General features: G+C 39.4%; 2 protein-coding genes across 6 annotated transcripts; one reads left to right on the top strand and one right to left on the bottom strand.

Moving 5' to 3' along the window:
- Positions 1-25,504: 25,504 nt before the first annotated feature.
- RPAP3 (RNA polymerase II associated protein 3) lies at positions 25,505-45,717 on the bottom strand. Its single transcript, XM_074161718.1, has 17 exons — positions 45,608-45,717; positions 43,333-43,491; positions 42,595-42,735; positions 41,988-42,110; positions 39,663-39,790; positions 38,937-39,058; positions 38,520-38,590; positions 37,497-37,628; positions 35,958-36,085; positions 34,164-34,285; positions 33,670-33,740; positions 33,410-33,526; positions 31,151-31,362; positions 29,381-29,576; positions 28,600-28,697; positions 27,118-27,218; positions 25,505-26,010 (listed from the first exon to the last, which is right to left on the bottom strand). Exons 2-17 carry the CDS (start codon positions 43,483-43,485, stop codon positions 25,916-25,918), a joined length of 2,010 nt encoding a protein of 669 aa, XP_074017819.1. The 5' UTR covers positions 43,486-43,491; positions 45,608-45,717; the 3' UTR covers positions 25,505-25,915.
- Positions 45,718-45,829: 112 nt separating this feature from the next.
- ATP23 (ATP23 metallopeptidase and ATP synthase assembly factor homolog) lies at positions 45,830-53,812 on the top strand. Of its 5 annotated transcripts, none has more exons than XM_074161706.1 (6): positions 45,830-46,113; positions 46,766-46,811; positions 46,915-46,996; positions 47,268-47,405; positions 51,710-51,793; positions 52,762-53,812. In XM_074161706.1, exons 1-6 carry the CDS (start codon positions 45,936-45,938, stop codon positions 52,963-52,965), a joined length of 732 nt encoding a protein of 243 aa, XP_074017807.1. In that variant the 5' UTR covers positions 45,830-45,935; the 3' UTR covers positions 52,966-53,812. The 5 variants fall into 5 exon arrangements, with proteins under 5 accessions (XP_074017807.1, XP_074017773.1, XP_074017799.1 ...); XM_074161672.1 differs by having other exon boundaries at positions 45,882-46,113; positions 46,713-46,811; positions 52,762-53,450; XM_074161682.1 differs by having other exon boundaries at positions 45,913-46,078; positions 52,762-53,450.
- Positions 53,813-72,089: the final 18,277 nt, after the last annotated feature.

The following is a 72,089-nucleotide window of genomic DNA, read 5'->3' as shown; positions in this document are numbered from 1 at the left end:
ATTCTTTAACATAAAGAGATTTCTTCTCTTTTTGTTATGAAACATCTTTTCTCTTCTCCCTGCCCACTGGAAAATAATGACCAGATTGAAAACAATTTGTCCATGATGGAATAATCGAAATATCTTTTGAATTTTTCATAGTTGTGTTTAATTAGATTCAATTAAACATGTTTTTAAAATGCAGCATCAAAAATGTTCAATAAAACTTTTTTACTTTTTTTTAAATCACTTTTTTCCTGCCCATTAATAGACCTCAATTCTATGAAATTTTGATATAAACTGTATTGTATCAAGCAAGCTGTTTGTCCAGTGCATATTACCAGTTCATGATCTGCAACACTTCTCAGAATAGCTAATTCTCATGCCTGTCACTCTCCTAGCAGCTCCCCTTCAGAATAGCAGGCAGCATCACCTCTCCAGGAAGCATGTAGAAACATTTTCTGCACTTACCCAAATTGTTGACAGCAGACTCCCAACAATGGCTGTAACCTGGGCATCTCAAAATGTAACTTTTGGGTTTACATAGATCTTCACAAAAATAACCACCTTTCATGATCAATAGTGCTGTGGTTTCCTCTATAAGAAAGCAATTTCTGTAATTTGAGAAATTCAAGTGAAAATAAGCTTCCTTAAAAGAAGCACATTGTTTGTAAGCCACAAAAAAAAATAGAAATCGAAAGTCAATCTTCTTTTTTTTGGCACAATACAACTGATGCAGCTTTTGCTAGCAACTGGAATTATGGTCTGAGAAAAAAGCTTCTGAATAAGCTGTCCCTCTCCAAATCCTAACAGTTCAAAGGCAGAAATAAATTTTCCAGACACATCTCATTCTTTTGCTGAGTGATTCTTATGCATATTGAGCAGGATGGGTGATTAATTTTTTTCAAGACATAAGAATTTTAGTTGAGAGAGAAATTAAAAGAAAACAAAAAGGTCTGATAACCACCTTGACATTTACCCATCCTATCACCTACTAAAATTCCCAGTAAATGTTATGTTCATTTATGGCAGTGGGATTTACATTACCATAAGAAGAGCTTAGGGCCTGTCTTATAGCTTCAGTCTGTAGGGCTACTGCTTCAGGAAAATAGCAGCAAGGATTAGGTGCCGTTAGACAGCAAGCATTGCTCCTGGCATGGTTTTGGTGCAGACATGGTGAATTACATACAACTTACATTGTCCCAAGACAGCACCAAATAGAGCTGGCAAGGGCAGCCTGCATGTAGCCAGGCTATCGCGGAGAGGAAGGGAATTTAGCTGTCGGGACCCAGTATCATCTGGCTGCATTGCAGAGAACAGTCTCCAGCCCATATTATTTAGAAACATGGCTGTAACTTTCATCTCTGGCTTGTGCCTGGAGTTTTAAACCAATAGGCCCTGCCCAGTTCCTGTTCAAGCTTCTGAATCCTATTCAACATAAACAGATTTTTTCCTATATTTCACTATCCCTCAGGCACAGTAAAGTGAGTTTTGTTTTGTTTTCACTTGAGGTGGTATCCCGTTCTCAAAGGACAAAGCAAAATCTGTAAAGGAAAAAAAGGCTCTGTACTTGATTACTCTCCCTGGACATGCAGGAAGGTGGGTTGCTTTGCCTTTGAGTGCTAGAAGACCCTAATGGGAGCTCTAACAACAGAAGCATTATTGTGAAGGCAGCTCATATAACAGCTGCTATTTCTAAGGGTTCAAAAGCAAAAGAGAGAGCTTAGCCTTGCCTCTTTTCTTAAAAAGAAAGAAAAAATAAAAAGGAAAATCATGTTAGTTTTGTACTGTGGCTGTCAGTACAAGGGTAACTAACTGCTGTCTAACTTAACTTACTCTTTCAAAACAGTAATGTTGCCATCTAATTTCTGAGTCTGTAAGTTTGTATTTAGTATTTCATGACAATATTTCATGACATTCTTTTCTCAGGCATTTCGCATGTCAAAGAGAGATATATACGCCTTACATGTCTTGTGGCAATGTAAATATGTGCCATTTCTTAGTCATGTTTAGACTAGACACATTCATATGTTAAAAATATAATTCCTCCAACATTGACATAAACAAATGTTGGAAATATATTCTGGGTGTTATAATGAGATGTTCTTATCAGGAATAAGAAGCTAATAGATGTTACATGAGACAGAAGAGGGTGTATGAAATGACTCATTTTCAGAGTCTGAGGATTTAAAAAATAAAATTACCTGGGTATCCACAGGCTTCATGAATAAAGACAAATAACTTGTAAATTAGCAAAGTTTCAGAAAAGTGACTCCATTAATTTAAAGATTTCAGTAAAGTGTAATTAATTGGCTTTCTTCAGAGTAAATAATAGAATTTGTGAATTGTAACCTGACAGATGATACTCTTATAAAAGCTAGAGGAAGATTTAAAAATCACATAGCGAAATAATGTCTATATTGCAGTATCTTTAATTGTATGAAAGCAATAGCACAACATTTACAGCTATTTAGGTAATGACAGCTTATTAGGGAAAAAACTGCCATTCTCTTTATCACATCTTCACTTGCTCCAAAAGTGTTAAGGAGCTTGTTTAATATTGACACAAAGCAGTAAAAATGAATCACAGCAGAAGAGAAGAGCATATCTCTGGCTGGACAGAGATGGGATTTTGAATGAAGACGTGTTGTGGAGCTGATACACATAGCTGGACTACAGGAATGAATAACCACAATTTTAGGCAAAAAGTCTTCCATTAGATCAATCTGTCTATTAGATAATGGGTCTCGATTGCTTTTTTCAGTGAGTTTATGTTATGACATATCAGAATAGATGCAATCCAGCCTGCATGCTGATTTAACTCACCGTAAGAGCAACCAGCAAGTTGCAGAGGAGTGATAGAGGGCTTCCTCCTCCTCTGTTGCCATCAGCTCTTGCATGGTGCTAAACATGTCCTACCAGATGGGAAATAACTAAGGATCTCACTCTAAAAGTGCAATATTTCTTCTTATTTTTCCCTTCACTGTGTGGCTGTGGGTGGCAATTTGCACACACACAAGCAGATTAAAACAAGATGGCTGCATACTGTGCCTGTTTACCCACCACCCCCTCTCATGGTCATGCCACCCCCTCTGTGGCAACAAGTGAACTGTGTGTATAGCTTCTGACTGTCAACCCACACAACGCAATCAAAGCTGCTTCTGGGCTGTATGAACACGTTATGCTGTAGGCTGAAGAGGTTCAGGAGCTGCTTTGTGTATGATGAAATGCTTCTGCCACAAGACAACTTAGTCTAATAGCTTCTGGACAAATTCAAGCCTCCCATCATTATCCAGAGGCCTTTAGACATAAGTTCTCATCCCGTCATTATTGATTGTCACAAAGGTATCACAAATGTTGTCTGCCTTCCTTTGAGCCAAGAGTTTAGCAGTTTGACAGGCCTGGTGATCCAACTGGAAGAAGTTTGGTATCACATATAAAGTTTTCTGGTCTAATTTCTCACACTTTACAGGAGTGATATCCAAATATATTTTGTGTTGGCACAACTATACATTACTTGAGAGCAAATCCATTCTCCCTGAGACCACTAAAAATTCTGAGGTGTGGGCAATAACTCAGGAATGACATTTATTCTTTCAATAAGAGGTTAAAGAAATTACAATAAGAGGGATGAAAATAACTTTTACAAAGTCAAAGAAATGGCTATGGCATTGCTTAAGTGTTTTTGGCCAATGTTGCAGATTCTCCATCTAGAAAACATACTGATTTTTTTTTAAACCTTGTAGATAGTTTAAGGAATAACAAGGTTTCAGTTTTCACAGCACACTATTTCAGAATAATTTCTGCAAGGTTCTCTTCACAATTTATCTTTGAAAGAACTAATCTTCCATGAAAATATTATGCAGAGGAGGTGTCTTTCTGATATGTTTTGGGAGCCATTTATTCCACTGTGCCATGTGAAAATTGCTCATTAAGTGATCTAGATATCATCACATAACAGCAATGCAAGAACACTTAAAATGGGTAAACTAGATGTCATTGGTGAAGGGAAAGAGGTAAAAAGCAGATTTGGTGACAAATGTGAGCCTTGTCTGTTCTCTTGTTTTGTGATTTGGTTTATTTTTATACCATTTATCACTTGATCTATGTCTGTTGTTCCAAATTATGTTATTTTAATTAAGCAGAACTGTTCTGCCAGAAAGCAGAGAGTCCTCAGCCTTCCTCACAAACATCAGACCTAAAATAATTGAGAATAACATGAGGATAGCAGGATTAATTTTTTTTTAAATACTTTGATGAATTATTTTCCTTTAGTGAGATTTTTTGGTCATTACTATATTACAGCACTAGGCATATGGAGATATCTTAGTGAGAAGTTTGCTGTTGTGAAGAAGTCTTGAGCTAACGTGTTCAGTGTTCGTGTCTGGTCAGGGTGTAGTGGAACATCTGACTGGAGAAATGTTCCAACCAGTTTGGGAACTATGCAAAAATGCCCCTTATCTTTTTTTATTTGGTAGCTCTGCAACGAGGGGAGTCACCCAGCACATGAAATCTCTAGACTACTCCCTCTTCTCTCTGAGGAAAGTCAGTCTCCACATCTCACTTGATCACTAAACTATGAGCCAGCCTGACAAACCAGGCAGAGAAAGAGGTTCCTAGGTTCTTTTGCTAACTGCTAATCTCATTTCAAACAGACTAATTTTAGCTTTATTAAATGAAAGAAAGAGAGATCAGTTAGACAATGACTAGGACATTGGCCTGGGAAGTATGAGATATGACTTTCAATCTCTGCCTCTCAGGCCAAAGGAAATATTTGAACAACTTCTCTGCTCCTTGTTAAGCTGCTCCAGCCATTGAAAGAATGTGTGTTTGCTTTTGGCATATCTTGTGGGAAAACTGCCATAGACATCTGGATCTGAAAGAGGTTCAGGGTCATGAACCCAAACCTTTGAACGGAGGAGAGAGATTCAGAAGGGAAAACTCTTCTTGGCTTTTTCTGGTGATCATGTAGTTCCCTATCAACCCTGTTTGTCCCATCTGTTCTTTCCCGGACGCTGCACAATAAGCCCTGATTAGAAATAGGTTGTAGGTTTTTCTGATGCTGGCACAGATCTCAGTAAAGTGTTGTCTTTTTCTGGGTTGATTCATTGCATCTATATGTTGTTTAATGGATACAGGATGTGTGTGCCTTTCCAGTGCCATTTTCAAAAAAGAAAGGCTGAAGGCAAAACTGCCACTTGTTATACTGCTTGTTTTATGGATAGGCAAATTTAGGGTTACTTGAAATTTGCCTGCAGCCTGCAGTTTTTGTGCCTCAGTTAGTTTCCAAAAGGATAAGGAGATTTCCAAGAAGGAGCAGAGCTATGTAAACATAACTTTGGTTTTTGCAGTGCTCCCAAAGAAGACACAAGAAGAAGCCAAACAAGTCAAGGATGATAATGGATTACTTCTAGAAACTTACACTTCCACTTGTCAAGAGCACTCCAAACCGAGCTCTTGACTGGGCACAGCTGCTCCTTCTTGGACCATCTCCTAAACCCAGGTGCATCTATTCAGAAACCCCCCAGCCAGCACCACTCCAGCTCAACACATCCACATCCACATGGCACCCTGCAATCAGAAAGCTGTGTCCACGCCAGCCAGCTGTTCTTGCCGCTGAAGGTGATGGTTTGGGGTGCGGAGCCAGTGCTACACAGCTCTGGTATTTGCTCAGTTTCTGCTAACACAGGACTCGCTGTCCTGCCCTGCAACTTAGTGTAGGCACCTGCCAGAGGGGGTGCTGGGAGGTAACCCCACCTGAAGAAACACAGTGATGGCTCTTGGTGTGGGAGATAAGGGCAACACGCGGCTTAGATGAACGGCACACTGTCCCATGATCTCTGTCAGCCCAAGCATTACACTGATGTGCATGTTGTCTGGACCGAGAGAGGTATTTAAAAGATAAGATTCACACCAATCCTGAGGCTTTTGAGACTGAATGCAATCAAAGATGCTTTAAACTTTACACCATACTTGCATTCTCATCCTATATTCTCATCTATTGTTTACGGTTGGACTCAATGATCTTAAAGGTCCTTTCCAACCTAAATGATTCTATGATTCTATGTTCCCTGATAATTAAATCTGTATGTTAAATATTGAAAGGTTGTGGTACATAAGATATTGTACTGGTAGACTCTGTAGAAGTCTGTCGAGCTCATCAAACTTGCCAAGACAGTTTAAACGTTACCAATGAGCATTGTGGGGAGAAGAAAATCAGAGGTACTGAAGAGCTCATTAACCTACCAGAGCAAAAACTAGTGTCTGGAAGTAAAGCCCAAATCCAGGTAGAACTTAGGCACTTCCTCTTTCAGTGATGAACTGGAATTTAGAAACCACGGTCAAAGAGCAGGCAGTTCTCCTCCTCCTGCCATCTCCAGATCACATCCAGATGCCTTCCTGTGATCTGCTCTGCCTGCATACAATTATTGGTCTCAATACAGGGATAGGAAAGAGAAATCTAGTTTATTGTATATGGGAGCCACACAGCTGTAGTCTCAGTGGTTTTGGGTCTCTGGAGCAAGGTACAACCTTGGGAGGAAACTGTGACAACAGAGCTCCAGTCAGGTGTGATGATGGGCATGGCTATGTAATGGTGCACAACGCAGAGGTACTTGAGCCAAGGCTCAGCCTTGCTGAGAGAAAGTTGGCAGCTGCCTCTGGCTGCCCAGGTCACAGTGCCATACTTACATTCCCTCAGGGGTCAAGGTAGTATTTTTGGGCTGTGCTGCACTCATATACCTGCTGATGGTCTTCTTTAGAAGGGTCTTCAAATTCCCCCTATGCTTTAAGAAAAACAGGTTAAAACTAAGCTTGAATTTAGATTGTATATGACATGTAAATAGAGACTGGAAAACCAATTCATGCTGCAATATGTGAAAGTCCTTTGATTATTCAATTGACAGACTGACTTTTACCTACAATTGAATATGCATTTTTAGAGGCAGGACAAGTAATGATGGGCAAGGGAGGGGTGACAGAGGCTGGAGGCTTTCGCTATCGGTGCAGCTCAGAACCGTTCCCCTCTCTTCACAACGTAATACAGGCAATGGATGCACACAGAGCATGCATTTTAACTAGGAGAGGGCTGTATTCCTGGCTCGCTCAGTAAAGTCTTATCAGATTTTCTTTTTAATGCAAACTGCAGTGTATGCCTAAGAGGTTAATCAAAAGATGAAGTAGTTTTAGCATCCATTCAGGAAATGCTACATTAATCATTTATTTTGATTTACATTACAAAAAGAAATTATCTGAGAGGCCTGACTTCAGGCACTCAGTTAGAATTCCATATATTTGTTGCTAACAGTCTAATAAAAAGATAAAAATTGCTTCTTTTGTTTTGCTGCTGTCCCACACCAGTCTATTTCTTCAAGGCAGTTCCTGGTTGATATACTTAACACTTTCTGTTTAAGTCAATATTTTTAGTTCTACTTAGCTTTTGAAATCAAGTATTCAGAGAGCTGACCTGTTCTTCTGGGCAAAATGACTACTTCAGACGCCTCTATTAAAATGTTAATGCAAATTTAATATTTTGTTATAACTATGACTTTATTCTGCACTTTTGATTCTAATTTAAAACAGTAAATCTGTCAGAAAAATCTAATACTATACCTTCAGAATCATCATAGAACAAGAATATTTCATACCTCAATATTTTTTTTTCCAGTAATTCAGCTTTAAAATAGGAAGGAGAGTTGTTTTTAATGACAACATCCCAATAACGAATTTATGTTACTGCCTTGTTCTTGAGAGTTCATTAATAGTAGCTTCTCATATTAAATGACTAATGGGTCTTATTTGAAATTAAGTTTTCCATTAAGGTTGTCCATCCTGTATTACACTGAATTGAGGCAAAGTGAAAAAACCCCAACGTGTCCACAGTAACCATACTCTGTGAGGTTTTATATAATATTTTCAATAGAACTTGATGCCAACCACTAGTTGTAAACAGCTTCTCCTACAATGTCTATGAGAAGAAGGGTGCTAGGAGGGATTAAACATGATAGTTACTTCCCCTGATGCCTTGTTTTGTATTCATAGTAATTGTTGTTGCTTTGTATTTATTAATTCCTTTAGCTACCAATTTTCTGTGACTCTCTCTGGAGAGGTGTTTCAAAGCCAGAGAGGTAGGTGTGGAGCAATATCTTCCAGAAACTTGACATGATGTTTGTAGTCCATATGCTAAAGAAACAAACATTGTGAAACGGGCTGTGAAAATCTCTCCAGTATAAAGGGAGCAAGCACTTTATATCCTTATATATCTGATAAGGTGCGGATAACTGTCAGTCACCCTCATATGTACCCAAAGCTTTTCCTAAGCTATCTGCAGGAACAACATCCACAACTGTGAGATTTTTATGAACAGGAGACTATCACTCAAAGGATGGGAACAGGAATTATCTCATATTATTATATATGTAGGGCTGGTATTAAACTCATGAGGTTCAGCCATGGACCCTTCTGCCATCAAGTGTGGAAACAGATAGCAGGGCTCTTCACCTCTAAGAAACTGCCTCCCTCAGGGAAACTTTTGAGCTTTACATTAAGAATCCAGTTTTTCTGTTGCCTGCTTTCTCTCTTGGGTTCTATGAATCATAAAATCATAGAATAAAAAAAAAATAAAACAGTTTGTAAAGTAGCTCTGAAGATCTCAAAGCCAGGACAGCTTTGAAGTTGTCTGGTTGTTTAAGGCCACGTCTGGTCAGCTTTTGAGTATCTCTTAGGATGGAGCTTTCACAACTTCTCTGGGCAAATGGCTCTGGTGTTTAATCACCTTCATTGTGAATGTATTTTTCAATATAAGCAGTTGAAATTCCTCTTGTTACCACTTGTGTCCATTGCCTCTTACCCTATTAGGGAGACACTGTCTTTGTGCACCTATGAGAAGAATAAGCTCTACCTTTTCTAAGACAGCAATTAGGTGCTCCTGAAGCCTCCTCTCCTCCAGGCTGAACCAGCCCAGGTCTCTCAGCCCCTCCTTACAGGTCAAGCGCTCCAGCCTCAATTATCTTGGGGGCCTTCTGTTGAAATTGCTCCAGTTTGTTGATATCTCTTGTGCTTTACAGCACATAAATGAGCCCAGTAGGACAGACGCAATCCCACAACTGCTAAACAGAGATGAAGAGCCATTCCCTTGACCTGCTGGCTGCATTCTTGCTAATACCTTTTGAGGCTGGACCTCTTCACCACAAGGACAAAAAGCTGACTCAAGATTCAACTTCTCCATTAGGACAACAATTCACAGGTCCTTTTCTGCAAAGTGCTTTCTAGCCAGCCAATGCAGAGTCTGTGCTGTTGCATAGACTTATGCCATTCCGGGGGCTTTACATTTGTCATTGATGAACTTCACAAGGTTCCTTCCAGTCCATTCTTCCAGTTTGTTGATGTGTCTTTGAATAGCACTTTGCCCTTTGGTTTATCAGCTGCTATCCCCATTTTGTGCCATCTGCTATCATGTTGATTGTGCATTCCACCACATTGTCCAGGTGAAGACACTGAATAGCATTAGCCCCAATATCAGCCACTGAGGAACACCAGTCATTACCAGCCACTCGGTAGACTTCACGTGATTGATGACTACTTTGAAACCTGAAGACCCATCCAGTTATTCACCCATCTTGCAGCCTCCCCATCCAGTTTGCACGTCCTAAGTTTGGCTACAAGGAATTTTGCATCCTTGCACATAAGGAATCCTGGCTTCAAGGGGAAGAATGGAAATTTCTTCCTTCCTCCTTTAATTTCTCCTGTTGCTTTCTGCCTTTACTTCAGATCTCTCACTGTGGGTGAGCATTGTAGCCTCCTAGTCTTATATAAAAGGTGAGGGGTGACCCAGATTTTTGTTATAATTTTTGAATGAAAGAGACAGTAATTCTATGCTGTTGTTGTGAATCCAGGGAGGTCTAAGTATGCCTACTGTAGTAAAGACATCTGCTCGCTGTGCTATATTTGAGCTGGCGTTGAAGCTCTCCCACGCATTGAATGTGGCATTGATGCTGAGGCATTTTCTCTCTCTGATAGTTTATGTCTGCGCATGGATTCCTACTGTGCCTAAAAATACCTTGGGCAACACGTACTCTTGTCCCCAGCACATTGTCGGTTTTCCATCAACCCTCTTTCTCTGTTATCAGAGATAGATGTGGGAATCTGGATTTTGTGTTACAACACAAGCGGATACCTCAATGATTTCCCTAAGCAAATTATTTAACAGGGTCTCCAGCCTGTTAAATACCACCACAACCTGCTGGTTTGGGATTTGACCATCCAGACTGGAGATCTACTTGGAAGCCACTGTATGTTCCTTTTACCCTGAATCTTATTTCCACAGGAGGAAGAAGGAATGAGATGGGAGGGAAAGAGAGTGATACACACCCAAGCAAGAAAGCCAGCACACACACCAAGATTGACTGCTGCAGGCACAGCTGATATTGGGCAAGGGGATGTTCTGCAGATGATAACATTGTGTTTTGTTTTCCATCAGTAGCATCAGTTTAGCACGGGACTTTACACATGATATGTGGCCCATATACTGGAGGCTGCAGCTGTAGCAATCAATCCAGTATTTATTTAGTTAGTGATGAACTAGTTATGAAAATTGTTCTCAGCAGCTGGAGAGAGATCAAGTTTTACATCTTTGTATTCTACCATGTTCTTCCACATCTTTTCAAAATAGACAATGATCTGTGCCTTACAAGTGTTTGAGATGACTGACAGTCCCATCTTGTAAATCTTAACTGTAATGCAAAATTTCCCCATGCAAACAGTATTTTCTGTGCTGTCTATTAGATGAGTATATACCAGAGTATATACCAGCCTGTGTCCTGCCTGGGCATCAAGAGAAGAGAAACTTCTCAAACAATTATTAGAAAGTGTAGAAAGAGGCATATCTTAAACTCCACTTGAAGACAGCACCACCTAACACTTCACTTGGTTGAGATTCATGTCTCTGCCTGGGATTTACAATCATTAGTTTCCTGCTAACACTCAGTGCCTTTAAAACAGCTTTATAGGGGTTCCTTCTCATTCTAAAAAGATGTCAGGGTAGCACATCTTCTGTTTGACATAGTAAATAAGTCAATAGTCAGGGTAAACATACTTGGGATGGTATAAAGCTGAATTCAGGTTTTCCATCTGCCCAAGTTTACACTTTCTGTTGCACTCCACCAGACTGGATGACAATCTTCAGGTGGCAGGGAGGTGGCTCCAACAGAATTGCCTATTGAAAGCACTGCCCTTTCCATGCAAAAATATAAGCAAGAGAAATTCCTTTCACCAAATGGTAAAGAGGAGATTTGGGGCATTTAAATTCCTATTTTAATATAAACTAGGAATTTCACTGTAAAACATGATTTCTAATTAGGTCATGCAAAGTGGAATCTTCAGAGGGATTTAAGACTCACTGTCCCAGGATGTTCTGGGACAGAACTGGCTTGTGTGGACATGGAGAAAGGAACTTGAGACAGGATTTCCCATGATGCTCATCACATGATGCTCATCTACTGTGATCTTAGGCAGTGTGTAGGGACATCAAGTTTTCCCTTGATGTATGGTAAAAATAAAGGATCAGGCCCTATTAGTAGGGGAGATAAAGAAACGTCCCAAACTAGTTTGAGCATCAGGTGTTGTGCAACTATGCTCCCCAGGTTTTGGTGGTCTGCATGTACCCACTGTGAGGAACTTCAGATGATTGTGAAAATTCAGTAGCAGAAACCGATGAGCTGAAGAAATTTTACCTCATAGGAGGGAAGAGAAGAAGAGGATCTGATACAGTAATTTGGGTCCCAAATCCTCTGTGGTTTGTTAGACCTCCAAAAAACCACTCTCGCATCATTGTTTTATGGGGAGGACCCAAGATGACTGATGACTGTTTATGTTTTCTCTATCGCTGAGAATATACATATATCACACCTTTCAAATCACCAACATGCTGCTGCGCTTACTGAATGTAGATTGCAATCATTTCAATAATTAAACCACAGAATTATTAAATGACTTGAGAGATTCCAGCAGGAGTATTGGAATTTTAATGTCTAAGGATAAAAAGCTCTCTTAAATAAGAATGTAAAATAGCAATAGTTGTGCTCACACGCGCAAGTTGTACAAGTCAAGAAGGCTGAGTGTAGAACAGCTTGAAAAGGAAAAATCAAGACTTTGCTTTTATCCCAATTTACTTTTAAAACCTGGGCTTTTAGGCACACTGCACTGTGCTCAGCCTGATTTACACTTATTATTTTTGTTGCTGTTTTTGTTATACCAGTTTTTCTGTGGGCACATTTTTCCTTTTTTTTTTTTTTTAATAATGCTTTTTGTATATTTCTTGTACTTAAAGATGATTCAGAAAAAAAAAATTACAGGCTACAAATGTAATCATGAGGCTGGTAGTCAGGTTATTCTGACTAGATATTCCTCCCTGTGTGTTTCTTTTCTAAATCAAGTTTAATGCTGGCTTTTGCAGCACAGCCTACCAATCACACAGAAAGTCACAATGTACTTTTTGGTAAGACCACACACTCTATTAACCTCATCTTTCTTTTTTTCTTTGGCATAAAGACCCCTTTGGTGGAAGCTATTCTATAAAGCTATTTATTGCTTTGCTTTTCTTCCATTTATGTTCACAGATAAAAACGCATTATAAGGAAAAGTCAGTGTTGCTCTAACCTTGTTTTGTGAACAAGACTGTAGTGTAAAGTCCGAAGAATCATGAAAGATTCATATTTGTCATGTTTTCACAAGGTGGATTTAACCAAGGAAAAGGATTTTGGAACCACAGAAGGGAAGTACGCGTGTTGCATATGCTATTGGATACTCTCAGCTGGTGAAAGGAATGTGTGACATACCGCTCTGTGCCTGAACACAGTGTTTTTCATTCATACTTTGTGTTTAGCAAACTCACCTTTCCACAGGAAGAATTGCTGTGATTTCAACAAGTGCGGGGAAACAAAAAGTCCCACACTGGTCTGACAGCCAGAGAGGGGGTCCTGGTCCTCCTTTGTACCCCACCAGCTCTCCCCTTCCCTCTTTGCTGTTGCTTGGCACAGCTGCTGCTCTCCATACAGAAGAGCGAGCTCAGCCTGAGTGATGCTGTTTCTGGGCTTCTTTCAGGCCCCATTCTGTGGGCAAAGTGGAAGAAATGGAGAAATTTAGGAAATGCATTTTTCAGCCCCATGCAGCTTCATTCTTGCAGCTTTCCCTCAACCTATGCCTATTTTACATAACATTAATTCTTGCTGCATGTCTCATTTAGCCTCTGGGCTAAATGGAGTGCATAATAGCTCAAGCCAGTTGAAGATTGTTCCTGCATGCAATAAAACTGCATTTGCTTCATTTGCCATGAATGATAAGCAGGAAGTTCTGCAAATCAAGCATCCTTTCTTTTTTTTGCTCTGTTACACAGTGATTCATAACAACAATTTCATTTGGTATTATATTAAAAGATTTTAATTTCTCCAAATGGAAGTCCATTTCTACTCTCTCTTTCCCATTACTTGCATTTATGTTAATGCTGTAAAGACAGTTCATCATTTTCATTGAAAATGTATAAAAAAATTAGGAAACTGTGAATTAGATGATTTCTTCCCAGTGCCATTTTTTTTGGCTATTATGTTGCAAAATGTAAAAGCTCTGAAGAGGTATCTTGTTTTTGACTCCGCCTGCAAAAGAAGGGGTAGAAATACAGACCCTTCCCATTTGCTGTTAGTGTGGAGGCAGTAAATCAACCCATTTTGCCTTTTCCCAGAAAGGACTCATCCTTCCTCTCCATTTGAAGTCTCTTTCATCTGAAGGCACTTCCATGCACCTCCAATTACATTAACTCCACATCTTCCTGCTGAGCTGGCTCCTCCCTGCAACACTTTCCTTTCACTCTGTCCTCAGATGTTTTCCTTTTTTCTTGAATGTGGTGTATTTTCAGGAAAGGTTGGAGGATGGTGCTGCGAGTTGGAGTCGGTGCAGCTTTGGCAGGCTCCTGGGAAGCACCTTTCCTCTTGGCACGCTCCCACCCGCGCAGCTCGCAGCAAGGAGCTCACCCCCTCGCTGCTGCCGTGGCTGAGCACTGATGCTCTCGCTGCTTGCAGGCTGTATTTAATTGCACGGCGTCGGCAACTCTCCAAAAGGCTGTTAAAGGGAGCCGCTCTCTCCCTGTCTGGCTGACACGAGGAGATGTACTGGGTTCGGCTCAGCTGGAAGCGGTTCTTTCCATGTCTTTTGAGGTACTTTCACAAAGCCCATGGCTTGTTCATTAGGAAAGTGTTACAGCTTGTAGGCACAGTTAATTAGCACTTATGAATAAAAGAAAAGTAGGAAGGAAAATTAGAGGAGTAAGAACAACAAAAATGAACTGGGAGAAAAACAATGTAGGTCTGTAAGAGCAAAGCACTCAAAAATAATAATAAAAAATATGTTGATATTGTGGGCTTTATAGTGATTTTTCATTCCCAGTCTGTCCAATGTAAGGCAAATACTATGTGGCGTTAAGTCCAGTCCAACCAGTACACACAGAGGTTTGTCTGCCTGTCATACAGGTGCCTCTCCGGTGCCAGCCAGGAAACCAAAGATACTTCAGTAGGGAGAACAGAGTAACTGTGTGTGTGGGTGTCATCAATGCTATCATGAAATTTTTAACAACCAGCTGAACAGGAGCCACTAGACTCACTTTATTTCCTCCCTGTGGCTGCAATTCATTGTTAGATTTTTTTTTTTTGCACAACTCTATTATAAAAAGCTTAAAAGCATGCTCTGTGCTGCAGAAGTGACAGGTTGCCCTCTCAACAGCTAAATACCAGCACCAAAAATCTTCCTGGAAAAAAAGCTATATTCTTTCAAACAATCCTCTGCCTACAGGAGAATAAATACATTTTGAGTCTTGCTGCTAGAAGGTAAGAAATTGGATGTAGCATGTAATTAAAGATTATACCATGGTATGAAAAATACACAAATGGTCTGAATAAAGGCTAAGTATCACTTTGGGCATAACTGACATTTTGAGCCTTTTGAGTGCTTGATTTCGCAATTCTATTCACACTCCTTTAAGCAGGAGAGTCATTTCCATGATCGTACACAAGCATGATCAGTAGGCTCAGGACTGCCAATGCATCCTATTTCTCCATTAATCAGTACAAACACTTTACCCTGTCTAAGAGAATGAATCAGTGATCAGAAGAAATCTGCATCAGCTACCACCGCACCTCAATGATTCTGGGATAAATCAGGGCAGAAAGAACAAGGAGTTGTGGCAAACTTTGGGCTTTCTGTCAGAGCAGAAAGTTGTGGCTCTAACTTTTTTATGTCCTCTGACTCTGAATAGTGCCAGAGAGTTATTTCAGGGAAAAAAAGCTGCCCATGAGCCAAGGGCTGGCCACTACTGTTTCTTTCTATCTATCTGTTTATGCTGGCGTTCAACACCCTCCCTGCGTGCCCAACCGTCCTGTGCTACTCTTTAATAGCAACAGCAATGTCCCAAGACACGGTAGCCTGGAAGAGCTATTTCCAATTTGTTCCCTAGCTGTCAGGGGTGATCACTTTCCCCTGATATTGGATTTTACGGCTATTCTGTGCAGTTCCAAAATCTCCTGTCAAAACATGCCTAATCAGTAGAATGTTGGGTAAGGAGGGGAATCGAAATTCTCATTTCTAGCATTAGGTAGAAGAGGAAAAAGCAACCATGATCCTGTATGACAAGTCAGATGATCCAGCACTGGGTGATAAGAAATAAACATCAGGCTGGGATTGAAATAATTGAAGAGCCAAAGGTTTTCTTTGCTGGCAGAAATAATTCAGTGAAGATAAAGGCCTTGTGCTCTCTTTCCCTGCCAGCATTTCTTTGCCCCCAAGCTGGGTCAGACTCAAAGCTTGTCAAATAAATTAAACAAATCAAATACAGTTGGTAGCTTTTCCTTCACAAAATTCACTTCATAAATAGTCTGCAGATATTCTTGAATCATTATGCTAGCTCTGTAATTAGGAAGGGAAACAGATACTTCATGCAATTTTCATCAAATACGATCTTCAATGAGTAGCACTCTTAGCTATTACATGAGCCCAAAAGTTGCTTTGAGGTTTTTCCCTCCGAAATCACAGTTTTCATCTGGCTCCTACAAGAATCTCTTGCCCCACTGAGATGTTCAGCACCTCCCTCTGCCCCGGCCCTCCCACAGACCTAGAGCTGCCTTCCCCACCAGGAGAAAACATTTTTACCTCATCCTGCCAATGAAGAGAATCACATTTTTACAGTAGGGCAACCATCTTCCTAATTATCTCTGATATCTGACTCAGATGCTCCACCTCTTGTGTACGGCAGACCCCAGTCCCACCATTGCACCACAATTTCACATGCTGACAATTTGTTTCTTAGACAGAAACGATAGCACACAAGTGAGGGGTACAGGTACAGCGACATGAGAGAAGCTTCATGTCAGCTTGATGCTTTCCCCACCAAGTCCTCACTTTGGGAAAGTTTTGATCATGTTTATCTTTCTGAGTGCCAGTAGCTAGACCTAGGTAAGGAACTTAACCTAGAGAAAGACTTAAATTTGGGCTTGCAGCTAAACAAACACTTCAGGTCTGTAAAAGGAATCTAATTTTATATTTTTTTAAAACCAAGCCCGATGCCAAAGAAAGACAAGTGCATAGGGTGGTGAGAACCAGAGGCATCAGGAGGAGGGTGAAAGGAGGCATCCCCCATCTCACATGCAAGTATATGTGTGTATACCACCTGGGACACACTCTGGAGGGATGAGAGCTCCAGTGGGGTCACAGGGCTGTGGCATCACTGCAGGACTGGAGAGTTGCTGGGACCACCTGCATGAGTGGGTACCAGCTCTGCAGGTAAGACAGGCAGTGAAGAAGAGAAGAGATCTCTCTGTGCATAGGAGTAGCTCAGAGGTGCAGGACATTTCCATGAGGAGGAGCTCGTGGGTCACAATCAGAGAAGAGACCAGTGAGGATGGCATCACATGGGAGGGTGCCACCTCATCTGATCAGGGTGAGGGCAAACATGAAGACTTCTTTAAACAGCTCAAGCCCCTGTATCACAGACCCTGTTTCTTTGGGGCACTTTAACCTCCTTTCATCTGCTGGAAGGGCAATGCAGCAGGACACAAGTGTTAAAGAAGATTTCTGGAGGTGTCAGGGAGAAGTTCTTCATACAGGGACTGGGTCAAGCAGGGCAATGCTCTCCATCATCTGCTATTCACCAACAAGGAAAAGACAGCTGGAGATGTGACGGTCAGTGGCAGCAATGGCTGCGGTGACCACTCAGTAGTGGGGTCCAAGATCCTGTGAGGAGCGCGAAAGGAGTCCAGCACACCACAGACCCCGAACTCCAGGCAAGCAGACTGCTGCTTGTTCAGGGAATTGGTAGGTGGGATTCCATGGGGCAGCTCTGAAAAGATCTCTGGAGAACTGGTAAGCCTTTACGGACAGCACTCTCCAAGCACAGGTGGGACCCACCTTGACATTCTGGAAGATGGGCAGGTATAACAGGAGCTGGCTTGGCTAAGCAGGAGACTCAAAGCAGAGCTCCAGCACAGAAAGGCAGCACACAGGAGGTGAAAGAAGGGACAGGCTGAAAAAGAAGAGTGCAATTATGGGAAAGAGAGTATTTATTGGATATAATAATATTCTTTACTCCAGGGAAGAGAGTATTTATAAGAATCTAGAAAAAAAAACACAAAGAAGTTTCATATCACTCTATCTTCAGGCAGAATTATCTGAAAAATATTTCCCAAGGGAAATCAAGTTCTCTCTAAATGTCTCAAGTCATAGATGACATATGGAAGCTGCTCTAATAATTTTTGGCCTAAGACACTGGGATGGCAAACCCAGAATGCTTTCAATAATAATAAAAAAACCCCAACAAACTATCAACACTTGCAAATTAGCTCTTTGAGAAAGGTTTTATAGTTAGCAGGGTGACACAGCCAATTTCTGTTGAGAGAGAGACCTTTTGTGATGGTGTCTTTTCAATTTTCCACATGACTCTCAAACTAATCAAACCTGCTCTGTTCCTTCATGAACCCAAAAGAGAAGCAAAAGCCTAAGCAGAAGACTAAAACAGTACAGTCATACCTTATCAATAAAGTTGAAAAAAAAAGAAATCCAAAGGTTGAACATATGGGATAACAAACTAATTTCTAGGCCGGAACTTGCTTGAGGCATGGGGCTATGCACAGAAGCGGGGCAATTCTCAACACAGGACAATTCATTATAGTCATAGAAGGTTAACGGTGGAGGGCTTGGGCTTGTCACTCCATCACCTGGTTTCTGTTCTTTTCCCAAGCACTGATTAATCCAAATGTCCCTGCAGTCTGCAATAAAGCAGTACCTAGCACTGCTCCCATAGGCTGTATAATGTAGCTGGGGTTTTTTGTGATTCAGAGGCATATAGACATCTAATTGTCACTTATGTCTTTGGCAGCCTCCCAGCAGATGCTCATCAGTTTGGAAATAGCCATCTTGTTAAGTTTTGAAATGTGTCAGTGTGCAGTAGTGTTCCTGTACACAGGGAGCTCCAATACATTGAGGCCCCAGGAAATGCTGCTTCGGTCTATTGTTCTGATTTAATTTGACCCATTCAAAATGTCCCTCTTGCTCTGACAAACGCATGGGCTATAATGTTATTTTGCATCGGTGTTACTGTAGCTGGAGAAAGAAGCCTTATGACATGACTTGAGACTGGAGCTTAGGCTGTGTGGTAGTGCCTTCCTCTTTCTATCAGCACAAAGTGGGTAGGAAAAGAGCCGAAGACTCTCTGGGTGTTTTCTGTGCAGCACATGGGTATCCTGATCAAGCTGTATTTCTTCTTTGCTTCTGCACCAGCAAAATTGTTCTGACAAAATCCAATAATGGGAACATTGGCCGCAGGAATCTGTCCTTAGTACAGCTGGCTTCACATAAACCTGGTCTGTGACAGGCAAAAGCATGAAAGGACAAAGACAAGTACAAAATGTAATTCTGAGAGAGGAAAGCGAGCTGAAGTTACTAAAACAGACCTAGGGCTCAAAAAGGGCTAGTGGGGTTTGTTCAGTTCCTAGCTTCACCAAGTCTCATGTTAAAAATGTTCATTAATGTGTAGATTTCTTGTAGTAGAGAAAAACATTGAAAACACTGAATACTGAAATTGAAATACTGAAAGTCTTAAGAAATATGCTGAATTTGAGTCCTGTAAAATGGAAATTCATGGCTCATGTTCTCCTCCCCACCCCAGTCACTGAGACCTTGTGTTACACTAGGAACGAGCTGGCACTCACACCAGTAAAACGCATCCTTTTCTGCATCCCAGATGATGTGATGTGTCAGCTGATGGCCCTGTCTTCCTCACAGCTCAGAGAGACGTATCATCCCTCACCCCTTTCAATGGGGCAGCTGAGTTCTTCCCGCTCCACTTCAGGGAAAATCATCAAGACAGTTCAGAGCGCCTGCGGAAAAGGTTTTACTGCGAAAAGGAAGTCTCTCCTCAGCCTCTCCAGGCGTTCAGACGCATGTTTCTAACAGTGGGGAGACTATGCTACACGTTGTCTATTTAGATTGCAAACCCCTGGAGGAAGAACTTACCCTGTGCCACCGTTAAGTCACTGACCACTGTACCGTTAAGCCACTGGTACAAGACCCACAGGGCGACCACCTCACCCAGGGCTCTGTAAAAGCAAAAAAAGACAATCAAAAAGCAGAGCCCCAGGGACTCCCAGGGCTCTGTATCTCAAAGCAAGCAACACAGTTACAGTTTGAACAAAGCAGGCCAACAGTTAAGCTGCAAAGCATTTGTTTTATCCTGATACCATCTTTGAAATTTAAGACAGAAATGAAGTAGAAGTTGCTCCTCAGTTCCTCAAAAAGGCTCCAGCCATGCAAGACCCCACTTGCTGTGGTCTGTACCCATTTTCAAGCAGCAGAAGGTCACTCACATCAGTATTTCAAGTGCAACTTGTGGGGGGAGGGGGGAAACAGGACAAACAGCTCTCTTGGGGTCAGAATATCAAGCCAAAGCTCAACAGTTGCAAACCAGTGCAAGGAGTGAAGCTACTTCTCTCTCTTGATTTAATTTTAAAATCTAGGGATGATAAAAATTTAAACAAAGATGATGTTCTCCTTAAGCTCAATTAATGCTTGCAGATTTTTGGGTGAGAGATACCAGCTTTACCAATCAATCAGACAAGGTCGTCCAGGGAAGAATAAAACATGAAGCAGAAGAAAATCTCAGAGATCTGGCAAATTCTGAAGCTTTTATTTCATGTCCTTCCTTTGTTACAGTTTGTACGGAAAATATTCCCTAAAATGTTTTTACCCATCTGTTGAAAACGCACACAGAGTTTCACTTAAATACTGTATTTAATGAGATGTAACCCAGTAATAGCCTTGCTGATTTTCACAATCACCAGAATCCAACCACAAAATGCAAAGAAATCTTAACACCAAGGACAGAACTGGAGTCCTCAAGGCTCACATGCTACATCGTGTTACGTACAGGCTTCGGCATAGAGCAGTAGCTCATTACTTCCTGTTTTAACAATCTGAACTTAGGCTATTTTAGAAAAAGTTGGCAGCATTTCCACTTCCCAATGAAGACTCCAGAGTACGCTTTCGTGAAGTCAGCAAAGCGTTTCTGATTTTTTCCTAAAGTTATAGCAATTCATTATAAATCAAGTTCAAGCATCACTTGTCAAAATGAGTACCCAGCCTGGTGTGGCCAGAAAGACACCAGATTTGACTTAAGGAGTCAGATACTGCTCTCCCATCTCAATCACAGCCAGGCAAATCAACCATTTAATCCTTCTCTGCTTTTTGGTGATATTTATACAGACTGCTGATTCTTTAGGGAGTAAGATGCCTCTGAGTACATGTCCTTGCAACTTGAAGTACAAGCACTCATTCCTGCAATGCATATAAAAGCAAAAAATCTGTTGGTTTGTTGTTTTTTTTTTATAGGTTTCCTCACTTAGACTCTAATCTGCTGCTCAGCTCTTTGTGGCAGACCTGTCCAAGCATGTAGCCACAAAACACGACTTTAAATTGATAGTTTACACAGAACATTAATCTGTCCTGTCTCATCAGGCATCAGGACAAGGAAGACTTTCACATACTCAGTTGTTGGTTAAATGTAATCAGTATTTGTGCCTAATGGTACGTTTCTTGCTTTATAACCCAGGTAGACTTATTTGGTATGAAGGAACAAGGAATCACATTTATCTTTACCCTGCCAGACTAAGCTTTATTAATGCAACATCTGTCGGAAGAGAGACTGGAAGGTTTGAAGTTTGAAGTCTGGAAAGCAAACACTACTTTCTGCTACTATTAAGAAAGCAGAATATTCCAGTGTATCCAACCACAACTGAACTCAGCAACCACTTGAACAGGAAGCAAGGAGAAGAGAAAAAAAAAAAAAAAAAAAAAAGAATTTCCTCAGTTTCTATGCTATACTTGCTATGCAAAGCCAGACATTAGAGTAGAATATTCCTACAAAACGGAGCCCAAAGAAGCACAGCGTTAGAAGCAGCTTTCAGAAACAAAAAGCCTTGAACTTTTTTTTTTTTTTTAAAATTAAAAGGAGCCTTCAAATGACACTTTTAGAGGCTGAGTTGCTTACAACTAATGACAGGAGAGGGAAGGCAGTGCAGAATACGTTGTTTTGAACCTGACGGAAAACAGGAAGGGCATAGTGAAAAGGAAGACTGAAATTCAGAGAGAGGGAATCGGCACATGGTGACAGATGTAATGAGAAAGATCTGATACAAATGGTTCACGTGAAATAATACAATGAAAAAGGAACAGATGCATAAACCCCCCACAACTTTGCTGCTGCAATCATGCTGAACTGCATACTTATGAGATGTGACAACAGTGAAAAATACAATTTCACCTTTTATTCTAAAAGTTGTATTTTCCTAAGCTTAAACAGCGAAGCAGATAAGGTCAGATCAATCACTAATGCAGCTCCAGGTCCTTTGGCAGACTTGGACCTGTTAATATTAAATGAAGACTATATTCAAACTCATGATGTGTTCCTGAGAGGTCAGAATAATCAATAACAAATGATTTTGCAGGATAATTTTGTCCTCTGAATAATGCAACCCTTAGAAATACACCTTAAGGAAGTTACTAAAGCATCACGCAAAGGCAGCAGGGATACAGCGCAGTTCAGAACACCATTGGCACTGTAAGATCCGAGAAAGAAAACTATGTGTGTGATTACAGCTGCTACAAAAGAAAAGCTACAGAGTGAATCTTACCTGGGGAGAAGTGAAAGTCAACAAATGTGCAGCCCTATGCTTTTATTAAGGCCCTTCTTGCTATTCCTAGAAAAGCACTAATTTACTGAAAGAAAAAACAACAAACTAGTGGCGGAAGATTGGCATAGGTTCCTTAACTCACAGTTGCTATTGGAGGAGGGAAAAGAGGATGTATATTTAATGCCCCAAATTCTTAGTTTCTAATACTGACGGGCAGAACAATCTCAAGCTGCCTAGACATCACAGCACCTAAACGCAACTTTGAAAGCTTCACGTGCTTAATCTTCTCTCTGCTACTTCCTCTTTTCTAACACTGCTCATTAAGGTTTCATGAGAGAAAAATCTAAGGGTGGAAAAAGGTACAGGAGACCTGGAAGTTCCGAAATAAATGATATCAAGGTAACAAGCTAAAATTATGCCAATGAAAAGAAAGAATAGCAAGTGTAAAAAAGGACCAACCTGACTAACAAAGAGCTCTTCAACAATCTCAGAAGACAAAAGTATGTAAGTAATAGAAACAAGGACAGATTGTTTAGTAATTACTAAGTAGGAGCAACAAGAGAACACTGGGAACCAGAACCGAAAGAGGAAAATAAAATAAGCAGCAATTGACAAGAGTAAGAAGAGATTCCTCTGAAAGTGCACCTGCATTAAAAGAAAAAAAAAAAAAAAACAAACCACAACAAAACACCCAGGCAAGTGTTAGTTATGAAAGATGGAAGAAAAACAACTGACAGCTGATGACATTAGAAATGAGCTCTTTGATGGCTATTTTCATTTCGGTATTACCTAGTGATGGCAACTACAAGCAACTGTATGTATTCACATCACTGGCAAAGATCTCTGCCGAGTAAAGAAAAGAATGGGTTAGAACATTAGTTTCCTGAAGTTCAACGTTCACAGGCTTTCTGGGCCCCAAAGACTCCTCTTATAAGATATGTTAAAAATTGATATGCTAATCTTGTATTAATATGTTTTAAAAGTAACCTCAAAACCAGTAGTAGTTATATTTGAGTATTGGCAAGCTGAAATGCCTATTTCTAAAAAGAAAGATACAGAAGATGACAAGCAGCAAAAACTTCTTGACCAGAGTGAAACCCATTAATTTTTAATTCTAAAAAATATTTCGGAACAAGTACCCAAACTATACTCATTTATGTTTTCTATAGTAACTAACACAAGTCAGCCAAGAACAAGTTATGTTAAAATCCTTTCTTCCACAGTAACATAATGAAAGAGCAGTAGATGAAGTATCTTTATCTTACTATCACAGGACATTCTTACAAGCAAGACAAACACAGCTTAGATGAAACTATTAGCTAGCTCTGCATTCATACAGCAGAGTTATCAGAAAGGAAAAAAATAAAATCAGTCTACTGTCAAACCAGAAAGCTGTAAGGATGTTCTGCAGAAGTACGTCCCAGGGTCAGTTCCATCAGCATTCTAACAATCTAGATGATGAAATCAACAGACAGTATGGAGTTTGAATGTCTCCCAGATCTACTGGAGGAACAACATCAAATTAAAAAACGATATTGACAAGTTAAAAAGTTGTATAGGAAAATATAACATTTAATACTGATAAGCAGAGCTCAGGTCTGAATGAGCCACCGAAGCAAACACGATTTTAGATACTTTGAATGCTGTAACACAGATAAGGGCTATCAAGTATTTCACACTGTTATTGCCTATTTACCTCAGACTTTTTTCCCTGTAACACTACAGGGATATAACCATTGCGAGGGTGTTGAGGTGTTGAATTAAAAAAAAAAAAAAAAAAAAAAAAATCCCCCTTCTCTCTCCAGAAATAATTCTTGACTTCAGATCTATGAAGCTTCTCCATGGTTCATTAAATTCTTCAATTCTGAGATTTGGCAATCTTAACAATTTAGAAGGGAAAAATACTGCCATCTCCTGGAGCAAGTAAAGTCAGCAGTTCTCTGAATGCCTGCATTCTGCTCTCCATCATGCATTGTTTTTTTATGCACTGAAAAGTGATCTCAGGGACTTAGCAACTCACCATCAGATGTTGCATTTAGAAACACAAGCAAAAAGCTACAGTAGCATACCACTTTCAAGATAGTTCTTGGTAGACTAAGTTCAGTAGCAACTTGACTCAGGTTCACACCACCAAATTCTACATGCTTGAACAGTTTCCTTTAAATCAGCCTTCCTTATGCACAAATCCTGAACAGAAATCTCTGTAAAAGCAGGAGTGAGAACAGCTTATTCTCATTAAAAGCACAGCAGACTGGGTGAAGTGGAGTTGCAGGTGACTCGATGTTGTTAGACTTGATCTCAAAGGTCCCTTCCAACCATGAAGATTCTGTGACTCATGGCCTACAGTTTTTAAATCTTTCTGCTATCATCTTGCTTTTATTGTCAAGGATCTATACTACAATCACATATTCTCATCCAACTGCCTTCAAGAAGCAGTTTCTGAGAATGTACCAAATGCTCTACTAGTATAACCTAATCAGGCACACACCTCTGCTCTACACATAACAACTCATTAATGATCTGTAAGAAGGTACATATACAAAGGTATATACTTATACATATACTCTCCTCCACCCCTTCCCCCACCCACCCCCGCCATTCTATTAGTTACAGCAGTATCCCTGATGTGCTATCACAATTGCTTTACAATGAGGGGAAGAAATAGCCAGTTATCACCTAACTTGGGACACACCTAGTAATAACAGTTGACATTGTACGTAAGCTGCAAGCAGTGATACATAAAAGCTCTTCCATTTCCCCAATAACACCTGTTACTCTCCTAGTGCACAGTTCCAGGGCTAAATGGAAGCTGCCTCAGGGATCTAGTGCTTCATTCAGGTCAGTTGCTCCCCAGCCCAAGGATGTAGCTCAGTTTCTTTTTTTTTTTTTTTTTTTTTTTAACAGATTATGTCTGAACTAGGACATTACACAGCTGCAAATGTTTTAAAATTAGTTTTCTAATACTGACTACATAGAAGATAACATTCATACCTTTTCCAATTAATCCATCTTGGAAGTTTGAAGGCTTTTTGAATGCTATAGCTGACCAAAAGTGTGTTTCCCTATACCTTCAGTCTAATTCTACAGTATTTGGCTTCCTTCTATTCTGCAATTGCAGCTGTGGTTCACAGGAATATCTCAGCTGTCAATGCAAAAACTCAGCTTTTGGGTAAACTCAAGTAAAAGAATTCTGGAATATTTTGGCCATCATATCTCAGGTTCACTTTGTACATTACATGTTCTAGTGCGGTGTAGCCTTAGAAAAGAATGATTTAGGCACCTTAATAAAAAAAAAATCCTTAAAAAAATGTAGTATCTTCAATTCAACAATCAGTTTATTTTCTAAAATAAAAAAACACATGCACATCTGTAATATACATGAATTGATTCTTACCAAAGACATGTTTATAAATACTTTTTTTCCTTTTCATAAAGATCTCTATCTACAGTCCCCATCCTGAATGCCAATTTGCACAATTGTTTTTTGGACAAATAGATTCCACTGAAGACAATGAAGATCTGAATTGTTTCAGGTGCTGGAAAGCAAATGTACCCGCAGAACAAGAAAATTCTCTCTTCAGGCACTTGCCATTTGGCTAAACCAATTTTAAGAGTTTCATTAGTTATACAAAAGCAACAAAATTCCAGTCTTTATAGGCTTCTTCAGCCGATTTCCACATGAAAGAACTGCAGAAACAGAAATTTACATGCCAGTCATCTCACGAAGGGAAAATGCTGTATTTCTTCTTCAATTCTTCAACAGAAGTATCTTTCAATCCCGTGTGATTCACATGATTGAACAATCCCTGTGCAACTGTAAAAGAAAATCCCAATATAAACTGTTATTTTTGTCATTCACTTTCTTAAGGTAAATTAGTCCATTCCTCAGTGAGAGTCAGGTTTGGAATGTATAGCTGAAATACAAGAAAATTTTTAGAACTACTGAGAGGACAAAAAAAGAGTAGCAAAGGGAAGCTCCCACTTTGTTTTGATGCCCACGAGCTGCCTAACAACATTTCCTTAAACAGGTATATAATCCTGACAGCAGACAGATTTTATTTTGTTTGCTATCCAGGCGCTATTCCGTTAAATGCAGAAGATAAAAGTTAATGCCAGATGGCAGATAAAGCTTACATCAGGTTAAAGGCGTGAATGTGATTCATATGAGGAATTTACTTGCACTTCAGCAAGTCAAACAAGTAATTTTATTTTAAGGAGATTCACATATCAAAATTTTGAAAGTATAACAGTTATTAATGAAACTCAGCTGTAGATAGTAAATTTGACATTATTTGGTCCCAGAGAAATGTTTTGCTTGTGTCTCACTGTTACATTGTCTGTCTGGTGTGCTAAATAAAGAAAATGCTTGAAACAAAACCCACTTTTATAAACCATGAACTCACGCCAATATCAACCTGAATTGCAAACTAATCTAAGTAATGCCCAAGAACAGGACAAACAGGCTGAGTGGTTTAGAGATATTTGCATTCTTTTTGCCAACAGTGAAGGATTGCCAAGAAATAGTCGTAAATTGTGGAAAATGTGTAATTTGGATGACTTGCATGTCAGATATAGGATTTCATACAAATTCATAAATTTGTAACATTACCAGCTACAAACTGAAATGCTAGTGAAGCTTACTTTATCAGACTAAAATGTAGCGGTATTACTGATAAAAACAAAAGCATTTAGCTGTAGTTTTCAAGTCTTCACAATTAATAAGGAATCAAAAGACTAATAAAAATTACATGACATGCATATTAATTTCTAAAACAATCAAAAAGCTAGACAACCTAACTAACCTTAACTGATTATTACACAGAATAAACAACAACAAGAATAGCACTAAATTTTATGTATTTCTTGCTAGATTCTACAGTATCACAAACGAAGTTTAAAAAGATGCTACTGAATTACTTACTTTTTTTCTCCGAGCCTGACATAAACATTACTGCCATATCAAATCTTTTTAATTCAGATAGCCTCTGGAGGATTTCAAGGATGAGCGATGGCTCCTCTTTCCTGAAGAAGATTATTAGAAATATAAAAATAACTACTGTTGATTAGAAAGATTCAGTAGCTGCAAGCAACATTAAAGACTTCAAGAACAAGAAATTAAAGGACCAATGAACTCCCTTCTCTGTGTCTCTCATATTCCCTGCCTTTCCCATCTTTCCTGTTCATTCTTCCACCCACAATGCAAAAAGTCAACATCCAGAAATTTTTATGCAAGTATCCTTCGGATGCAGAGCAAGAGTGAGAAATATAATAACCTAGACTGATGCAAACTGACTGCTGTTCATGTACAGAATAGCTATTTTATGATTTAATGCTCACACCTTGCCATAACTTCTCAATTTTCATACATATTGGGGTGTGTGAGGGGAAGTAGCACCTCTGGTCATAGGAAGCTCAGCAAGAAGCCTCACATTACAGTTGCCCTCATTTTTATCCATACAGAAAATTCCTAGATTGTGTTCACTTTATATTCTTCTAGTCAATAGTAAATAGGCACTGTCTTTGTTACAAATAGTAACAACAAATAGTATTTTTCTTTCATAACTTTTCCTGTCTCCCTCCAGAAGAAACATCCTTCACCTTACTGCAAACAATTTCAACTTCCTAGCCTTTATCTGTCATACCACCAAATGCAGGACCATATCTCTTAAGATGTTATGTTTCACCCACATGATGGATATTTACTTTTAAAGAAACCAAGAGAAAGGCTAACATTCATTCCCATTTACTTTCCTCCATAAAGCAACACCCTAAAAACATTCTGAGTGTGTGCTCTCGGGCAGAGTAATTCAGAGAAGCAGCACACTGCCTCTGACAGACAAAATGAACTTTAGACTCAAATGGTAGCATGGATAGAAATTTCAAAAATAATCATCAGGTCCTGTCTTATCAGACCTTCTAGCTCTAACACTCATTTACTACAGGCTACTGTAAAATGCTAGCAAGCAGTTGAAAAAGTCAGAATGCAAAACAATAAGCATTGCACAAGAATGAAACCCTCTGTATTTCTCAGCTTTGGAAAGTTAATATAGAAAGCAAATATTGTGCAATTATGTGATAACAGAACATGCACAGTAATATGCACAAAAATTATTTCATACAGTCTAATATTCAGTTTCTGATGCTATTTAGCAGAACTGAATTCAACAACATACAGCAAAGGCTATTTATTTCTTTACCTCTTCTCTATCTGATTCTTCAAAATATCTTTAATTTCTTAAGAAAGAACAACTGAATCATTCCAATTACTACACCGTGCTTATGTAATGCAGCATGCTGGAAATAATTTTGTAAGCCCAAGGGCTGGGCTAGAGTGAAAAAAACTAAAAGGCAAAAAAACAGAATAGCAATAAGCAATGTAAAATAAACGAGGAGTTAAACTTACTCAATGTAGAAATCATGTAGAATTTTCAGTATCTGGTTGAACAAGTCTGGATCTAAGGATTTCTGGAACAGTTTTGGATAAAGTGAAGGCTCTATTTGCTTTGGGAAAATTAAACAAGTGTTATTTTTAGGCAAAATACAGTTGAGTCATGAGAATTAGAAATGAGTTTTTAGGATGTCTTGGACATCCTAAAAAGCGCATGAAAAGCATGAAAGCAACAAGAAGTGCATGAAAGCAAAATAAAGAAAAACAAATCACTTGCACTATTTGACACTGAACATTAATTTTGGGTTTTTTTGGTTTTTTTTTTTTATGATGATTGCTAACTTTTTTAAAAGAAGAATTCTACGCATTTTTTGTGAAATACATATAAGCAGAAGTACACATTAAGTGGATTGATGTGTTTCAAGCATTTGTTCAGTTTAAAGAGGTAAGAATGTTGCGATGTCTATTTACATATTACAATTCAATTTATATTAGAATTTCACATGGTTACTAAGGTATTTAAGTCTTTGTGGAATCAAGGCCTATGTTTGAAAGAAGAAACAGATTACGCAGAGGACTGTACTCACAGCCAGGTAAGTGAAAAGTCAGGCACAAGAGGAGAAATATTCAAATGTGGATCAAACTTAGTATTATGTGAAGGCAGTTTAAGAAAGGGACTACTGTGCACTTAAGACTCTAAACATAGCGACCCCTTCCACCTAAGTTTGTGCTGTTTCTTCAATGTCAGCTGAAGAAACTTGTTCCAAGCACTGTCAATCAATCCAATGTTTCATACCTTCAGATACAAGTACATATTTTCTGGGCAGTCTTTCAACTTCCTGAAGTCAGCCTCAAGCTGGAAAGAATTTGCAGGAACGCCAGGGACCTGAGAATCAGATCTAAATGACCTTCTGATTTCTTTTTCTTTCTGTTTGTTCACAGGGGAAGATGGATGCAACATTGATGAACTTCCTTTCACATTAGCAGGAAGCCTGCAGAGAGATTTTGAAACACATAATCAAGAAAACATTTAAGGAAAACCTACACTGAGACCTAACTGGAACCTACACTGAGACCTAACTGGAGATCTCCGAATTCTTTAAAAATCTAAAATACTAAACAAAATTTAAAAAAAAATATTTTATTTTAAGCAGGTATCTAAAAAAAGTCTTCAAATTATGGAAGCTTTATACTTGATTCATCTTGTCTAGAAAAACCACACCTGCAGATACTTACAAAAATATGCTCAGCCTTTCTCTACTTTGTTTCTGGAAACAACTGCATTTTATGGTACAAATCTCTACCATAAACACTGAAAAAAAACTATTACATTTTCTGCAATTTCACAACACAAAACAATAACCATGCTAAACGAACAAACTGTTTTAAACACCAATTACAGAGGAGCTATTTTTTGTCCTGTAATTTAACAGTTAAGTCCACTTATTTTTCAGAAGTTATAAAATGGCTACGAAATATGCTTTTTTCTTCAACACTTCACAGCAAATCCATCTGAGCTGGAAAAGGTAGGTGTGGGAAGGTGCTTCCCATAGAAATTCTTCAAACAGAATTCTATAAAAAGTACTTACTATTAACAGAATGAGATGATGCTGATGCACACAGAAGTTTCCTAAGCAGACAACGAGTTCCAATACTTAGCAGGGATAAAGTCAGGATAGTGGCTTCTATACTTCAGTCTATTGTCAGCCAGCCAGACTTGAGTTTGCTCAGCTAACACAGTGGCACTTGGGAACTTTGAGCAAACCTGAAGTTATTTGGCTGCCTGCTCAGCAGAGGAAAGAGGAGTGACACTCTCATCTGCTCGTTTTCTCTCACACAACTGGTGTGCAAAGAATGTTTGAACTCTGCCCAGATCCTACTCTAAAACATTACAAATAAAAATCTCAGCTAGGGAAGATGAAGTGCACAAGTAAGAGAGTATATGATAAAGGAAAATATTATGAATTTATTTATAATTGAAATCACAGAATCACAGAATATTTTTGGTTGGATGGGACCTTTGAGATCATCGAGTCCAACCAACAAAAAAAAAAAAAAACCACACACACAAACCACACACAAAAAATCCCAGAACACCAAAACCAAACCAAACGCCCACAACTACACCCCACCCCACCCACAAACAGACACAAACCAAAAATCTCGGGCACTAGAGCATGCCCTGAAGTGCCATGTCTACACGTTTCTTAAATACCTCCAGGGATGGCGACTCCACCACCTCCCTGGGGAGGCTGTTCCAGTGCCTGACCACTCTCTCAGTGAAGTAATTCTTCCTAATATCTAATCTAAACCTCCCCTGCCGCAACTTCAGACCAAATGTAAGAACAAGACTAGTTTTCCATCTAAAACTAAACAGACCATACTTGTCTCAGCCACTACATGATCAGAGACATGCAAGAACTTCATTTTCTTTCAGTATTTTCTTTTTAATTCAAATTCTGCACAATACGTTTGATACCTCATCACATGTAGAAATCTGAAGACAAAAAACTACATTTCAACTACATTTACCTTTTTAAAAGAGCATTAGAGTTTTTATACTTACTGTAACAGTGAAGTATCAGTGATTTCTTCTATTTTTAAGTGCTTTGCTTTTGGAATGTCCATTGTAGTCAATTGATCATCCCGATCTAGACTCGCTGTTGTTTCAACACTCGCTGAATTCCTCCAGTTATTGGCTAAAGTAGTAGTGCTGAGAAAATCACTATTTGGTGTGTCATCATCAATTTCTTCAATGGCTATTCTTTGCAAAGGCTTCTAAACAGAACACATATCTCATGTCACATGTGTAGCCTCAACACCAGTGTATAAACAGGCCTCAGATAAACAGATGTGGTACTTTTAAATAATCTCATGATAACCAGTTTCATCTGTAGTGGTGCACATGGAAGATACTTTCAATAAAGATAAACGGCAAAAAAGGAAACTTCATAATATTCTACAAGAAGCCTTATATGATCATTTTATTACTTTACCCTCATAAACCAGTGTATCCTTACTCTAGAGAATCGCAGAATCTGCCTTCTGTTTTCCCAGTAATAATAATTAAGAAGTAGTTCATTTTTTTCCCCCTTCTAAAGTTCAATGGGCAAGGACTACCATGTATTTTGACCAATGACCTGGTCCAGCCTTGTAATTTAGCTAAACAAGTAAATATCCTTGACCGTCAACTTAAAATTTTGGGATGATAAATATCTGTAACTCAGGCCTACCGGCTGACCAAGTTACATAAATCATAAGGCAGTTAACTCCACCACTAGAAGGCATACTAACTAATATGCTTCAAGTTATTTGATCTCTGCATGATTTTTGACCACCACCTAGCACTACCTTCACAGGTCTTACAAGGAAGCATCACTTAGTGGTGAGAAAAAAAAAAAGAAAATAAAAAATAATAATAATAAAAAAATTATCACCTTTTTCTTTGGAATTTAATTTCCTGAATACGAACACAGTATATATTGCTCTAGAAATACAGATGCAAATACACACTATTAAACATACTCAACAATTTCAATGGCAGATTTTTCTGTCCAGCTCTAACAGAATCCCATCATATGTCTTCACAGCAAACTGCTTTAAATCATGCCAAAAAACCTCCATCTTGTTGATGTATTCACAGACAATACACGGTTCGCTTTCACAATATACCAACTCATCATCGGGCTAAGACTGGGAGGCTGCCTGGTGAATATGGAATAAAATTACAGTTCTCTCTGCAATCCTTAGGCAGTACTAAAAGCACAGATGCTTCATCTATACTTGTTCTACCTCAACAGAACAACAAGGAAAAGACAATCAACCTAGTATCTCCACTTAATTTAGCAGCCAAACTGAAAACTTAATATAATTGTCTATAGTGTTTCAGCTACTTCACAGTCAATTCATTTAGGTTTCTAGAAATAACTGTATCTGGTTATAGAGAGCATATAATACTCCCTACCATCTCCCTCCCCAAAGGATCAAAATAATCACACATTTTCTAGTAAAACTATCCGTCTGAATTATATATTTAATGGAGGTAAACAAACATTTTGAAATCATCAACAGCAAACCACTACAGTACAATGTGTGAGCACACTTCGTAGTCACGCAACTCACTGCTGAATGTATAAAGATTAAATGTACTAAAAGGGGAAGCCTAATACATAAAGCAAGCTAACATTACTCTGTGTTACCATATTTTGTCATATCTAATTCATTAATCTGACTATAGCCACTGACAACTCGTACTCCAAAACTATTACTTCAAACCAATACCCTTCTATTCTCCAGTTTATGTGAATGAAAATGCAGGCTCAAGGCTCTTCCAGTCGCCCTAGGTGACACCAGCATACAACATGGGTGGGCAACACGTCTTATTACCACTACAGCTGCTATAGAAACTATGAACAACTGATGAAAAGAAGGGAAGTTTACCCAGAGCCTTCTCAAGTCTGCAAGGAAACACCAAGTCTCAACTGCCTCCCCTTTAGTCTCAACTGCAATGTTAGCTACGGACCCAGGAGAGGGTTGTGGGGTTGCCTCCTCAGTTTGTGCTATAGATATAGGCATACACCATGTCTCCTGAGTGTGGTACTGTAGGCTGAATGCTTACACCACCGCTACTGTTACAAACCTGGAAATGCTGAAGTTGTGTTCTTGAAAAATATCTAAAGAGTAATTCTGTAAACTTTGAGCTTTCCACAGGCAAGATGAATGTATCAGGAGTTAGTCTACATAAATAAGCAAGAAGTGGATTTTAACTTTAAGCTCTACTTTTCCCATCATTACAGAAAACAACTCTCAAAACAAAACAACTTACTGTTGATCTCAGGTGCAATGGATTATCAATCACTTTCACTATATTTTTTATTTCGGTTTCTTTTATCAATACTGCAGGATATTCTTGATGAGTCCGCTGTTCTTTCTCAGATAATTCCTGAAAAAATGGCAAGTTAGCCAAAAGATCGAAAGTTTAAGGAAAAATTATAAGATATGTCAAAAGTTACATAAAAAAAAGAATGAAAACATTCCATTACTACAGGCTTACAAAAAACCCAAAAATAGCACAAGTATACATACATTCCTTATTTTACTGAGTTCATTTATTGCTTGTTTATTTCCAGGTTCCAGCTTCAGAACAGCTTCAAAATCTGAGTGAAAAAACATACGAAAACTGTAGACAGTTCAAGTTACAAAGCAACTAGCACATTTTTAAACTTTTTATTTTCCTTTCACAGCTTTAAAATAACGTAAGGCAGGTAAGTCATCCCGATGCCTGTATCATGATCTAGTTTAAACACATTTTTCAAACTATTTCTTAGTACTTACCATGAGCAACAATAGTTCTAATTTCATACAAAACTGTCGTCAGATCATGTGCATACCAACACAAAAGGTTTTATACATATTCAATGAAACACAACAAAACCCCACCATTCTTAACTTTTGCTCCAATAACCTCAATCAATCAGCAATTCATCTAATTGCTATTAGAAGATATAAAAAAAAAATAAATCAGGATGTCCTTATACTCCTCTCTTAACTATTACACTTAGGCTAATTTAAAGTCATACCTTGCATAGCTTCTTTTAGTTTTCCAAGAGCAACTCTGGCAGCTCCTCTCCTGGCAAAGGCTTTAGAATAAGAGGCATCTAAAAGCAGAGCTTGTGTACAATCATTTTCTGCCTCTTCATATCTCAGCAAAAGAGTAGAACAAAATTAATAGTCAGTTTCAAGAGGTAGTTTCAACTGAAAAGACAGAGCTACCCAAAACAATTAAAATATGAAGACAGATCTTAATTACCTGTATACATATAAATACATGCCACTGCGCTAAACTGTTAAATAAATGTAAGCATAAAAAATATGATTTCTCAGCACTTTGACATTTCAGCCAAGTCTTTAGCTGTCTCATGACACAACGATGACTCTTTTTATCATCACAGAGAAATTCACTTCCTCTGTGAAAAGAAACATTTAAAGCCTGTCAGAGCAGAGTCCACTCTAAACATTTAATAGCCTTAAAATTTAAGTCAGCATCAGTTTTGTATGTCTGAAAACCAGAAATACCATAGCAAAAAACCAAAAAACAAACAAAAAACACAAGAAAGGAGAAGCAAGCATATATGAGAATTCATCTACATCTGAATTTCTGTGACTTGTCCTTAACTATTTCAGAATAAGATGTCAGTATATCCTTGCATTAAAGTAATTTGCTTCAGTGTAAGATCAAATTTCCTCATCCCAGTTATATTTAGTTATAATAGAAAATGATTCCACTATGTGCATATTTAGGTATTTTCATTCATTCCTTTTCTCCTCCTTCAATCTATCACTGAATTTATGGGAACAGTTTTGGGGTTGATTTTTTTTTTTTTTTTGCAGTTCTTATCAGTTCTAGAGGTTTATAGAATACTAATGAGCTTCTGTTGTATTTTATATTTGGGTCCTCTTTGAAATGTAAAGACCCATGATACACTGATTTATCACACAGAATTGATTTTCTTGCACGGTCATTCAATTATCGTATCACTTCCTCTGATTCTCTAAAAACATTATTTGCATTATGATGTCCTCTATGGCTTCAGTACTACATTAAAACTATTGTGTCAGAAATACTATCTGAGCAACCTATTTTGTAATCTCATAATTTGAGATCAATGTATTGTCTCTACACCTACCCAGCCACATCATGTTAGAACCGACCAACATAATGCTCAGTTCTCTGCTTCTCACGCTACCAGTTTAAAAGGTTTAAACTACTACATTATCAGAGAATCAAAAAAGAATTGCACTTCAAAAATGGTCATATGTGATTTTTCTCATTTGCGAGAAAGCATGCATTTCCTACTGTCACTGGATTATATGAATAAAGTTTAATTAAAAATAAACTAACTACACACACATCTCAATTAACAGAGTTAAAGAAAAATATTTTTTAAAAATTACAGTTTCCAGAAAAAGTTCCTATTCATCCTCTTTGAAGTCAGGAGTTATACATCTTTTTACAATGCAACTTTTAGTAGCTGACTGGGTTTTACAATCAAAAAAGACATAACGCTTTGGGCAGGTCCTATAAGAAAGGTGACTATCTAGAATTTTACACACATAAAAGAATGAAAATCAAACTTTAGAAACTGTAATTTCATATTGATGCTATTTTATTCTCTCTGAACTTCTTTCCTATGAAAAGCATTGTAAAATCACACCTACTGAGTTGTTCTCTCTCCCTTACTGTCTTATTCTATACTGAATTCTAGAAAGAGTTTGAAGGACTGACAGTAACTTGAGTGAAAATCTACTGGATCATTCTTCCGTCTAGTTCACAACAAAGAAAGAAACAGTATAGCACACGCAGTACTACTTACTTTTCAATCTTCAGATAGGCCATAGCTCTGTTAGCTGGCAGAAGCGCATTGGTGCCATCTGCTGCTATACCACGGGTATAACATTCTATTGCAGCCTCGTACTTTCCTTCTTTGAAATAACCATTACCCTGTAATATTTAGGTTACGGAAAAAAAAATAGCGTTGAGAAAGATCTAGTGCAATGAGCTTTTCTTATTCTTTTTAGTAGACAGGGTCACAATATGAAGAAGATGGATCACAAAGAACACCCACATCAGGGTAGATATTTATGGCATATTTATTCATATCTGAGCTTGGAAGCAGACCACAAAAAGTATCTTTATTTTTTTCTAGTAATTCAAGGATAAAAAAAAAAAATGTTTTTCCACATGCACAGTTTAAGTGCAGACTTATAAGTCTGTAATTTGTGATTTACCTTTACTCTTGATGTCCAGGATAAGCCACCCTGTACCTCCTAAATTTAAACACAAGCTAAACAAAGCTGAACCTTTTTACAATTCCCCTTTCAAGACAATTTTCTGCACTGCACAAAGCCATCTTTATCCTGCTACATCCATGAAACTCTTATCCTCAAATATTACTTGGGCCCAAATATTGCTGTTCTTTTCTAATTAATGCTACATACAACAAAATTGCATTACTTTGTTTGTTTCCAAGAGACTAAGATTATCTTTTGCTTCTCAGGACTAACATAAAGCCATGTGTTATCTTCTCTGCTACTACTCTACTCACTGGCAAAAAAGTAAAGGCCACAGTTCAGACTTGACAGGATCCATGTTGCCAGGAACAGGCCCACAGTGAGTCAACTCTGCTACCAATGAAACATTGCACTAGACCGAAATGTCTTTTCTCTGGTCTTTTCAAATTTTTGTTCCTTTTACCTACTTAATGTATGCTTTCATTCTTTTCCTAATTACCTCTTACAACCAGCACAGGAAACCTGAATATTGATAAAAAGTCAGATGTCAAAAAGCTAGGTAAAAGAACAGAAAGAAAACTACATTTTAGTTGATGTTATTTCTTAATTGGAACAATGGTGAGAAGGAGAAATCAATAAGCCAACTGTGAGTCAAGATCACATATCCACAATGGTTTTATTGTCATTGCTGCCTGCACTTCCTGCAGTCTTTTTTATAACTACTTTTCACCATGTAATCAGAGGTTTGAAAGCACAAGAAACAGTCCATAACTCTACTTGGAAAGAAGGGGTTAAGATGCACATCATATTGGAGAAATGGGATCTTTGTGAAATACAATTCAACTTCTACTTAGCTTGGCACATATTTGAAACTTATCAAATACAGTTTGTGCTGCAAGAGCTACCTTGTATAATTACTCCTCCAGAAGAGTTCAAAAAGAACTCTGTCCCTCTCCCCTCCTGTGGAGCCCAAAATGGGAAACAAGGTAATATCACGGATATTGTATTTACGAATTTCAAGACAGTATCAAGTTTAATTTACACATTTGCATAGCTAATTTGCACAACACAACCATTTCCTTTGCTAGATCTCTTCTGTTTCACCAGAACCTGTGATTTACCAGATCTTTTTCTGTAATAGCCTTCTGCTTGAGCTGCTGGTCTTCAATGCGCTTCTTCTCCTCGTCTGTTAATTCTGGTCTGACTGCATCTTCAAGCTCTTTCTGTTCTGAACTCTCTTTTGATGACAGAGCCTGCAAAGAAGTAATTTTTTTTCCTCAGTATTTCCCCTCTGCTCTGCCAAGCATTTTAACAGAAGTGCCTGTGTTATAAGTTGAATGCAAATTGAAGACTTTATTCTAAACTGTTCTTAAAAATTTATTTCTGAGGGACTGTGAGTCAGAATATTATTTGGTAAATAAAAAGTATGTAATTCCTGAAGCACAATGTAAAGTGACGCATTAAACCTGTCTATATATATTCCAATTCACAAATCAATTATTTCTTCACTTTCTGGAGACCCTGGGTCTTCATTCTGAAAATAAATTTTTCAAGCACTTTCAAAACTACAGTTGAAGAAGTATATTCACACAGTAATGACAGGTAAGATTATACTTACTAAGATCATCATAATCAACATTCTCTCCCTGTCAAGAAAGGGATCAGATTTACGGTGGAGTATTATGTTCTGCTAGGCTTAAACTCACTTTCTGGTTTGGCAGACCACAGTAATCAGTGGGACTACAAGCAGGGTAGCTTGGTTTATGGCCAAGAAAACACACAGGTTCTTTCATACATAGTGCTATCTCGTATTAAAATACTAAGCATGACTGAAAAAAACATTAACACAGGAGGTAGAAAAAACATCTGATGGAAGATTTAAAAAAGAACAAGAACAAAAACAAACCACAGATGTTGGTGCACACATCCAGTTTTAAGATGCTAATCCACCATTACACAGATGTTTGCATAAATGCTAGTTAATCCAGAAGAAACTCAATTACAGATTTTGACCTCAGTGAACTTCAAATGCCAGAAAAAAAAACACAGGAGATTTTGTTGAATTCAGCTCCTGTTAAAAGTTGATATAGATATAAACTGAACAGAGTTTATTAATTTATGTTAGAGCCTATTAATCTTATTACCTGATTGATTTTCTTCAATTCATTTTTAGCTTCAAAGTTGTTTGCATCCAGCTCTAAAACTTTTTCATAATCTATCAGAAGAGCAGAAAACAATGTTTCAGTTAGGAACTACAGGCAAGTAACCAGAGTATAAGAGATAACCTTTTTTTGTAGTTACCTAAAAAGCTCGAGATACTACAAAGAACGTATTAATCCAAGACATTTAAAGCTGAATTCTTCTAGAAATTCTAATACCTACAGTAATCATTTAGACTTGCTGCTTGAATTTTACCTTGCCAGTAGAATATGCAATATGGCATTTCCTTTCTTTCTTTACAACAAATGAAAATTAAATTCCTACACCAAACAAGCAAATCACACAAGCTTTAACCAAGCAATGTGTATGTATTTTAAGCAAAGAATTTTGAAAAGGCCCACCTTCTTTAGCACCTTGAAGATTTTTCAAAGCAAAGCGAGCAGCCCCTCTTCTGGCATAAGCCTTTGTGTAATTTTTATCTAAAGCAAGTGCTAAATTGCAGTCAGATTCTGCAACAGCAAACCTAGCAAAAATATGAATGAGTTAGTTGGGACATATCTAGGTAACAAAACTCCAAACATCAGCAAGGTACCTTACTCTGAAGCTTTACGGGTTCTCTCTAGTGGAAATTTTACATGCTTCAGAAGGGGCACAGAACAAGTATTTAAACATCTCTTAATTCTCAACACATTAAAACGGGAAAGGACAACAGAGGTCAACAGTCTCTACTCCAACAGAGTGAATAACCAACTCTTCTATACCCTTTCTTCCCCCTAAACAAATTAAAGCCTTGGAAATAGAGCTCACTAAATCTGAAAGGCAAATTAAACACTGAACTTTCTCTCTCTTTTTTTTTTTTTTTTTTTTTGGAAGTCTTACACTGTAACACAGAAGACAGCAAACTTCCAGCATGAAAGCAGAGGAAGAAACGAGAGAGAGACTACCAGATTCTTTATTCCAGCAATTGCTATTTTACTTTGAAACTGCAAAGGAGGTTGCAACGGCAGTCTTACACAGGCTCTATTACAGCATGGTAAATAATATAATCAAGACTTAAAACCAGTCAAAAAGTCTGAGGGTAGCATTCGAAAGAAGAAATATTAAGGATTTAACAATAGAAGTCTTACTTTTTCATTCTATAAAAAGCCGATGCTCGGTTTGTGGGCAATACTGGATTGTATGGATCCGAATGCATCCCTCTAGTGTAGCAATTTATAGCTTCATCAAAATTCCCTTGTTTAAAGTAGTTATTACCCTGTGAATATAAGAAAGTCTTATTAACAAATTACTGTATACTGACAGACACATTGCTGATTTTTGGTTAAAAAATTCAAAGCTTGTACTTTAGAATGCTCAAACATTTTTGTTTAACATCTGTCACAACATACTTCTCTACTGTAAAACATTTCTTTTAACTAAAAAATTCTAAGTATCCCATATTAAATATTTCTCAGTATTTATGCAATAACAGTTTTATTATATACTCATTTTCAATATCTGTAGGTCATTCCCAGAAACCTATAACACATATATAGCTGCTTAAATTTCCACAGAGAATCACTGATTTTTTTTCACTTTTTGGTAACTAGATTGGGCATCTTTGCTTTTCAAGGTAAATATTCTCATTTCTGCCTCCTCTAGGACACAACTTTTATCTCATGTGCCCTCAACTGCTTCATTGCAGCCAAAATGATAATGGTCAAAGACATCTCAATTTCTCAGTGTAAACTGCAGATTATACACCAGTGAATTTCTAAAGCAGCAGAGAAAGAAGGCAGATATCACCCATGCAGACAATTAAAAAAACCCTAAGGGACTCTACTGAAGAAAAGTCTGGACTGATAGATGGAGTTAGGTGACTGTTTGTAAACAAGGAAGTTTCTCAGAACTACAGAAGTTTCACTACAACTAACTTAGCCTCTCTCACAAGGCAATGAAGCATGAGATAGGTCTTGCTGTATTCTACATGCAAAGTAAGGTAAAACTAAACTGGTACCAATTTGCCATTACCAAGGCAGGAAAGACATACAACCTCGCCCATCCTTCCCAGATGTAAATGGCCTTGCAAAGGAACTAATATTAAATTCTTGGTGATTTAGTTTGGACCATTCAGATCTTGTGTTCAGGTAAACAAGAGTTTGATTCATATGGCAATTCTATACAGCAATCCAACTTTTCAAAGCAAAAAATCACCAATACATTAATCACCATAAGTACAGAGAGTACACAGAAGCAGAGTCTGACAGGCCTTGCTGCAATTGGTAACAAGAAAAAACAGAAATGCAGTGAGAATTATGTATGTTGGAATAAAAGGCAAGAAAACAGACAAAAAATTCCAAACAGGCAATTTTTCCACCAGAAGTGTAGCCTCACTGAAGAATCTTTTAAAAGAAACTACAAATGCTCCTACATCTAACTTGCTACTATGCAAATCATAGAATCACTCAGGTTGGAAAGACGTCCAAGATCACCAAGTCCAACCTAGCACTACCAAGTCCACCACTAAACCACGTCCCTAAGCACCACATCTACATGTCTTTTAAATACCTCCAGACGAGTTATTTAATTTAATGGAGGCAATTAAATACCTCCAGTTGGTGACTCAACCACTTTCCTGGGCAGCCTGTTCCAGTGCTTGACAACCCTTTTCGTGAAGAATTTTTTCCTAATATCCAGCCTAAACCTCTCCTGGTGCAACTTGAGGCTGTTTCCTCGTGTCCTATAATTTGTTATTTGGGAGAAGATGCTGATGCCCACCTTGCTACAACCTCCTTTCAGATAGTTGTAGAGAGTGATAAGGTCTCCCCTCAGCCTCCATTTCTCCAGACTAAACAACCCCAGCTCCTTCAGCCGCGCCTCTTAAGACTTGTGCTCTAAACTCTTCACCAGCTTTGCCGTCCTTCTCTGGACACACTCCAGCACCTCAATGTCTTGCGCTCTTACAGTGAGGGGCACAAAACTGAACACAGTATTCAAGCTGCGGCCTCAGCAGTGCCGAGTACAGGGGGACAATAATTTCCCTAGTCCTGCTGGCCACACTATTTCTGATACAAGCCAGGATGCTATTGGCCTTCTTGGCCACCTGGGCACACTGCTGGCTCATATTCAGCAGGCTGTCGATCAATGCCCTCAGGTCCTTTTCTGCCAGGCAGCTCTCCAGCCACTCTTCCCCAAGCCTGTAGCGCTGCATGGGGTTGTTGTGACCCAAGTGCAGGACCCAGCACTTGGCGTTGTAGAACCTCATATTGATGGCCTCGGCCCATCCAGCCAGCCAGCCCAGATCCCTCTATAGAGCCTTCACCCCCCTCAAGCAATCAACGTTGCCACCCAACTTAGAGCTGTCTGCAAACTTACTGAGGGTGCACTCAATCCCCTCATCCAGATCACTGATGAGGACATTAGGGAGAACTGGCCCCAACACCGAGCATAATAAACAGTTACAATGCTATTACCTTTTCCTTCTCTGCAAGAGCTTTTTCTGCATCTATACGGATTCCATCTTCCTCAGAGTCTGATTCTGGAGACACAGAATCATGAGTACTATCTTCTTTATCAAGTTCTTCAAGTATTTTATCCTGAAATCAGATAAAAAATAAATTATCTTCATTATAATTTGACAATACAAAATAAATCACGCAAGGCTTTAGGAGAATTAGTAGCGTGTTTTGAAAAATTTCTACTTAAGTCCTCTTTATTGAGGTTTATTCCACACTTCAAAAGTAAGAGATCTATCCTCTAATACTGCCAGTTGTGTTTAGTCTTACATTCTACTAGAATTATGAGCTTTTAATAGATCCATCGTTAAATGATTTTTTCCCCCTGAAGAAAAATTCAATCTCCTGGATCAAAGCACAGTCAATAGAAAACTGGTATTTCTCAATATTCCAAATTTTAAACACATAACCTTTTTGGAAGGAAATGACTTTCTATGGTCATACAGTATCCAGCGCAGTAAGACACTGATTTGTGGACTGAACTCTCAGCACTTTAAGAAAATCTTATTTAAGACCGAGTCAACTAAGGAAAAGACTAAGTTCACAAGGAAATATTGTTACTCACCACATCAAGTTTTCCCCATGCTTCATAATCGTAAGACTTGATCTTGTTTTTCTTGTTTTCCTCTGTTGTTATCTTTGAAGGGACTTTACTTTTGCTTTTTTTCTTTTTCTTAAAAGCCTTGTTTCGAATTGGTGGCAAATTCTAAATTGAGATAAATAATTTATTATAAAACAGATGTGTGAAATTCACTTATATTGAAGAATCTATAGTACCTGTATCTAGATATAATACCTTTATCTACTGGCTAGTTTTAGTTTAGAAATCCATCCAGCAAGCTGTTCTCAGGAACTCTACAAAACCACTAAGAACAGCAAATAAATATCTTTCAATACATAATAATAGCAAATATTATATGTATGATAAAAAATTAAGTTTTAGAAGACAATTCTCTGCAGTGTATCACTAAAAAATAACATCAATACATTAAAAGCCAGCAATAAATAAGTAATACTGATGCTGCAAACTAAATATTCTAGATCTACCTGGAATGGATTAAAAATTTACTGGACCCATCACTTCCAGGGGCGACTGTCCCACAGCTCTGTTGGTGGAACAGTTTACAGAGGAATTTTTGGTCTGCTTCGGATGAGGAACAAGTCAGCTGGATTAACTCATACCTTCTATTCAGGTATTTTAAGTCAACACATGTAATTTTACTGAAGCAAAAAGTAATTATTATAAAAACTATCACATTACGAATAGCTGAGTTAATATTGACACTGGATGTGTGATTTTTACCTCTTCTGGGACACCACTCTGTTTCCTTAGTTCAGAATCCACTTCTTTAATATCTTTTTCCCAGCTCTCCAATTCTCTCATAAAATCCTGCAGCTCTTCAGCATTTTGCTTCATTTGCAGCTGTAGTTCTAGTGCTTTATTTGGTGCACTCATTGTAATCTGCCAAATTTCAAGGAAAACACTTTTGAAAGAGAACGTGAAAGTATGTACTGAAGGAAGTTAGCTACTTCAAAATCGAAGAAGCCTGACTTACACGCAAGACAGCCTTCCCAATAGCATAGTAGAAACATTAAATAGAAAGAGACTAAGAAGAAACACAATTTAAAGTATTTGAAAAAATGATGGGAAGCCATGTATTTAGACAAAACAAGTATATCAGAACAAACAGTAAGTCATGCTTTCCTACCTAAGTGCAAGGTAAAGGGCTCAACAAGTCAATGAAAATCATGAAAGTGGTAACCAGGTGATCTTAGTTTAAAGCCACCTATGCAGTGTTTCCCAGATGACAGAATGAAGAAAAATTCAACATGTTAACATTTAAGTTTTAACTTAAAAAAAAACCAGTTATGACATACATGCTGCCTTTTATATAAACAGAAACAAGACACAAGAAACAAGCAAACCTCCAACACTTTCAGCTCCTACAAGTATGCTTAAATATGCACACATTTTTAGCACAGGAATGAGTAAATACATGAGGTGTTTTATTATGAAGTCTAGTGAATTACAGGTCCGGAGTATTCTTTGAACATGCTCTCTGTACACATCTGTAGCCCTCCAAGTCCCTATAATATTGTTTAATAATTATTAATACTTAATAGTCTTTGTAAGTTTTGTTGTCTTAATTTTAGTGTCCCGGGTGAAAGACATTTTATTATCACAGAAATATCAAGTCACGAGTAAAAAGTAACCTTAAAAAAAATCGTGGTTACAATTCAGAAAAAAAATCCACATTTGTACAGTCCATCACACATAAACCTGAAATGATGAAGCAAACACATTTTGAAAATAATCATGATTAAGTAATTCATGAACTAAATACAATGAAAGAGCTTCAAGATCAGTTATAATCCTCACATAAGGATAAATAAGCCATTTACACAGATAGTACGGACAAAATTGAAGGGAAAAAAAAAGGACTACATTACTTTTTTATTTATTTTTAACAGCCAGCAAGACAATAACCTAATAACATAGAACTATAAAAATGTATGGACCAAAGAAGGTTAATGATTTCTGCAATACAATGTGCTGTCCATAATGATAGACAAAAGTCTCATAAAAGACGGAAAAACACACCGCATAATTACTAGTGAACTAACACTACCAAAACAGAAGTGTTTTTTCATTCTCAGGTGTAAGCAGCTGAGTAGATGCCTTAATGCACCAGCTATGCTTCTCTCTACCTACCTCCTATAATTAGGTGGTAATGCGTTTACCTTTAGCAATATATTTTTCCTAAAATTTGTTAAATATTTAGTCTATTTGAAACTAATTCTAAAGAGACTTTAGTTGAAACAAAAAAATGAGTATTTTTTTGCATTTCTAATTCAAGTGCTTTTTATTTTTCCGCCTACAACTGTTGTCCCATGCTGAACTGTCTCTGCAGTATTCAGCCAGTTAATTCCATGAAACCTGGACATGGGCACACTAAATATTCCGTACAGTTCAGTGCACCCTGGCCAACGGCAGCTAGAAGAAGATGCTTCAAAAGATGCAAGAAACTACGTCGTGATCTGCTGGACTTTCCTTTTTGCTACCATTGGCTAAAATAATATTCTTATGCGTGTGAAAATCGATTATTAAATCTAGCTGCTTGTTTTCTGGCGTTCTACAGAGTCTTGCACAAGTGTATAATGTCAGCCTGCTCCTGTACCCACTGGCCTAACACTGCTTGTCACATACAGCTTGGCAACGACCTCAACTCACGCGTTGGCAACAGACTCCTTTCCAGCACGGCTCTTACACCCTTTAAGGCAAGCTCTAATTGCATCTCAAGGCTCGGGCCTTCCTTTGCTTTACCCAGCACCCGAGTACTGCCTTGTCCCAGCGACTCCGCGGGGGAGCAGCCGCATTGCCCCAGAGGCCTAGCCAACAGCCAGCGGAGCGGGCGAGCACCCAGCGGCAGCGGGCCCCGCACCGCAGGAGACCCAAGCTCACGCCGAAGCGGCCCCCGGGACAAAGCCGGCCCTTCAGGGTGAGCTCCCTCAGCCTGCCTGCGGGCCGCGGGGAAGCGGCACCGTGCCGAGCCCCGCACACCCCTCCCCAGTCTCACCTGCGCCGGTTCCCCCCTCCTCCTGCTGCCGGCACCGGCCGCCCCCCCAGCACGGCCGAGCCTCTTCCCAGAAGACAGCGCGACCCCGCAGCCCCACAGCGGGACGACCCCCGAGGCCTCGAGGCGGCAGAGGCACTGGCGGGGACGGACAGCGCATGCGCCCACTCCTCGCCTCACGGCCCGCGGCCCCCCGCGCCGCCTGGCCACGCCCCCCTTCGCCTCACGTGGCGGGGAGCTGGCTCGGTGATTGGCGCTGCCAGGCCGCCTGCCCTTTGCCCCGCCGCCGGGGACGGTGGCCGGCAGGCGCGGGGAGGGTCCGGGGTCGGCCATGGAGCAGGGGGAGTCTGCTCCGCCGGCGGCCGAGGAGAAGGGCGGCGAGGAGGAGGATGACTTCGGCTACCACCTTTTTCCGGACCGGAACAAGAAGCCGCAGAGCTTCCTAGTCCGCAGCCTTTTCACCTTCCACAACAGGTGCCAGCTGATGCTGAGGATGACACTGGACACGAGTAAGCGCTTCCCCGACGGGCCTGGCCCTGGCCCTGTCGCGGCGGAGGGCGCCCCGGGCGGGACCGGGGCCGTCCGTGACCCCCGTTGGAACGGCCTGGCCGCAGCCGTGACCTTGAGCCGCAGGGTCCCGGAGCAGAAGCTGCTCCCCTTCCTCTGCCGCTGTCAGCTGGAGGGTGCTGCTGGTTGATGAACGCACTGATTTTGGTTAAGACAAAAACCTCACAATTTCAAAAGTGGCTGTGTGCTTTTTTTTTTTCCTGTCAGAAGGTCTTTCTCTACTTCTTGTCCTTCGAAATTTGAGATTTGTCGATTTCTGGTTGATTTGTGCCCTTTTCACTATGTAATGTTGACTGTGAGTGTTACCAAAACCAATTGTTGCTATAGGCCGCTCTATTTATGTCTGCTACTAATAAAATAATGTCACAGTGACTTGATTCCTGAATCGCATTGTATATATCGTGATTCTATATCACTTTAGCCCGAGCTGTAACATATGCCAGTTGCATTGCATTAGGGTTAAATACTGCAAAGTATGAATTTGCATGTGTAGCGCTTTTCCTTTTTTTTTTTCTTGACTGTCTTTACATTTTGATTATAGATGACTTTCAAAACTTTTGTCTAGAGAAATTGATTGCAGCAATGTTTTTCTAGATCCGTATGCTCAACTTCTTCTTGAGGCCATGAAGCAGTCTGGTTGGTATGTAAACTAATTAGTCCTGTTCTGTGTAGTAACATCACAGTTATATGGAATTACTGGTCTCTTTCAAATGCTTCCCTATAACTTTGTTTGGGCCTTTCAGCACTGTCTTCAATGACTGGCACTTTTCTTGTGAAAACTGTGATGGCTGTGTCAGTGGAGGTTTTGATTCTGCCACATCTCAGGTAGCCACTGGACATTGTTCCCTTTTCAAAGAACTACCATTTTTTTAGTGTTTTTTACTAGGATTAAGTCTCCTAATGCTGTTATCTGAGTTAAAGTCATGAAAACAAGAAAAATGAAAGATGTTCCAAGGCATTGGAACTAGTGCAGTGCAGAATGATGAGGGTGTTAATGTTGAAAAACACTGATGTACAGAGTCTAAATACTGTAAGTGCTGTGTTCTAGGTCCCTGAAACTTCGTGAAAAGACTACCTATATTTTTTTCTTCTACAGATTGTTCTGTGTCAGAACAACATTCGCCAGCAATCCCATATGAACCGGGTGGTCACACATGAATTGATTCATGCTTTTGATCACTGCCGTGCACATGTTGACTGGTTTAAAAATGTCAAACACTTAGCATGTTCAGAGGTAAGTTATAATGCTTCTAACATTGCCATTATATTAAGTACTGCTGGTTATTAGCAATGTTTCATGTTTAAATAGGCATGCTGTTTCATAGATTCATAGATTGGTCCAGGCCGGAAGGGACCTCCAAAGGTCATCTAGTCCGACCTCCCCGCAGTCAGCAGGGACACCCCCAACTAGACCAGGTTGCCCAGGGCCTCGTCGAGCTTCACCTTGAATATCTCAAGGGAAGGGGCCTCAACCACCTCCCTGGGCAACCTGTTCCAGTGTTCCACCACCCTCATGGTAAAGAATTTTTTCCTAATATCCAATCTAAATCTCCCCTTCTCCAGCTTAAAACCATTGCCCCTCGTCCTGTCACTGCAGGCCTTTGTAAACAGACCCTCCCCAGCCTTCCTGTAGGCCCCCTCATGTACTGGAAGGCCGCTATGAGGTCTCCCCGGAGCCTCCTTTTCTCCAAGCTAAACAACCCCAGCTCCCTCAGTCTGTCCTCATAGGAGAGGTGCTCCAGCCCCCTGATCATTTTGGTGGCCCTCCTCTAGACCCGCTCCATCAGGTCCATGTCCTTTCTATATTGAGGGCTCCAGACCTGCACACAGTACTCCAGGTGAGGTCTCACCAGAGCAGAGTAAAGTGGCAGAATCACCTCTCTGGATCTGCTGGCAACACTTCTTTTGATGCAGCCCAGGATGTGATTGGCCTTTTGGGCTGCGAGAGCACATTGCCTGCTCATGTCCAGCTTCTCGTCAATCAGCACCCCCAAGTCCCTTTCCTCAGGGCTGCTTTCTAATACCTCATCCCCCAGTCTGTATTTATACTGAGGATTGTTTCTTCCCAGGTGCAGAATCCTGCACTTTTGTTGAACCTCATGAGGTTCATCTGGGCCCACCTCTCCAGCCTGTCCAGGTCGCTCTGAATGACATCCCGTCCCTCCGGTGTATCGACAACACCACACAGCTTGGTGTCATCTGCAAACTTGCTGATGGTGCTCTCAATCCCTCTGTCTATGTCTTTGATAAAAATGTTAAACAGTACTGGTCCCAGGACGGACCCTTGAGGGACACCACTAGTCACTGCTCTCCATCTGGACTTAAAGCCATTGAGTACCACCCTCTGGGTGCGACCATTCAGCCAATTCCTTATCCACCGAACCGTCCACCCATCAAATCCGTATCCCTCCAATTTGGCAAGTAGAATGTTGTGAGGAACTGTGTCAAAGGCCTTACAGAAGTCCAGATAGATTACATCCATAGGTCGCCCCTTGTCTACTGACCTAGTCACTTTATCATAGAAGGCCACTAGGTTAGTCAGGCAGGACTTGCCCCTAGTAAAGCCACGTTGGCTGTCCTGAATCATCCCCCTGTCCTCCATGTGCCCAAGCATGGCATCCAATCTATGAATCAATCTATGAATCTATGAAATACACACCACAATGTTCTCTGTGATTACTATCACAGTTGCATATACTTAATTTCGTTTAATCCTGTTAATACATTTTGTCCTGTCAAGTCAACTTAAACAGTTTAATGCAGAAAGCAAGTGTTTAGTTTTCACAAATATTAGTAAGTCAGTGTCATACTAAGTAGAATATGATCACTGTGAGTGTATCCACACTGGTTATTAACAAATGAGAGTAGTTAGAGATGAAAACACATTCACACATTAGTCAAATGTTTATAGGGCTCTATTTCTCTGCTGCAAATCTTGGTATGTTGGGTAGATATCCCAGTAGTATGGTAACCTTATTTTTGTTTTAGGTTTTTTTTTTTTGGTTAACAACAAACTTGTCTTCTATAATATACATTTTATATTAATTGTGATGTTGCTAATAATACACTTTAGTTATGACTCCATGTCCATTTCAGAGGTCATAGGAATTTGCTGCTTGAAAGGCCTTAAAAATTGATGCGTTAGGAGGTGAAATTAAACTGAGCACAAGCTAGTAAAGATTCCTCTTGTGTACATGACCCGTGTGTATTCACGTGCTTTTAATTGATTTCTGATGTAATCCATATCATTTGACCACAGAAAAACTTACCCTTATGATTAATATTATGAGAGTACCATCTTGTGACTGTGGGAATTAGGTGGCTTTTTAACTGTTTTTTAAAAATATATAAACTGCTATAAAAATGTTATAGTGGCTTTGGTTTGGCTGTTGGTTGTTTTCTTTTTTTCTTTGTGGGTTGGTTTTAATGAGAACATATTTGATTCCAGACTTAAGATTAGCACAGGTTTCATCTATAAACAGCATGTGAGAGACCTAAAATGAGTTTGGTACAGAATAAATCATATTAAATAAAAATTAATTTTAATTCATTAATTGAATTCATATTTGCTGTGGAAGGGAGTCACAGTCACATACTATCTTTGTACAGATAAAACTTAATGAAGTAAACTTATGTGGTCTCAGTAAAGCCATTTTGTATAAACGGGGTGGGGGGATATTGACCTTGGCTAGCTTCCAGGCACCCACCAAGCCATTCTCTGACTCCCCCTCCTGCGCAGAATAAGGAGGAAAAGTAAGATGAAAAAGCTCATGGGTCAAGATAAGGACATGGAGGTCACTCACCAGAGTTACTGTCATGGGCAAAATACACTCGTCTTGGGGAAGATTACATTAATCTATTGCCTATTAATGACAGAGTAGGATAGTCATTTCCACCCCCACATCCTCTTCTTTCCAGGCTTAACTTCACTGTATTCCTGGCTCCTCTGTCTCCTTCCCCCCCAAAGTGGCAGAGGGGGATGGGGAACGGGGGCTGCAGTCAGTTCATAACACTTTGTCTCTGCTGCTCCTTCCTTCTCACACTGTTCCCCTGCTCCAGTGTGAGGTCCCTCCCATCGGTTCTAGTCCTTCACGAACTACTCCAACGTGGGTCTTTCCCATGGGCTGCTGTTCTTCAAGACCTGCTGCAGCTTGGGTCCTTTCCACAGTGTACAGTCTTTCAGGAATGCACTGTTGCAGTGTCGGTCCCCCACGGGCCACAGTTCCTGCCAGAAAACGTGCTCCTGTGAGGGCTCTCTATGGGCTGCAACTTCTTTCAGGTCATGCCCATCTGCTCTGGCATGGGGTCTTCCTTGGACTGCAGTGTGGATATCTGCTCTGCCCTGTTCCTTCACAGGCTGCAGGGAGACAACCTTTGTCACCATAGTCTCGTTCACAGGTAGAAGGGGAATTTCTGCTCTGGTGCCTGAAGCACCTCCTCCCCCTCCCTTTCCACTGGTATTGGTGTCTGTGGGGCTTTCTCTCTCACGTTTTTCTCACTCTTGTCTCTCACAGCTGCCATGTAGTGTTTTTTATCCTTTCTTAAATGTGTCATCGCAGCAGTACCACCGGCATCGCTGATGGGCTCAGGTTTGACCAGCGGCGGGTCTGTTTTAGAACCAGCTGAAACTTGCTCTGTCCAACATGGGGACAGCCCCTTGTCTGGTCTCACAGAAGCCATCCCAGCAGGCCCCCTGCTGCCAACATCTTGCCACCTAAAACCCATTGCAATAATTCAGAATTATTAACAATCATCTACTTTTTATCTTTTTTTTTTTTTGTCTAAGCATATACACAGTGCAGAATAAAGCATGTAAGCCTCAAACATAAAATTAGAGAACATATATAAAACAAGATTTTGGTGTTTACAATTTTTATTGCCAACTTTTCAATTCTTACATTTCATGTTTTCCATGCATTTATTCTCGCTCTGGTACTTAATTATAGGAAATCTAGTTTTAGTTATATTTCCGAATTGAAGGTGTGGAGTGTGAGACAGTTGGCAGACAAAAGAAACTACAGTGCACAGGACAAGACAGTTAACAAGCTAAATCATACATACTTATTTGAACGTGGCTTTTCCTAAAGCAGGTGGGTTACTGCTCTTCTGGGTATTTCAGCTGTAGTCTTTGAAAGGTATCCAACTTTCTTCCTGACTCTTGTCTCAGCTTCTGGTATAAACTGGGGACAATATTACTTTCCATGTTCTTTTAGCAGTTCATATATATATATATATGTATACAACTATATACACGTGGGCATATACATATCATCTCTTTTGCTCATTCATTTAAGCTTTGGGAATATGAGACTTGGTCCCTGGAGAAACTTACAGGTTCTGTAGTAATACTTTGTAGTTCATTGAGGCTGAGAGGGTGGATATAAAGAATAATATGTACTTAATAAGTAGAAGTGGCCCTGGGAATATTCTCTGCCAGCTGTCTTCAGAAAGATATTGAAGAAAAAAGATATTAAAGCTTTGCTTTGACTTTGTATTTTCTTATTTTTCTCTGATTACGTGGCTTTTTTTTCCCAATAGATTCGAGCTGCTAATCTCAGTGGAGACTGTACACTGATGAATGAAATAGCCAGGTTTAAATTTGGATTAAAAGGACACCATCAGGTAAAGACTGTAAATGTTAAAGTCCACTGATTTTTTTTTTTTGATCCATCTTTACCTACTTGATCTCAGCCTTTCATAGCTGAAAACATCAGAGAAAGAAGTGGATGACATGGACTTGCTGCTTTTGCTTAGTTAACATTTAATAACCTTTAATGATTCATGATAAATTTTTTATCCACCTTGTTATTTTTGTTGGAGTGACATTCCTGAATACGTAGTCCTATCATAGATCATTACCAGTGACAATGGATGGTTAATGAGAACCAAATAAAACGCAGGGTTTTCAGGAAATGTAGTGGGAATACCTTACCCACTATAAGCAGATAAAACTCTAAAGTCTTTGAAAACTGGAGGAAGGAGAATGAAAAGAATTCTAAATAACCACGTGTGTTAAGTCTTAAAGGAATTAATTTTTTTTTTAATAGTAATGAAGACTCCTGGTTGAGTCCCAAGTAGTTGCTCATGTTAAAGTGGCAGTTATAGCTGGGGATATTTACATCTTTTTTTTTTTTATCTTTTAGTATACAAACTGTAAGCAAAAGTTGCCATAAAGAGAGGTGTCAAAATGAAGGCCAGTAGAGGAGTCATTTCTTTGTTTTATAGCATTTCAATTGGAAAAATGCTAACTGGTATTTATGTCTGTTTCTTTCTCATGTATTTTCTCTTTTATCCAAGTCAAGTTGTACAAACACTTGATACCTACAACAAATGCCAAATTGTATTTTAATTCCTGTTCTAAGGAATGTCTTTTACTTATCTGACATTTTATTTGCACATGGAAAACTAAAACACATAGTTAACACAGGATGGAACAAAAATGTGCTTTAATGCTTATTACAGGCATTGGTTGATTCTTCTGTGATACAAAATTATTGCGTATGTAGTAGGAGTTAATACTTGACAAAATTTGGAAAAAAAATATTTATACTAATAATGACAGATTTTTCTTTATCTAATTCCCATTTTAGACTTGTGTACGAGACAGAGCAATTCGTTCCATTCTGGCTGTTAGAAAAGTCAGCAAAGAAACGGCAGAAAAAGCTGTGGATGAAGTTTTTGATGCCTGCTTCAATGATCTGGAACCTTTTGGAAGAATCCCACACAGTAAAACAGATGCAAGACGTGCTTATAAAGACTTCCAGAATAGAGATCGCTATAATGCTAACTTGTAAAGGAAAAAATCATGAAAAATTATGTTAATATCTGATTATTCTGCAACAGCTGGAGTTACAGTCTATACGCACAGTGCTGGTGGAAAGGGCAATTCTGTCAAATGTATTAATTAATTATGTATACTTTTTCCAGGAGCCAACTTCCATAGAAGTAAACAAAGTAAATGAAAAAGACTAAAAACGTGTTTCCTCACCTGTTATTCCAGCAAGATAATTTAGTATAGCAAATGACTTCTCAAATAATGATTTGCACATTTAATGCATATTTAATTCTGCTCAGTTTGACTAGGACTTGGCTTCTAAAAGTTTTCTTATTACTGAATAAATTTTTTCATAAAATCTTTACATTTTCACCATCTGTGATACACAGTCATAAACTTGATGATATTTAACACTTCATTTTAAAAGATGAACTATAGTTCTTGGGTCTAGATTTAATAACTATGGCCAAACCCAAAATTTAATGAACTGCCACATGGAATCCCAGCTCATCTAATGTTGCAGGTACGTAAAACCTTTACAGGTACATAAAAACCCTTTGGCTTTTTAGGAATTTGACTGACAATTCTGCTTACCAGATCAAACCCACAAGCTAGACCAGCGTTGGTGAGACTCTTTCCACCAGGCTGAGCTTTGCTCAAAATGCTGGTGTAGCTTACAGTCTTGTGCTCCTTGTTAGGTAAGTCCACCTAAGGAAAGCAAGAAGCTGTTAGCTTCATCCTAAGTCTGAGAGAAGCTGTCTCATTCCTTCATTATTTCCAAATATAAGGTATTATAATCATTGTCATGGATGCAAGGGAACCATGTTTTCTTGTCTTTCTTGAAATTAAAGGTGCAATTCAGCCACAGGTATGGTTCACTGACATAATGGAGATGTGGGTCACAGTCAAAGGTTTGTAGGCATAGCTGCTGTTACAGTTACTGGATCCAGACTCAAGTGGGAAATTTAGTTTCGCAAAAGATGAAATGGTGACCTGATTGTTACTGTTTCATATGAAGTGCAAAATATTGTAGATAGGATTTCAACTTCATAGGAAGTCAAGGCCTGAGTCGTGGTGGTGGTGTCAGTTTTCCTGTGTAAAGTTGTTCACAACTGCAGAAGCACAGAATTGTTGAGGTTGGAAGAAACCTCAACTATTGTATTGCAGCCGCATTGCACAGAGCAGGGCCAGCTAAAGCATGTTGCTGAGGAGCATGTCTAGTTGGGTTTTGAATACCTCCAAGGACAGAGATTCTACGGCCTCTCAGGATAACCTATTCCTACGTTTGATCGTCCTTGCAGGTTTGTCTGAGTTTCTTTTCTTCCTTCTGTATTTCCTGTATTTCCTGCCAATTTCCTCTTGTCCTTTCCTTGGGCACCACTGAGAAGACTGACTTAGTTTTCTCTACTTCCGCCCTTGCCCCATCAGGTATTTATGCACATTTGTAACATCTCCTTGAACTTTCTCTTTTCCAGGCTGAAGAGTCCCAGCTCTCAGTCTTTATAGGTCAGGTGTTCCGATCCATTTATCATCTTCACGGCGGTTTGCTGGACTTGCTGTGCTATGCCCATGTCTCTCCTGTACTAGGAAGCCCAGAACTGGACCCAGCACTCCAGGTGTCTCACCAGTGCTGAGCAGAGTGGAAATTGACTCCCTCAACCTGCTGGCAACACTCTTCCTAATGCAGCTCAGGAGGCTGTTGGCCTTGTTTGCTGCAAGGCTGTGTTGCTTGCATACATTTTCGTGTCCACCAGGACTGCCAGGGCCTTCTCTACCCTGTTGAGGTATCTGAATGGCAGCAAAAAACTTTAGTGTATGTAATGTCTGTAAACTTGCAGAAGTTGCACTACTCCTGTCTTCCAGGTTGTTAATGAAGATGCTAAGCAGCATTGGCCCCGATACCAATACTTGGGCTGTACCACTGGTGTGTGGCCTTGGACTTACCCATGTACCAGACATGGTTAAAGAATCAGCATGGGCTTGGAAACATCTTACCTTGATAGTTTGCATACACCCACTCTGGAGATTTGGAAAGTGTGAAAACATCAATATGACAAAAATCTGCCAATCATGTTTTGTTCACATTGAATTCAGTCAGGGAGAAAAACCTCTCTGCTCTGCCACTTGTTGAGTTAAAACTACCTGGACATAGCAGTAGAATGCCACCTGCTACCTGGATGGGCTTCGACAGCATGTAAGGTCACCATGCAAATTTGCCGTTTGAACCCAGAGCTCAGGCTTTTATCAGTTGGAAGAATAGCTCCATGTGTACAGGGGTTTAATTTGTTTTCTGTTTATTGTAAAATGCAAAAGCAGTCCCGGGAGACCTGGACACCCAGGTCCTGCAGCCCAGGTTTTTACTCACCCACTCCAAAAGAATGTCCCTATCACAGGACTGCAGTTTTGTTATTCTGCTCTTGCTTTCCTTGGCGCTGCGTATTTTCCTTTCTTCAGTTCTCTTTCTCAACAAGGTTTGGGAAGAAAGCAAGAAAAACTGGATGAGAGTGGAAGTGTGACTCCATAAATATATTGGGAGAGGGAATTTAAATCACGGTTCAAGGCTGGACAGTTACAAAATGGTCATGGTTAATTTAAACAGGAAATTAGAAGATGGTGTATAAACATTTGAAGAGTGAAGGTATTCTAAATCAGATAGAGAACAAAGAATGTGCATTGTTTATACTGAGTATGAAAAGCTTAGGGAAAAGGTTGCTCCCAGAATAAGAAATGTTAAGTCCTTTAGTATTTCAAAAAGGATGAACTGAAACTAGATTGTTGTCTGTTCACATTTATTTGCATTTTGTTTCTGTTGTATTAATCCTGTATTTCAGGATTTCTCCTGGACACTGGCAAAGTTTGTAAAGGAGAGAGGCTATTCTGCCTCTTTTATCCTCTCCACCCCCAAAGATGTATAACTTTGGTTTCCAGTTCTTCACTGCCCTCTCCTGCAGCACTGGGGAGGCCACAGCGATAGGCTGAGTAAGATTGTGTTTGGACAAGCTGCTGGTTTTGAGATCTTAAGCCCTTGTAGTACCACCTTGGTCTATTTTACTCATGTGGTGAAGGCTAAACAAATCACCAAATTTGGGCTCAGAAAGGAAATTTTCCTTGATTAATTTGATAGAGATGACTGGTATTTCTGTTGAGCAGCCGGATGTTATTTCATGCTGTTCAGGCCCTAGTGCCCATCCTTACATCTGCAGCCTCTGAACTGACGGTCCTGTGTGACAAGTCCAGTGCTGAGATGAGCTGTGACAGTGGTGAGGCTGGCTGAGCCTGGTCCTCAGAAAGGAGATCTGAAGCAGGCAGTTATGCCTGTACAGTACAGGCTACCCTGCACACCGGGGCGTTAGCAGGGAGTTAGGCTTCCTGAGCTCGTTGTGACCACTGGGACAGAGTGGCCAGTGAGAAAGGCAGACGCGGAAGGAGCAGCCATCTGAACTGCCTGAGAATTTCATGTTATATGATGGTCCTTCTTGTTGCAGGGATGAAGCTTGTTGGAGTGACCTCTAATGCTTTTTCTTTCCTGACTGTGGTGTACCCCAGCTGGGATGTTGACCTTTTTATTCTAGGCCTAACATTTGTCAGCAATGGGGAAACTTTTATGACTTGAGTCCTTTATGTCTTGAATTACTGGTCATGTTCTGGTTGTCTCTGACGGTGAAGGACTGGGTATGATGGTCAGTGTTGCCGTCTCCTGTTCTGTGTCCCTATATGTTTTGTGACAATGGGACTCGGTGCATGAAGCTTTTTCAAGCAATACATAACTGTGAGATCTGGCTGTGGTCGGGCAGCAGAGTCCCTGGTAAGACTTGAGCAGGAATGAGGCACTGAAGGGGAGGGAAGGTCGGGACATGCAAAAATTTCAAGTGCCTGGTGGGTGCTAAGGCTGGAAGGGGAAGGTCCTCCCAAGTACCTCCAGAATTAGACAGCCTCTGAAGGGGCTCTTGTTTGACTGCAGCTTTGGGCTGCTGCAATCCACCTATTTATTTCACATGCCTACAACATTTTGGATCTGACCATCATTCTGTAATTTCCTTCTGAGAAGAATTGTCATGTAATTAGTCTCCAACCCAATGTGCTTGCTCCTCAGGTGTTGCTGAAAACAAGATGCATGAAGGAGGCAACAGCAAAGATGGCCACTTTCCCTGTCCCCTGAGTAAAGCCAGCAGTGCGTCACCATTTCCTGAATGGCAGCAAACACTTTGAAAATATTCAAACATGAGCACTGTCCTCACAAAGGACAATGCAATGCATCCAAGCAGTGCCTAAGAGATATGATCAGGCCTGACTTGTCTGACTTGTTCAGTTCATAGAATCATAGATCATTTAGGTTGGGTAAGACCCTTAAGATCATCAGGTTCGCCTGTAAAGCTAATGCTGCCAAGTCCACCCCTAAGCCATGTCCCTCAGCACCACGTCTGCACGTCTCCTAAATACCTCCAGGGATGGTGACTCAACCACTTTCAAGGGCAGCCTGTTCCAGTGCTTGGTAACTCTTTCAGCGAAGAAATTTTTTCCTAGTATCCAATCTTCATGTTGGACTGTGAGTGGGTTGCATTTATTCCCAGGTGTAGCATAATTCATACCCACAGGTACCATTGCTTTTGGGGCTTAATGCAGATCCCTCAGAAGATCATCCTAATTGTCTTGGAGGAAGTAACGTCTTGGCCAAGATTCCCCAAACCTGCACTTTCAATAGTTTTGCAGAATTTCAAATGGAGATTTCATAATCTTATTTTCTTGGAGTAATTCCATCAGCAACTGACATAATCTCATGGCTGAATATCTGAACAGAAAAAAACGGATATAATACCCTACATACCTGTGGAGAAAATTACACATTGAATTCTAAGCTTTCCATCTTTGATGTAATTTAGATAGACCTTCTGGGTTTTCTAAAATCCCCTGAGGATCAGAGATGCCTTGGAACAGCATAATCTTGTGTGTTAATATTCCCTTAACCTTTACTGCTTTTCAAATCCCCATTTTAGTCAGTATGATGTATGAAGCTCAGTTTTTTTATAATACTTCTCACACACATTCTGGCAGATAATTCCTTCTCTTCATTTTACCTTATTAACTAAGGTTCTACTTTAATGAATGTGTGTGTGCTTGTGTGGTTTGCATTTGTATTGCATTTTGACCAACACATTGTTTGAATATATACAGTTGTCTGTTATCTGGGATAAGCTTTGTCAAGTCTATTTAAAAATGGAAAATATGGCAATAAAGGTGACAATATACAAACATACAAGCTTCTGCTGCTTTAGTATTGTTGATAGATGAACATCATCAAAATCTGGGAAAGAAAACATTCCAGAGACACCTGAAGGAGACATTTGTAATAAAGAGTACCCTGAGCTATATAAAGACATAATTATTAAAAAAAATTATCAGTATGAAATAAAATTGCATAACCAGGAAATGTCAGCTTAAGCAACAAATACATTCTAGTCACACCAAGTCAAATTGTAATGCGCTACAAGTCACCAGAAGGCAATCGGAAGAGTCTGATGGGCGTTTTGTCTTTCCCTGAGAAAAGGAGGGACAATAATTACATGAAACTTTGCACACGCTGTTTATCAATTCAAGCAATCATTTCATTGCTTTAGGTGCAATTTTAATCTGCATCATTTTTTCTCATCAAAACAGAGGTTAAAAAAAAAAAAGAGTAAAAGCTTATTCCAAAATGAAAGACATGGAAATCGATTAAGCAGCAGAGGGAGCTGAAGGACCGTGGAACAGCATGCTGTTGTGGAAAGCCACCTGCAGACCAAATACAGCTGTTGCTCAGTGTGCAGTTCAGTTTTGGTTTAAATCTCTGTTTTAATCAAATTTGCATAAATCTAATGTTAAAATAGGTTAAAAAGTAAACATATTTCAATCACATTATTCTGCTTCTGCAGAATATTTTCTTCCTTTAGAAGATCACCTCAAAACATATATGGAAATGCTTTTGCCATCTGTGCTGTTTTGGAGCTTGACTGTGTTTGCAGGGACAGTTAGACAAATGCTGGGGTGCATGTGGCAGACCAAAACGTCAAGCTATAAAGATCCATCATCAGTAATCAGAATCATGCAAATTACATTAACTCAGTTCCTTATTCCTCACGCCTGAATTTCCACTACCTTTCATTTTGTCTCTGAAAGACTTTGACGTTTTGGCGAAACAAAAGAGAAGGTAAAAAAGAGCATCTTTGTCTGAGTAGTAAAGAAATATAATTTTACAAAGGATTGTAATTTAATAATGAGTCTTTAGGTGTTTTCTTTTTCCTAGGGAAGAGGCACTAGCTGTGACATACTGTTGTGGTTTAACCCCAGCCGGCAGCGAGGACCACGCAGCCACTCACTCACACCCCCTCTGCTCCCCCAAGAAAGGTAGGGAGAAGAGGGAGAAAAGGAGGGGAAAGGGAAAAAAACCTCACGGGATGAGATAAAGACATTTTAATAGAAAAATATCAGAAAAGGAAAATAAGAACAATAATAACCATGACACAAGTCACTCTCACCACCTGGTGAATTGGCACCATCCCAAGCAGCGATTGTGAGCATCCCTCCCACCCCCTGCTAACCCCATTTATATACTGAACATGACATCTGTGGTATGGAATATTCTGTTGTTCTGTCTATATTCATTCTCAGCTTCTATGGGAAGCTGAAAAGAGTCCTTGAAAAGCATAAACATCCCCTAGCAATAACTAAAACTATATGTGTTGTTGACATTCCTTTCAGAGCCATTGAAGCATTTGCTGGATTTATGCCCATGCTCCCCACTCACAGGCATCAGCTGGGGAAAAGGCTGTAAACAAGGCAGGGCTGGGTGAAAGCTGGGCAGATCAATGGCTGCAGAGGGAGCAGGAAGCCTTTGGTACCCAGTAACTTTGGTTAGTTCCCTTCCCTCCTTCAGAGAGCAAAGTGGAACAGCCTCTCTCTCCCCAAAATGCTTCACAGTTGAATGGTTTTCCTTCACCTCCATTTCATCCTGCTGCTTTCTACTTGTTTGAGTGAGTTTCTTCTCAATGAACTTTTTACACGGCCCCCTTTCCTCCTCAACTTCCTCATGTATGTGTGTGTGTGAATAAATAAGGGATTATAGAGTCATTTAGGTTGGAAAAGACCTTTAAGACCATCAAATCCAACCATAAACCTAACACTGCCATGTCCCTAAGTGCCACATCTACACACCTTTCAAATAATAACTCCAGGGATGGTAACTCAATTACTTCCCTGGGCAGCCTGTTCCAATGTTTGACAACCCTTTCAGTGAAGAATTTTTCCCTAATAGTAAATCTAAATCTCCCCTGGTGCAACTTAAGGCCATTTCCTCTTGTCCTATCCCTTCTTACTTGGGAGAAAAGATCAACACCCACCTCACTACAGCCTCCTTTCAGGTTGTTCTAAAGAGTGTGTAAGAGTTGTAGGTATGCCTGTTCTTCTTTTCTTTTCATTACTACTTACCTCATTCTCCCACTGTGCATCTCCTACAAAGGGAGAAGGGAAATTGAATCATATCTGGAGAACTGATCTGTGATGTTACATCTGTGAGAATGAGGGGTATTTCACCCGAGTACCCTCTTTCAATTTCCACCTCCTAATCTCACGGCAGTGGATTTTACTCTGATTGCTTCAGTCTGCTCTGGTGGGAGCAAACTGGGAGTTCCCAGGAGGAGACTATAAATGAGGAGGTGAATCATCCCCCTCTCTCCCTGCACCCCCTTCCCCCTTCCCTCCCCCACCTCCGGGTTATGTCTTGGGAAGGCATGTGTTATGGGTGTGATATATGAATGAGTGTGCATAACATATAAGAGTTTATGTGTACAGCAGTGTCAGATGTTCTGGTTGGTGGCTAAGTTTTTTGGTTATTTTTACAAGCTTCCTTCTTAAGTTTATTTTTACAAGCTTCCTTCTCATCTCTGGTCAAATGCCCATGAATACACCTAGGCATGTGCATGTGCCTTGACTGCATCTCCCCTGCTCCTCCTACACCGCAGCTCCTCCTGCAAGTGTCCTCCGTTCCTCAGCTGCTCACGTGCTTCCTGCATCTACAGTGAGCTTTTGCTAGTGCCAGCTGAGCCATCAGGCTTTAGTCTGTTGATTTGACACTCTGCTGGATTCTGTTTGGGAAACCATTTAGGAATATGCTTCTTTAGGTTAGGAACTGTGGCAGGGAATGAAGTTTACCAATCAGATCTTGTGCTGATACCGAGCTGAGCTCCTGGCAGGGCTGGATATTCATTCATGGGATCTGAGAAGCGTTCCTGGGTATTACAGAATATATATTACCCTCATGTTTCACACCTGCTGCCTTAGGTCTGATACAAGGAATAGGAGACTAATTACCTGGAGGACTGGGAATAAAAGAAAAGAAGGTCACATGTACACATTTCCATCTCCATTCCTTTTTCTGACATCCGTGTAAGAGCAGAGGTAAAACTCCAGCTCTAATATAACAGCCCTCTCCTTCTGCTCTTTGGATGCCTCCAATAGAGTGAATTTGTCTGCCAGCCACTGACTGAAGGGGACTGGCTATTACTTTTTCTAGTTCCCGTACAGTCTTTCTAGTTACTCCATGCAAAAAAATATACCAACGCTGTTCCCTTCCTTCTCTTCAGAATACCAATAATCTGATAGGACATTCCCTGAGAGGCTTGAGGGAAATCTGTCTTCAAATCCCCTCAGACATTTGCTTAGAAAGGAAGAAATTCTCCATATTTCAGTCACAGGGGCTCAGGAAGCCTTCCTGGGTTCAGCCAATGAATTCTGAGTATCTGCGTCCTTGATGAAGGTAGTTCTTTTAGAAGTTATGCAGTTCACAATCCTATTTGATTACCTCTCTTGGGTACAAAATGGGCTTTTCTGAACATGTTTTCTAGAAACCCACTAACACCTCTCAGAGAGGCCAGGTATGTAACTTGCACACTGCAAATATCACCATGGAGTTAGACACCTATTGCATATGCAGTGCTACAGTCTTAAAGAGTGTGTCTTAGCCTGGTAAAAAAGTAAATGTCAACACTTCTTCTAATGTTTCTTTTAGATTTGACTTTAGGAATCACACAGAATCACAGAATCTTCTTGGTTGGAAGGGACCTTTGAGATCATCGGGTCCAACCAACAAAAAAAAAAAAAACAAACCCAAACAAAAAAAAACCAACCCCAAAAACCCCCAACACCAAACACCAAAAACAAAACAAAACAAACACCCACAACCACACACCACACCCACCCACAATCTCGGGCACTAGAGCATGCCCTGAAGTGCCATGTCTACACGTTTCTTAAATACCTCCAGGGATGGTGACTCCACCACCTCCCTGGGCAGGCAGTTCCAGTGCCTGACCACTCTCTCAGTAAAGTAATTCTTCCTAATATCTAATCTAAACCTCCCCTGCCGCAACTTTACACCATTTCCTCCATAGGAAGTATTACAAATAAGTATTATGACATTAGTTAGCTTTTGTCTTGCCATGCTGACCTTTGTAGATGCTTTTTGAGACATATAACTGTCATGTTTCATGACATTTTTAACATAAGAAACCTAACTCTAATCCAAATGCTGACATAAAAGGCAGCAGATGTGGTCCCAGAATCAGGATCATAGAATCATAGAATCATCTAGGTTGGAAGAGACCCTTGGGATCATCGAGTCCAACCATCTACCCTACACTACAAAGTTCTGCCCTATATCATATCCCCCAACACCACATCTAAACATCTCTTAAACACATCCAGGGATGGTGACTCAACCACCTCTCTGGGTAGCCTATTCCAATGCCCGACCACTCTTTCTGTGGATGTTTGAGGACAGATGGTCTGAAGTTGTCTGAGGATGGCTGAGGCACCTGTGGGTGAACTTTAGGAGAACACTTTGATATTCAAAATCACTGTTCCCTGTGGTGACCATTCCTCTTGCTTCTTTGAGACCCTCGGATCTGCTTCTTATCTCCCGAGAGTCTCATCAGACTGTTACCTACTCTCTCTGTCACCATGTGCCTTCAGCAGCTGTGGCTGCAGCAGCTATCAGTCCTCAGCCTCATTTGCTTCCATCTGAGATACTTCTTAAGACCTCTCTCTTATACAATCTTCACTGCAGCACTGGAGATGTCTATAGAAATAGGCATCTCTATAGTTAGGTTAACAACTGTGTAGAAGTTTTTAGAGACCTAGATTTTGTCTAAATTCCTTCTGACATGTTTTAGTCCTTTCTTTTTCTTTATTTTTTTTTTATTTTTTTTTTTAAACAGAACCTTTGTCCTCTTCAGCTGTAGCCTCATAAAGCAAATGCTCAAAGAATGGGTGAGAGAAAGGATTCTGAGGGAAATTACCTATTTTTCTCCTTGTAAAGTGTTTCAGTGAAAAATATTAAACCCTGTCACTGCTTCTGTTTCTCTCCTTCAGGAATCCTGCTTCCAAAATGTGCATGTCAGGCTTTCAGGGAAGCAAACTCTTTTATACATGTCTGGAAGTTCTGATCAGTAAAGCACTTAAGCACTTACATTTAATCATGTGATTTTTGCAGACTTATCATTTGTTCTCTTGTGAACCACAATACTCAGTACCTTGAAGAACTGTGCTCTAAGTGCATCAAGTGCACTTGGACTTGCTCAATGAGTTATTGGATGTGTGGTCCTCTCAAAACACAAAAGGAAAGTCATTAAATCGATGTGCCACACTTCCTAAGAGGTATGTTAACTTCAGTAGTCTCTTCGCATTTCCATTTGAAGTGTTATTGTCTGCCTGCTGAGACTCTTGCTGCTTTATAGTAGTCATATCTTGTCCAAAAGTGAGCTAGACTTTACTGTGCATTGTTAAAAACCTTTCACAACAGAGGCTGCTGAGGTTCAGTGGTGAAGGGTAAGATTCCTGAATGTAATTTGTCGAGTTTTTAAAGCATTTGAGGGTCCTTTGGCATGAAAACCACTCTACAAATGTAAGATCATTATGGTGGCGATGTGTCTCCTTGGAGAGAGAAAATCTGATTGCTCTAACAAATCTTAGCAGTATCCTTATCCCAATAAAGCCTTAGATTTTGTTCATTTAAGTCACAAATTACTGAGCAGAAGTGGAAATAATAGGATACTGTTAGCAAATTGTTTTTTTCCACTTCATGATTATAACTAAGTTACCTAAGCCAAATTTTCTAATCCAAATTCTGTATAAAAGTATACACCTAAATTCAATAGAAGGAATGATGCAGACATTATGCAGAGTAAGACTGGCTGTTCTTCCTTAATGCTGTTCTTTGATTAATACTTAGATCCCATACCTTAAAATAATGAACATTTCACACAGATTCAGAGTTACAAAGAAAGTGGATACATAAACTTCAGATTGTAAAACCTACATCAAGGGGGAAAAAGAATCACTAGTAGGACAAGAGCCATCCTAATGATAAGACAATGGATTTGTGGACATACTTTTGTCTTCTAAACAAGTTTTTGCTTCTGATATATTCATATGCCTTCTTATATTCTCATTTCTTTTATCTTTTTCCCAGGAAATTCTTTTTCGCAATGCTATATTTGTGAAGATATAGCTTTATGAAACTGAGAGATTTTAGGCAAGGCGGTTGTGGAAGATTGGGTCAGCCACTGAAATAACTGAATTAAAAAAATGTGCTTTAAGTGTCTGGTCACACAAGTTCAGGCACTGAAACATTCACATGAAAAACATGGACAAAATGTTGATGAGTATCCCAGAAGCCAATGTTTGTTTGCACAAAGCATTTCTTGAAGAATTTTAAACAGAAAACATTTTTCTTGAAAACTGCTGTCTGTTTGCCAAAGTACATCTTTTCTTGCTTGTGAATGTAGAACACTTTATTTACATGCAAGTACTGATGGGGTGCTGTAGTCTCTGGTCTTGCAAAGAAATGCTCACAGTAAGACCCTGCATATTGCCACGAACCACAGACATGGTGGAACTTAGGAGCTTGTCACCACATTTTCTGTCAGTCTTGTCTTCTCCCTGTTATTTCACATTCCTTCCATAAAGGGAAGAATGGGTGACACATATTTGATTCTTCACCTAAATATTTTCGTATATGTAGCTGTTTTGTGAGATTGAGATAAATAGATTAGCTGGGGATTTGGCCTGGAATGTGATATAATATGTCGAAGTACTGTCAGAGAATTCCTTTTCGAAAAGGATATTGCATACTTCATATAATGCGGTAGAGTTTATAACACTGAATAGCTTTGCCTGGAAATCTATCTTCTTTCTCTTTAAGACAATTATATATTTGAAATGCACAATTTTTCCTTTTTCTTTATTATTCCTGCAGTTGAATGTTTAAAAACTCATGCTCTTAAATTTCTACAACTCCTGCACATTAGCAAGATCAAAGCATTTAGCATGATGAAACCTGAATTGAGGACCAAAAAAATTCATGTGCTAATGAAAAATATACTTTATGTTTGTATATTTTCTAAAAACAAAAATATACAGCAGTGATGTGTCTAATTGAATGTCCCAATATCAGTAATTGTGCTGTCTATGAAAGAAATTTGTTCCAAAGTCAAAGTGTCACCTTGCTGTCAAATAATCCCATAGATTACCATAAACAGAGCTAGTGAAATTGTACTGTGACTGAAATGATATGTGATGTGAATCCTAGTCATTACCAAAGACATGACTTCCATTGTAATTATCTGCCTATCACAATAGCTTCCTTCTGCCAGCTCTTGCTTACCTGCTGCCACAAAAACTCATTAACATTTTTGTCAATGCAGTACCATTTGTACAGTTAACCTTTGTGCAAAATGGGGTCATTTCTTCATTATGATGGATTTTGTAATACCACAACAACTTGCATTGAGGATTAATATTTCTCTTTTCTTCATTTATGGTTAAATTAGAAATTAGCCTAACACCTGGGTTCCATTATACTGAGTTGCCTTGTCACGTGTGGAAAATGCAATTTAGTTTACAGGTAGCTTCAGTGTTCTCCATCTAAGAAGGGATTACTGCTCTTGCTCAAAGCTACTTTTAAAGGCAGATAAATCCTTGCACATTTCAGCTGGTTTTTGATGGAAAATAAAAATATTTTTCAAAGTAAATTAAAGAATTATGGTTTTCACTTTCAGATATCAAACTGTGCAAAACTTTTGCTATATCTAGACCTTATAATAAAAATGTTACAGTCACTTTTCTAGATGACACTAGGCTAAGGATTGATTTGATATCAATAGTTTAAATTCATAGTAGCAATCTTAGGTTTTACTTCATTTTTATGGTTTGCAAGCATAGCCTCTTGTTGTATTTGTTGGACCATTGAAAACTATGAATGGTTTCTGCAATATCTATAGAACACTTCCCATAAGTAGTTACTTGATCCTTGTAAATTTAGATTAGAATTATCACAGCCTGGCAGTTTTAAGACTGAAAGTAAATACATTTTTAAAATTCCAGTGCTGAGAAATATAAAGAGAGCGTTAGTGCTAGCCAGAGGAATTCTATTATGTTTCAGGTCTTGGGTAGATCTGTAGAGTTTGTTGCAGTTAGTGTAGATAATAAATCTGATATTTCATGTACCCATTTCATGAAGATTATTAGGCATCTGGTATGAAAATTAACCCTATACTTCTCACAGTGATATGGTTTGTGAAGCTGAAGGTGAACATGTTGCTAATTCTACATTTATGAGTTCTCTCCCTCGTCCGTAACAGACACTGAGCTGCGTTCTTGCCAATCATGTCTTTTCCTCTCCTGAGAGATCTATCTCTTTGCCACCTCCTGTGCTACTCACTATCCTGTTCCTAAAACCTGCTTAATCCCTTTTTCTGTCCTACTTCTGCCCCACATCATTTCCTTTTTAATTCTTTTCTAAGGTTGTCTGGAGTATCTGCCTTCACTTTACTGTGCAAATTTCTAGTCCCAATTGATGCAGTAACAGGGAGGGAGGTCTCTCACAGGCTGCATATTGGAGACAGAAGAGGACTCTAGGTAGCAACAGGGTGTGTTAGGTCAGGATGCATTTTGCACACTGATCAGAAGAACTCTGTTAAAATCCAGAGCATGAAAGTTTGCCAGACAATAATTCAACAGGGGAATTTGATACAATGCAGAGCAATCTGAGACAATTGCCATGATGAAAAATAAGAATAAGATCTGGTTGTTTTTCATGAGGTATGGTTATAGTTACAAAACACGCACTTAACTCTGTGACCTTGTAGATCTGTGGTACAGTACTGACATGGCTAGTATCTGGCCACAGGCTTTGAACTGACTTTGCAAGGCCCAGGACAGATCTGTGTCAGGTTTGCTCTGTCTGAACTGTTGTTTTTTTTAACTTGGGTCTTTAACAGCAATTTTCCTAACAACTGGGTGGTTGTTGCTAGTTTGTTCTACTTTCCTTTATCTTTGTAGGGTATGATCCTAGTTTTATTGAGATAACAATAATAAGCAGCTGTTCTATGTAGAATTAAGTGTTTATGACTGCCATAAAGATGTAGTATACAGAAATACCAGCCTGGTAGGATAGCAGCGGCATCGAGGAGACACAGGTTGCATCACAGAGGAGGGCAGACAGGGGATGATAAGAGATAGGCAAAGGCTGGCACTGGACACCCCATGGCTATAAACGATTCACCAGTGGTCAGCTAAAGAAAGGAAGGCCTGGAGCTGAACAAAACTGCTTTTTAGGGATAGGTAAAAGTCACTGTATAGAGTAAATTTGGCTGTAATGTCGAGCTTCGGATTGGTGAAGAAAGAACAAAACATGTAAGTGTATAAAGACTTTAACATATTATTATTACTACTACTGCCACTACTACTACTACTACAGAGACTTTTCCTAATAGAAAAGTAGTCCTTCTGCAATAATTAGATCTGAACCCAATAATGTTTCATGGATTACACTGTTATGGTTTTGAGCAAAATCTTGTCTGTACATATGTGTTTTCTCTTTGATTGTAGACAAAATTTTGAGCATAACAACATTAATTACTAGATATAGGGAAAGTTCATAGTCAGAATTCAAGGAACTAAAGAAGTTTTGTCTCCATATTCCTGTAGCTTGCTAAACTTCCAGAAGTCCTTCCACAGACCAGCTTCAAGTAGAGAGACAGAACCTTTTTCCATGGGCTGGTCCATTTGCTGGGGCACACTACATTTTCATTAACCTGTGCTGTATTGATCAACCATAACCTCACTGGTGTCGTACATCCTCATTCAAAACCATGCTTATGTGAGCACCAGAAACCTAAGGAAGTCACCTGGTTTTAGGAACATATTTTCTCAAAATTGGACCTATTTTCCTATGCAGGTTATTCATAGTGCTAGGAAAAGGGAATTTTGTCTTTTGTGTAATAGGGTCTCAACTGTGTGGTTGTTCTCAACCAGAAAATTACTGTAGACCAACACAACTACTGGCCATTTTTCAATATGGGCCTTAGTGTATCTTTGAAATACTATGTAATGGGTGTGTTCACTTTAGTATTGTGAAATAAATGAGACAGAAATAGAAGAAATATTTTATGTGCTATGTTTGTATGAAAACAAGAAATGGATCCTTTTTCTTGTATAATAAAGCTCTGGATATGGAAGGCTTTCAAGAGCATTTGCACCTAGGGTGGGAAATAGACATTCAGTTCCTGGAAAGTTCAACCTTAGGAGTACAGTAGTGAAATGAAACAAAAAAGTCTCATAATTACATGCTAAAAGAAATCTTAATTGCTTCTGATTGAGGTAAAAAAAAAAGTAAAGTAAATTAAGAGAAAGACATAAAAACATTTTCTGGCATAGACAGTTTGAAACACTGTAATTATGAGTGCAAGGGTTAAACCAGATAGCATACATTTTAAATAGGTGCTACAGCAACATGTCAAATATGTCCATATTTGCATATACTTTATTTTAAAAACATGCCAGCACTGCCTTATATATTCAGAGCCTGGCAAGTGGAAGTCAAAGAGGTCACCAGTACAGCTGGTGCAGGTAATGGAATTCCCGTCAGGCAGATTTAGAAACTCTGAAGAAATGTGCTGAACACAACACTCCATCTGTTTGTAACCTATTGAGACAAACATGCAATTTGCATGCTTTAAAAAATAGATACTATCTTTATCTTTTAGTATGTTACCATATTTTTGTGTGTTCTGTTACATTTCAATGTGTCATTTGTTTGGAGTATATATTAATACGTATATAAATGCCTAAGTGATGTATGCCGGTGTGTATGGGGTTTACCATCCCAGTTCTCTTTCTGATAAAGAAAACAGGAAGCATCATAATGATCTTAATGGTTAACCTAACAAAACAACTGTTGAGAAACATTTTATAGCCATACTCTGCCAGGTGGTTGTTACTAAGAGCTGTCTAAGGGTGAACACTAAACAAAACGATAAAATAATTCTGAAAAGGTGAAACAATAAACATGGGAAGTGTAAGAAAAATACTTGTGAGAGACATAATAGGCCAAATTCTTCTTTTGGACAGCCATGCAGAGCTTTAGCTAGATGCTATGTAGTAATTTTGCCAGAGAAGAGAATTGATGGCAACGTTTCTAGTACTTTAGCTTTTAACTACTTTTTTACTCTATAGTGAGTACTACAGTAGCTTGAGACAATGACTGAATACAGGATTTTGTATTGTACAGTAATTACTGCACTGCAGCTTCATAGTGTGTCCTGCTTGTAACTTTACAATGATCCTATCCAGGTTGCCTCAGGAGCAGATGAGGGAATATGCACCTGCTAATGTTACTGCAGTTGGCTGTAGCCGATTGCTTTTATGTCTCACCTCCTGCTCTCCTACCAGCTTTAGCCATTTTCTCTGGGATTTCTGGGTGCCCAACAGTCCACTCAAAACAGTAACAGGACAAATGACAGCTGTCTGTGTTCAGGTCATCTATATTTTGCATGCTCAGTTAGTCCAATCAGCTGCCCTTGGGTACATACTTGCATTGTGAACGTGTTGAGCACTGTGCAGGCGTTGCAGAGACCGTCTGCTCACACACTGTAGATCTGTTAAAATTGTCCTTAACTAGATTTGCTAGGCATGTGCTGATTAGCTGCACAGAGCACCCAGAGAGTACTTGGGATGTCCCAGCACATCCATACTTTTACGTGTCTAGCAAATCAGAGAGGAAGTGGAGAAATTAATTCCTTAATGATATGGTGCAACTTAGTCCTCTTTTTTACTTCAGTCTTTTCCCTGGATGTTGTCTTGAATAGCAGGATACTTCAGGTAACATCAGATTAAATTTTCATATGCTAATTTGAAAGATACTTATGGGTCTATATGGTCAAGAGGAGGACTGTGCCATCAGGTCTCCAAATGCACACACTGAACTTTGAACCCTGAGTTTTCAGGAGGTATATTATCTGGTGTGGCTGAACTGAGGGCCTGGGAGTGTTAAGGAGGCTACTGGAGGAACTGGATCCATCACTGGATTCTGAGGCGCAGCTGGCAACCTCTGCTCTGTGGTAGTGGATACCTCTAAAATGATCAGTGGACCCCATCCAGCCTGATTCCCTAAGAAAATATGGCTTATGGGTCCATGTTGTTAATGTGACTATCCATCCTTCCTATCCATTTCCCATGTTCCCAAAAAGTGGAGGAGAGGGAGAGAACTGAGGACACCAGAAGCAGCTGCGAATAAGTTTGGATGGGTGACCAAAAGGTGGAGGTATTACGTGGAAGGCCTGAAGGTGCTGTAGTGGTGCTGATTGTAGAAGATGAAGAAGCTGAGAGTATTGTCATGAAGGGGGAAGAAAGTAAAAGGTTCATGGAAAACGTGGGGAGATATAGAACTGTTGTTGTGTATTGTAAAGGGCATCACAAATTATTTGGAAACCAGGCTTCAGCCACTGTGTACCTTGCGTTAGTTATTTTCTTGTTTTACAAACCTTTCAGCTTCACTGTTTACACAGATGATGTCTTCATTAAATGACTGCTTAGTGTCATGTGGATATGCAAAGTGACTAGGACTCCAGTCCTTGTCAGTAGTATCGTCTGATCACGCTTTGTTCATTTAATAACTGGATGAGTAAACTTCTTGTTACCAATGAGTTAAGTACTCCTTCTTGGAGTTCTCTTTCTTCTTGGCATCAGGAAAGTTATGGATAAAAGAAATACTCTCAAGGCCAAACACTTGAAATTTGTGTTTGTTCATGCATATTAAAGCCCTTCTTTTAAGAGTATCTTTTTAAAACTATCTGAAAGATTTGCCAGTAACTTACTATTGAGATAAAAAGCACAAATGAAGATGATTGTTAATAATAAAGTGTTGTCTGCCACGTACAGCGGCTTAAGACACATGAAGTTGGAATATGAATAATTTAGATATGAACCATGTTACTAGATCGCAAAACTCTTAGCTCAACAAACATAACAGCACAGCTTGTGTTGTGTTTAGCCTGTACTTTGCTCATTTCTGACATAAAATTTAAATCTGTTTTTGTACTCTTAATAAAAGTGGATAATAAGTGTTACTTCATTGAATTTATTTGGTAAATTAGGAAGTGTTTCTGAGATCTTCCTTACCTCATAGTGTCTCTCGAAGACGATCCACTGGGCACTCACTGACTGCAATTGTTTCCTCTTTTTTTTTTCTTCAAGAAAAATTGTGTCACAAGAAAGATCAATAAAAACAATCTTCTCATATACTGATAGGCACAGTATATATTTCACCTCCAAAAATTGATTCTTGGGAGACAGAATGCTTTAGTAACTGAGGGGTGAGGATGTGGGCTCCAGCCGCACTGCTACCATGGCTGGGCACTGCAGCATGGGGGGAAGATAGTGGCATCCTCTCTGTGCTTCTGTTTCCTCAGCAAAAGGAGAGCACAATGGTGCCTAATTGCCTTTCAAACTGTAGATGAAATGTGCTGTGACAGTGTTCATTATTAATGAAAATAAAGTCATTACTTTTAAAAGTGGGTCTTCTTTCCTAAACCTGAAGTTTAATTAGTGAAAGAAAGAAACATGATTCTTACTTTTGTCTATGATTTCTTGGAGAGTGGCTATGGGCATATTACTTTAAGTTGAAAATTTTTTTAATAAATAAGGCAAGCTTTAATAATTGATGTAATATAGCAAAACATTCCTAATATTCAGTTAAAGAATCAGTAAATTCCAGTTTATAAAAACTGGTTATGAGGAAAATAAATCCCAAGATATTTTAAAATCCACTCTTGG

Source organism: Numenius arquata, chromosome 2, assembly GCF_964106895.1.
Source record: "Numenius arquata chromosome 2, bNumArq3.hap1.1, whole genome shotgun sequence".
Taxonomy (NCBI): Eukaryota; Metazoa; Chordata; class Aves; order Charadriiformes; family Scolopacidae; genus Numenius; species Numenius arquata.
Note: the sequence above shows the minus strand (reverse complement) of the source record. Positions and strands in the feature narration are given on the sequence as shown.

Bases quoted from the DNA above. Each gene is read 5' to 3' on its own strand.
- RPAP3 (XM_074161718.1), bottom strand. From the start codon at position 43,485: ATGAGTGCACCAAATAAAGCACTAGAACTACAGCTGCAAATGAAGCAA. The intron at 42,111-42,594 runs GTGAGTAACAAT...ATCTGATTTCAG, and splicing joins CATGGGGAAAACTTGATGTG to GATAAAATACTTGAAGAACT. The intron at 31,363-33,409 runs GTAAGTTGTTTT...TGTTCTGTTTAG, and splicing joins CATTGCACCTGAGATCAACA to AAGCCTTTGCAAAGAATAGC.
- ATP23 (XM_074161706.1), top strand. From the start codon at position 45,936: ATGGAGCAGGGGGAGTCTGCTCCGCCGGCGGCCGAGGAGAAGGGCGGC. The intron at 46,114-46,765 runs GTAAGCGCTTCC...ATGTTTTTCTAG, and splicing joins GAGGATGACACTGGACACGA to ATCCGTATGCTCAACTTCTT. The intron at 46,997-47,267 runs GTAGCCACTGGA...TTTCTTCTACAG, and splicing joins TTGATTCTGCCACATCTCAG to ATTGTTCTGTGTCAGAACAA.